The following is a 65,299-nucleotide window of genomic DNA, read 5'->3' as shown; positions in this document are numbered from 1 at the left end:
AGGAGCCCGACGCAGGGCTCTATCCCATGACCTGAGCTGAAGGCAGAACCAACTGTGCCACCCTGGCACCCCATGAGATGGCATTTTTTAAAACATTGAATTTGGGTACCTGCTTTTTATATCCAGAACAAGTTTCTTAAGGAGGCACAGAATAAAGGAATGCAAGGAGACAAGAGGGTAGTGCCCAAGAGAAGCCTTAGCTCCTGGGTGCTCCTATGCCAGGTTTCTGTTTGTGCTTACTCCCTGGCATTGTTCTAGAAGCCCTGGCCCCTACCTCCTCCAGGGCATGTGAACCATCTCTTTCTGAATTGCTGCAGGGGGCCTGCTATGTGACAGGTATGGAATGAGGTAATCTTTTCCCACCTCTAATTTCTGAAGGGTGTGTCTGTCCAGTTATTACTTGTTCATTGAACTTAAAGGTTTAGAAACCAACAGCTACAGTACAAGCTGTAATTATTGATGTCTGTTTCATATTCACCTCTAAGTTCTGGCATTTGATCAAGAAGTTAATATATCACTTCATCTTCTGGCTGAATGTGCCTCAGCTATAAACATTTTATTGTTTGATGGATAGTGTATAATTATGACTGCCCAGAATAAAAAGTTTTCATTTGTAATCTGGTGATACTAGAAGAAGTAATTAAGAATGTCACAAGGAGTAGTGAAACAATGAAGCCTTGGATTGCTGTGAATTCCTCCCTACATAACAGCTAAGAAACATTTACTGAGCACCTACTGCATGTCAGATTGCACACTAACTCCAGTGGTTGCACAGGTGAGTAAGCACCATCTGATGGGAAATGTAAGTAACCCATGATTTGGACAACTTGATTTTTCGGTGGGATATTAGAAAATCAGTGACTTTTTCTTTGCCAAATACAAAGGAATCATCTACATGTAATAAACTAGGTAACTTACAAAATTTGAGTCACGTGGGTGGGTAGGCCTTCTCTCCAGGATGGAGTTTCCTAGCTGGGCAGCTAGCTGCAGTCTCTCACCAGTTAGTGACTGATCCACATGTGCGCGCCTCACAGTGAGTGGGGTTGACACCCTGACTTTATTTCCCAGACTTGTCACAGAGGTGAAGTGACCCTCACCATTGATGGGGTCAGATTCAGAAATGAATGCAACTGTTTTTGCACAGTACTTTAATTTTAAGCTTTATGTTTCTCTTAGACTATATCAACATGTCCTCTGGGTTAGAATGGCTGTGTCATAGTGTCTGTCCACGTGAGGGTGACATTAAGTGCTGCAACAAATAGGCCCCCAAAATATGATGACTGAACACAATAGAAGTTTACTTTTTGGTCATGGGACAAGGAAGTTCTGTCAGTGTGGCCTCTGCTCCATATAGTCACTCAGAGACCCAGGCCGACGGCAACACTCTCTCCTTCTTTCCCCAGTAACCCTGGTGTCACCATCTAAGTGACCTGGAAGGGAAAAGAGCATGGGAGGGCACTCATGGGAAGTTTGGGGCCTGGCCTGGAAGTAGAACCCATTACTTGTCACTTTGCACTGGCTAGAACTTCATTATTTCACCACACCTAACTGCAACGGAGGCTGCGAAGTGTAGACTGGCTGTTTCCCAAGAAGAGGAGGAAATACATTTTAGCAAATACCTAGCAGTGTTTGCCACCTTGCCTCAGTCACATAGGACCTTGATGACTTGGAGGTGTAGCTAAGTTCTGCCGAGGCATGATGTTGAATAGAGCCGACTGCTATTTGTGATTTGATGTAGGCATTTTTACTTGGATGTGTTGACACAGCTGATCAAAATAGCCACTCCATTACCAGGTAATGTGCATGGAAGAGGTCCTAAGGATCTAGCATGATGCATAAGTGCTGAAATAGAATGATGTGGTCCGCGAGGGCTCGAATGAGAACGTAGTTGCCACCCGTGGAAAGTCAAGCGAAGCTTCATGGTAGAGGCGATGTTTGGTAGAAGTCAGAAAGGATAATTGGGACTTCAGCCAGAAGACCTAGTTGAAGCATGAGGACCCCAAGCAGGAGGAGCAGCGTGGCACAGTGGGAACACGGCAAGGGGTTCGGCAGCGGGGTAGGATGGGAGTTTGGAGGTCGACTGGCTGAGCGACAGTGCTGGAGAGGGTGGCTGGGACCTACCTGCACAGTTTGTGAGACCCACTAGGAAGGTTGGACTGAGTGTAGGGAGTGAGGGACGTTGATATTAAACAAGAAAGGTGCAAACTCACGTATGAGGAATGGTGGGTTGGAAGGCAAAACAAGAGAGGGCGGTTAGGTTGTTTCAGTAGCCCGGGGAAGAAATGAAGAGAACTAAACCAGGGCTGTGGGCATTTTGAGAGCAGGAATCCCAGAGGTGTTCAGGCAGCAGACCTGACAAGACCTGGTGACTGCATGGGGTGGGAGGGGCTTGGGGAGGGTTGGGTGTCTCTGGATGGTGATGTGGAGTGAGGAAGGTAGTTGGAGAGCAGGTAATGTAGGTCATGTTTAGCAATTTAGTCCCACTTAGTCATGCCAAGCCTGACATTTTGTAGTAAGTCATCTTTAGCGATGTGGATCGTGGAATCCCATTGTGTCGAGGTACCTGCAGCTGCCGCTGAGCCACCAGGCAAGATAACGGTGCGGGGACAGCTCTTAGAGACAGCATCAGAGGGTTCTGGGGATCTTGGCCAGATCCAGGAACAAGGCATGATTACAATAGACGATGACTTTGTTTCAGTCTCCTAGAAGAGATGTCTCATATGTCTTGTGAAAGTTATTTTTAAAGGTGTGTGTTTCTGGAAAAACCTGTAAGGGAGGGAGTGAAGCTGATGTGGAAGGGAAAGAGCCTGTAGAGCCTTGGATCTGTGAAACCCCTCCTCTCACCCCTTGCAGCAAAAGAGCCAGTCTCTCCCACCCTCATCTTGGTCAGTCGGGCTGTGGGCTCCCCCGGGGTGGAGGGGCATGACTTCCTTGGGCAATGTGGCCTCCCTCCTTGGTAAATAATCCTCCAGAAAGGGGGCCCTGTTAGTAGCCTAAATAGCAGCTGGGGATGGGCACACTGATGCAGTAAAGGGGAGATAATGGGGTGTCAACACACGTGTGGGTATGTGCACAGACAGTCCTGGTCACGGCTTGGGCCCAGGTCTCTCTGAGCAGTGTGGGGTGGTGGACCGGAAGCCTGCAGGTTGTAAGTAATCCACACCTCGCCTAGTGTCATGAGTAAATGTGAATTGATATGACCGATTGTGTACATGGAAGCCTGCTGGATTTGAAATCCTAAGTGTTGGGAGTATTGATTCCAAGAATAAATTAAACCCTTTAATAACCATCTTTGAGATAGTTTGAAAACTAGTGAGCTGTTTAAAGATTTTAAAAACTCATGATCAGCCTACAACCGTGCATACAGCACGTGCTGTTCAGATAGTGGAAAAGGAGTAAAAATTAAACCTACTACTACAGGATATGTGCTTAAATAAGTGGATAAATAGCTATCTATAGATAGCTACATAAATACAGATGTAAACAGTGGAGTAAATTTTGAAATAAGTTCCATGGAACCTTGTCCCATTAAGGAAAACAGATTTCTGGGGTCAAATGTGGGAAATACTGCTTGCTGTTGTCCCAGTGCACGTCATCAGCACATCAAGGACTCTTGAGAAGTCAGTAAACCTCTGCTGATATTTATCATAATGCTTATCAATTTTTGTTTAAAAATATGTGTTTTTTTGTCACCTAACCACTTATTAACAACCCACCTATTTAGCTGCACCATCTTGAGAAATATAAATCTTACTACCATACCTATGGAATGGTAACATTTTAGACGCATGGCTCTCTCGCTCTGGGAACTTTGGGAAGAGCCTGTGTGCATTCTCCATTCTGTGTTTGTGCTGAACTCCCCCCATCCCCATCTAGCAGAAGCCATCCTTTATTTGAGGCTCGCCTTACATTTGCATATTCCCGAGTTTTCTTTGACGTCTCCCTCCAAAGCATGGAAATCACATCCTTGGAACGCCTATATTATGTAGGTTTCCGAGTCCAACCCAGACCTACTGAGTGACTATGTGGTTTGGAACTTTTGTTTTAAAGCTCTCAGGTAATTCTCATGCAGCTAGCCGGGGACAGGATTTTAGGCCAACGTTTTATGTGGATGAAAGGATGGATGAATGGGTGGATAGATGGATGGACGGATGGAGGGATAGATGCGTAGGTGGGTGGATGGGTAAATATATACAAACCTGGTCCTTCCAGTTAAACCATTTGAAATCCTGTCTTGATGTTCTTATTAAATACTCGTGACTGATTGAGAACAGAAACCTTGGAACTATTGTTCCAAGGAGCTCTTCTACTGAATATTTTTTAAAACTCTGAGAATTCAGTGTTGTCTATGCTCCTGCCTTAAAGAAATGCCTTAATTCTTCATATATCACAGGAAAGTCTAGCAGGTTGAGAAGCTAACATGTTCTCATTACGCTTTCCATATGATGCTCTTGGAAGCCAAACACACATTACACCTGTTTTATAGATTAGGAAACTGAGCTGCTGGGACCTTTAAGAGAGAACTTGAAAGCCGTACATTTAGCATAAACAATCAGGATTAGACCCAGGCCAGGCCTTTGCTCTTTCTCCCCATTCCACTGATTCTCAAAGTGTGAGCCAGGCACCCCTGCAAGCAGAAGAATCACTTGTTAAACATGTGCATTACAGAGGGTGCGGCCTGGGATTCTGCATTTTAATAAGCTTTCTGTGATTAATGCATAATAACATTGAAGAATCATTGTTTTGGAGAAGCACCTCCTTGCTCCAGGGGAAAACTGGAATGGGAAAGGAAAACAAGCCATTGAAACTAGTACATGTCTTATTACAAACCGTAGGGAGGGAGGTGTACCATGTAGTATAAAATCTGCATCTAATTCCATTAATATAAATGGTCATATCCCCCAACTGACCAACTCTACTCAGTAAACCACTTTCATTTAAAAAAAAAAAAACTGGAAAAAAAGGTTCTGTGTCGAACTCAATTGGAATCCTTGCTTGGTACTTGCATCCTTGCCAACAGTGCTCAAAAAGAAAAAAGAAAAAATCCAAAGTCCCTGTACGTAAAAGTTCCATTCCCCATGGTGGAGGGCTTAATTAAAGTCCTCAGATGTTTCTCTGCACCTTGGAAGGCATTTTTATGAAATCCACAAATTACCAGAAGTGGCTCCAACAATTCTTGAGATCAGGAGCTGTGTAAATTGGGCGGCTCCATCAGGAACAAGCTGCCTTCCGTCAGGATTCAGTGTCCTGGTTCCTTCACCTCTAGCCTCGTGGCAGTAAGGACTGCTCAGGGCTGGTGGCACCAGAGCGCTCTCCAAAATTAAGGGCACGTAACAACCTGGAAGAAATGGATTTTCCCCTATTTTCTTTCTTGATTCTTTCAATAAATACATTATTGAGGGCTTGGGATGTGCCAGGCACTATTGTAAGCTCTGAGGATAGGGCACTAGGGGGGAAAGAAAAAGACAAACCCTGAACTTCATGGATCTCCTATTCTAGTGGGGAAGACAGATAATAAGTTAATTATATGTCATCACAGTGGTGCCCAGAGCAGGGTGCTGGACCAGGAGCACTTGGGAAATGTAGAAATCGCAAGTTCTCAAGATCCAGGCCAGACCCAAGCCAGAAATTGTAACAAACCCTCCAGGTGACTCAGGCACACTCATATTTGAGAACTGCTGGGCTCTGTAATGGTGAGAAGCTATGGAGAAGAGAGGGTCTGGGAAGGGGGAGGTGTTGCTGAGACCTGCAGATGTTCAAATAGTCAAGTGGTTACACACTGGACTCTGGAGAAACCCAGATTCAAATTCCAGCTCTGCCACTATGAATCATGTAACCTCAAGCGGGTTACTTAATCTCTCTGCATCTTGGGTTCTCCTGCAAAGTGGGGGGATCATTATAGTACCCATCTGATAGGGCTGTGGGGTGATGAGATACTGATACACAGCAAATAATGTCCTTGTGGGGAGACAGTTCTCCGGGGTCTCTTGCATTTCTGCACGTCTTGCAAGCAAGCAGTAACTACCCTTTATTCCAAACTATCTTTGCGAGGATGTTTGTATATAAACAACCTTGGAAGATGGAGATAGTGCCTCCCTGCGGGGCAAAGAGCAGCCATGTTTACTGTCCAGTATAATAAAGCAAACGTCTCCCTCTGGGGCTCAGGCAGCCATGCTTAACTCCCATTATAAAAGATTCAGTTCCCGAAGCTCAGAGTTCCCCTCCTTTAATGAGAGCCGTGCAGCAAGCAGGTGGCATCTGGCCCTCTTTGTATCACACTGTAGGAATTGGCAGAAACAATGCCAGGACAATGGCTTACTGCTTGTGAGACAGAAACTCCCTTTGTCTCTGAATCTGATGTCTTCCACCGGCAGCCACGAAACAGTGGCAGGCTCACTTGCTAACTTGAAGTAAGGTGCAGTCTCAGCTCATTCTCAGTTCTCGATGATACCGTGTAAGTGTTTATGTAAGTGTGTATTGGTATCACTGTGATTACTCCCCGTGGTGTGCCGATTTTCTGGAAGAAACAGAAATGTAACTGGTGGCTCCAGCCTTCAAAGAGTTTCCCAGTGGCCCAAAGAGGTTAAATATTTACGTTAAAGTTGACACCGAAGACAATAAGGCTTGGGTTTGAATCTAGGCCCTGGACTCCCGACTAGCTATGGGAACTGTCTAAGTCTCAATATCTTATTTGGAAAGTGATGTTAATAATGCTTACCTTGTGAAGGTATGAACATTAAGATCATGCATGCAGGAGTTTAGCAGAAGACCTGACGTGCAGTAAACCGTTACCATTAGCTGGTAGTACTGTATTAATTTTGTGGATCAAATATGGTCAGAGCATTTTCTATTCTCTCCCTGGGCCTTGAGGGAAATGAGACCCAATCCTGTACCAGAATGCAGGTAGAAGGTGTTTTATGTGGAACTCCCCAAACCTCAACTGACTATATCCCTGGATTCTGTCCAAAGGATTCCCCAAAGCTGAGTTCCTATTATAGGTGAGGTGGGTAAAGAACAGAACTTAGAGTCAGAGGCTCTCAGTTCAAACATAATTTGAGGTTTAGTATGATCATATAATAATTTGAAGTTTATATGGTTGTTTGTGAAAATTATATTAATGTTTGTAAAACTCTTAGCACATAATATGTATTCAACTAATGTTACTCAGTCCCCTAGGCCTCAACACCATGATTTAAGGAACTGTGCCCTTTTCATGACAATAGCCCTAGGACCCTCCACACTGACAGGTACAGAGTAGATGCTCAATAAATATTTGTTGAGAATTCATGAGCAAAACTACGTACTAACTAGTTAACAAATTCTTACTTTCTTTTGTCCCTTCTTTGGAAACATTTCTGCTTTAAAGCATTGTCACTGTATTTGTCTGAAACCAAAAAAATCTTGTCAAAGCCTCATTTCCTCATCTTCTCTACCACTGTTTTTCAACGTTCTGGAGGCAGACAGACCTTGTCTTTGAAAGGATACACATGTAAACATACACACTGCATTTTGACATGATTCCAGTCATTCCCAGCCCTCTTGAGCTCTTTCCACCTAGAGGACCCTGCTTAAACACTCCTGTTCTAGGGACCCAGCCCACTCAGGTGGGTACAAAATCACATCCTGTCTATCTGTCCAAATCAGCAAGCTGTCATGGACAACCTACAACACAGTAGCTTTTCCTCTCTCTTCAAGGCCACACAAGACCGACTTCCAATCTATTTACGATTTAGGGGTAGCAAAGAGTTAAAGCAATTCAGGTATTTTGGGTTCCTTACAACAGACGCGTGGGTTCTGAGATAAGCTAATGGAAATGTCATTCGTAAAAAGTAATTCAGTCTTACTGATCATGCTTATAATCCTGAAAATTCTAAACATACTTTCTATAACCATATTTCTCCTCCCCCTCCATTCTCTAGTTGTGAGAAAACCCAATGGTCAAAGAATTACCAAGCTTCTCATGGCCCGAGGGAACTGAGCAGTCAAGACCCTTCTGGAAGCAGAGAGGAGGATAAGGCAAGAGAAGACTTTCTAAAACTAAATCATGTCAAGTGCCTTTCTTGACCTCAGAAAAATACTTAACCAGCGTTGGTAATTGATTGACAGGGGAACTCAAAGGGGGAACTGGGGAATGTATGAGAACACTTAAGTAGAACTGCCCAAAGGAAGAACCTGAAAAGTTCAGCCGTAGATTTCCTGAGAAGATGAAAGTGTAGGCATTAGTGTATTCAAGAATTAGGCAGTGAGTTTTCCCCATTTGGAAGCTAAAAAAGGAATGATCTGCTGCCCAAGACAAAGAAGAAAATGATTTGGGCCCAGAGGGAACTGTCACTCACATATACACTGTCCAGGGGGCTATAGAAGGATTATAGCCGCCATTTTGGCTTCTCTGGAGTGAAGCAGCAAAACAATGTCTAGTGGTTGCTAGGCAACCATTAGCCCATTGCTGCCCTTTTCCATTAAACATTATCTGCCTTCTTAGATTGTTTTAATTTATTTTTCAAACAGGAAAGGTAATGCAACAGAGAATTACCAGTGCGACCTAACAATAAAAACGCATTTGAGGTGAAGGCTTTGCAAAGGTTAGATCACTCTTGGGTGGGATGTTAAAGGTAGTGACAGTTAACTGAAACCTCTTCCCTGAGCAAAATTTCATCGTTTGACCTCATGTTTCCTGATGCCAAAAGTAATAACACTGGAGATGTAATGATAATCTCTGAACATTGTAAAACTTAAGGCCAGAAATGTTTATATTGATTCAGTTTGAATAATCTTCTTTGTGCTCTGCTATGACCTACCCCAAGCTAGTTTTGTCCTAAAGCAAGTCTCTCTATCGGCAAAGAATAGTTGTCAGAAGTGGTGAAATGAAGTTCTGGCTCTGATCAGCTTTGCAGACAGCTAAAATCCTATTATTCACAGTCCTTGAGCATAGACACTTGGAAATAACACCTGTTTATGTAAGGGACACTTTCTGGGACATAAAAATGAAAAGTACTTGGAAGGAGAAGATACGAGTCTTTACTCAAAACTACACTGCATTCAAGTTTTAGAGCTACGTTTACGACTTTCCCAAGCGGAGGAGGAGGTACCCAGCAAAAGGGTATAAAATCAGGATTAGGAGAGTTGCTGCTAGCCTGTCGTGCACCATGCACAAACGTGTGGCCTGGGCTCAGACACTTACAGCCACACATACAAAGTTAGCTCTCTCACTCCCACAGGCACCCAAGATAAAGGAACTGGGAGCGGGATTATGGCCTGGGAGGATGGAATATGCAAACAACTAGGTTCCAAGCCTGGTTCTCCTGCTCACCAGCTGTGATGACCCTGGGCAACTTTCCTGTGTTCTCTAAGTGAAGGTAGCATAACCACTTCATCAGCGCTGTTACGAGAACCAAACAATGTGGTGGATGGTAAATGGCAGCTACCATTATGATTATTGCTTTACTGTTGCTATTACCATCACCTCCACTACTGGTACTGTTCCTCTATAGCAGAGAAACACTGTTTCAGGTTGCCCCTTTCAGACATCTTCTCTTCCTCCAGGCTGCCTGTGGTGTTCCATAGGCAACTTCATCTGGATAGCAAGAATGTATAAATATATAAACATATCTATATAATATTGCTCAGGACCGTTTAACAGGAAGGGACTCCATACCCATCAGATACCTGGCCTGTGGAGGAGTAATGAACGTCTTTGGATGAAGATGGCCCATCAGTGTGATCCCTGCCAAGCTCTGGGGCCCTGGCTTGACAGGTGCTGATCTGACTGCCGGTGCATATGCTCACCCGTGCTGAGACAGAGCCGCCATACTTTGACATGGGCTAAGCTCTTCATTGGCACTATTGTATAACTCTGTGAAATACATACTGTTATCCTTATTTTACACACATTTAAACTTAAGTGCAGAGAAAGTCTAGAACTTGCCAAGACCAAGCCATGGTAAATGGTAAAGCCAAAGCCCAAAGCCCTGTCAGTCCTGTATTGACATACTGACCATTGTCTTGATGAGATGGGACATCTGGGGACAAGAGAAAAGAAGGTCTGTGCAAGTCACACCTCCTCACGGAATTTTTAAGCCTCCCCATCTTCTTCTGATAGGTTTCGGAGGTACAGGACTGAAGAGGATCCAACCAGTTCAAATAATGGCAGCTGACCCCAGAGTCACAAATATAACCTGAATTCCCATACAACAACAGGCACATCCTTGTTCAGATTATTAGCTCAAAAAGAACAGGTGACAGGAGACATTTACATGAGATGTGCATTTAAGCTCTGTTGTTGGCTGGAGATAGAAAGTAGGTAGATAAATGAGTAATGATTAGGAGAAGTAGGAAAACTGGAATCAAAGGAATTGCTGTCTAGATTCAGCAAAATGAAAATAAATTCATTCATGTATTTATTCACTCAATATGTATTCACTATTATGTGCCAGTGTATGCCAGGCACTGTATAATCCTAGCAAGTTATTTATGGATATTGACACACGGACTCTAAAGTTTATATGGAGAGGCAAAAGACCCAGGACAGCCAACGTGATATTGAAGGAGAAGAACAAAGTTGGAGGACTGACACTACCCGACTTCAAGATGTAACTAGAGAGCTACGGTAATGAGGGCAGTGTGGTACTGGTGAAAGACCAGACAGATCAGTGGAACAGCGTAGAGAGCCCAGAAATAGACCCACGTAAATACAGTCAACTGATTTGTGACAAAGGAGCAAAAAGCAATACAGTGGATCAAGGATAATCTCTTCAACAAGTGCTGTTGGGAAACTGGATATCCACGTGAAATTAAAAAATGAATCTGGGCACAGACCTTACACCCTTCACAAAAATGAACTCAAAGTGGGTCATAGATTTAAATGCAAAATTCAAAGCTATAAAATTCCCAGAAGGTAACACAGGAGAAAACTTAGGTGACCTTGGGTATGGTGGTGCCATTTTAAATACAACACCAGGCATGAACCATGAAAGAAATAACTGATAAGATGGACTTTACTAAAATTAAAAACCTCTGTTCTGAGAAAGACAGTATCAAGAGAATTAGAAAACAAGCCATAAATTTATGGTAGAAAATATTTATAAAAGACACATCTGATGAAGGACAGTTATCCAGAATATACAAAGAGCTCTTAAAATTCAATAAGAAAACAAATGACCTGATCAAAAAATAGGCCAGAGTTCTTAACGGACACTTCATCAAAGGAGATACACAAATGGCCAATACACACAGGAGAAATGCTCCACATTATATATCCTCAAGGAAATGCAAATTAAAACAACAATGAGGCACCACTACATACCTATTAGAAGGGCCAAAATTATTCTCTAGGATATAATAATTGTGGATACATGCCGTCATACATTTGTCTAAACCCATAGAACACCAGGAGTGAACCCGAATGTAACTTGTGGACTCTGGGCGATGATGATGTGTCAGTGTAAGTCCATTAATTATAACCAACATCCCACTCTGGTGGGGGGTGTTGGTCATGGGGGAGGCTGTGCATGTGTGGGGGCAGGAAAATCTTTGTGGGAAGAGATTTTGGGAAATCTCTGTACCTTCCTCTCAGTTTTGTTGTAAATCTAAAACTGCTCTAAAAAATAAAGTCTTTATTTTTAAAAAAAGAAGAAAACGAAAGGATGAAGTCTTCCTTGTTGCAGACAGATACCTCCCTCTTGTAGCTACAATCCAGGACAAGGGAAAGACTTTATCAAGGAATCATCTAACTAGATAAAGAGTATAACTGGATAAGCGCCATAAAGGAGTTTGAAATTCCAGGAGGGAATCTGATAAGGAAATGTGACCTGATCGAGGAGGACCAAGGAGGCTTCCCTGAGGACATGAGAATACAGCTCAGCTCTAAAGGCAGAAGGAGCCAGAATAGGAGGGCATGGAAGGGGACTCTGCCCGAGGAAACAGCCTCTGCCGTGCTCACTTAGAGGCGTGAGAGAGGGTTGTGGGTGGAGGAGAGAAAGGAGGGATGAGGTCTGAGATGAGCCTAGTGGGACGGGGTAGAATAAGTCAGGTCCCACTGCACAGCAGGAGAGAGACCCAAGCACTTCCCTAATCACTAACATCTGTCAAGCCTACTCAATGTCCAGGCTCTGAAATCCAGGGCTGCTAGACCCCCCTGCCCCTGCTCCCTGCAGCTGTGTGCTCCACCATGTTCTCAGCTTCTGGGGGCATTGCTGGTGACCTCCCATTCTGTACACCTGCCACCTACTCTTAGCTGCATCATTTAGTGACAGCCTGTGTTTTCCTCCGTGGTTGAAGGGCTCCTATATCTGCTATGATCCCCTGCTGCCCCAAAGGGGACTATTGTTCTGGAATTGGCTACACCGGGTCGGGAAATGATCCTCAGGAATGCAGCAACTTGACCACTGGCCATCCAAAGAACTTGCCCTTTAAATCTCAGAACGAGTAGGCTCCCCATGGCCTCCTCTGAACTCTGGGAGGATGATAGTTCACTGGCCTTTGGTGTCAAGCAGACATGTGACAACATAGGAGAACAGGAAAGCTGTTCTCTGGTTTACACAAATCAGGCTCTTATAAGTTTAGTCAACATGAGTCAACTTCCCCACCTAGGAATACTTCTGACACTTCGGCAAGGCCAGACAACTGCCATCTCAGAGCCCAGACACTGAGTAGATTTGACAGATGTTAGTGATTAGGGAAGTGCTTGGGTCTCTATCCTGCTGTGCAGTTGGGCCTGACTTATTCTACCCTTGTCCCTCTCTGGGCTCATCTAGCACAGTGAAATCCCATGCTGGAACATTACCCCATCACCATCATGTATGTTTTTCTTTTTATTTATTTATTTATTTACTCACTTGCTCATTCATTTAAATTTGATTTAGTTAACATATACTGTGTCATCAATCATTTAAAAGGATTTACTCGAAGAAATTCCAGGATGGTTATTTTATAAGCATGGTTCAGTTGACAGTTCATTAGCAGAATTAGCAAATACTTATTAGCAAATATAAAACTATCAATTTGGTCACTATTGTAAACCACCCAGCTTATGGATATAGAGCCATTTCATTAGCGTGGACTTTTCCTCCAGTTTCAATTTTTTTTTTCCAGTTTCAACTTTTAATCAAAAAATCATTGCTATGAAAAACATCTAAACACCAATCCCCTTCATGGTTTGGTTTATCAGAACTTTGAAATTGGCCCGTTGTCCTAAGTATCTCATTAAATAATATTTTGTTAGGAGAGGATAAAGCACTTTTGACTGGGCAGTTTTAGGAGAATTGCAGCCCAGATTTTAAATTGCAATAAGTCCATCTTGAAGCCTGAGAATTTGGCATCGAAGATCAATATTTAAGGGGTTCCTGGAAACGGTAAATGATTGGAACTGCCAGCAGCCAGCCTGCTTTACAGAGCATCTCTGCTTACATGCTGTTTGCCTGCGGCGTCAAAGCTCTCAGCAACTGCTTGGCCCGTGATCGTACCCAGAAGGGGCCCACACTCTTCTGTCTGACTGAACAAACTAGTGCTGCTGCCCACGCAGGGCCCACAGTGCCTGATGCTGCAGGCTGAGGCCACCCCGAACATTTTTCATCTCCCACGTCATGGTCTGGCCCTCACTGTGCAGATCCAGTTGTCTGGCCTTGCCAAAGTCTCAAAAGTATTCTGAGGTGGGGAAAGTTGACTCATGTTGACTAAGCTTATAAGAGCCTGATTTATGCAAACTGGATGTTAATTTATTAATTTACATCAAGAAACAAAACTACCCAGGGAACTGGACTCTTGTACTCAGCAGAGTCTCTTCTGGTAAGAAAATGACAACAGAAGCCAAAACCACAACCCGCCATCTTTAGCCTTGATGACTTCCTTCTCTATACTGTTACAGCTGGCTCCTACTGTCCACCTACCACCCTTCGGATGGGTACCGTCTTTCTTTTGCTCTGTCAATACCTTCCATCAGGTTGCTGTCCTCTAGGCCTTTCAGAAATAACTTTGGGTATCTAGGGTCCAACCTTTTAAGTATAGAGTTAATTCTCTGCAACTAACCTATTTTCAGGTAGTTGGTGGTGGTGATGAGGTGGGTACTCAGTGATGTCCCGTTGTACCTCTTCCAATTTACAAATTGCAATAAAATCTCTGGTCTTAAAATGAAATTACTGTGGGACTCTCTAGCAAAAGAGTCTGTGCCTTAAAAGGGAAAGAAAATTAGTTATCATCAGACTTTTTAAGGCAACACTTTAGGTCATAAGAAAATGGGATAACAGAGATACTCAAGAAAATGCGAGCCAAGGATTTTAATCCACCAAACCCGATCTTCGAGTTATAAAGGTCATGAATGAACTAAATGGTCACGCAGAAACTCTGGGAATATTGTTCCCATGAGCTCTTCCCAAGGAATCTAGGAAAGAATAAACTTCAGACTGGAGAGACATTGACATCAGGACTGGTGGTGAGCATTCTTATACCAATGACTTGTAGGATTGAAAATAAAGGCCATCAAGGAAGTTTATAATATGTAATAGCTATAGGATCTGACAATGCATATATGAAACAGACAAAAATTGGGAGGAAAAGAATAAGAATTGCATAAGCAAGAGCAAATCCCAGCAAGGGATTAGGGAAAATCAAATCCCTGATCCCAAATTTACACCCACTAGGATGACTATAATTAAAAAAAAAAAAAAGGAAAATAGGTGCTGGCGAGTCTGTGAAGGTATTGGAACTCTCATACATTTCTGAGGGGGAGCATAACATGCTGCAGCCCCATGGAAGACAGTTTTGTGGTTTCCCCAAAGCCTTAAACAGGGCCCTGGCATATGACCCTATGTGACTCCACCTCTGTGTGGATACCCAAGAAAATTGAAAACAAGTGTTCACACAATGTTCACTGCAGCATTATTCATAACAGCCAAAAGTTGGAAACAAACCAAATGTCCATCAACTAATGAATTGATCAACAAAATGTGATATAACCATACAACGAAATATTATTCAGTCATAAGAAGGAACAAAATACTAATATACACGGCAACATGGACGAACCTCGAAAGCATTATGTTAAATGAAAAAGGCTAGATGCAAAAGACTAATACTGTGTGATTCCATTCGTATGAAATATCCAGAACAGGCAAATTCATAGAGACAACGTAGACTAGTAATTGCGAAGTGGGGCGGGGGGTGGGATGGAGGACGGGGAGTAACTGGTAATGGGTACAGGGTTTCTTTTGGGGGTGATGATAATGTTTTGGATTACGTAGTGGTGATGGTCATACAACTCTGGGAATTTACTAAAATCCACTGAACTATACACTTTTAAGTGGTGCTTTTTACTTATGTGAGCTATATCTCAATTTGAAAAAAAGAGTAAATGCTGGCAGGCCATAAATATGACAGCCGAGCTTACATTTACTCAGCTATTAGTACTCTTGTTTAGACTAATGTTTTGCAGATGTGGTCCCTGAGTCACCTGTATGGAATCACCTGAGATAACTGGTCAAAATGCATTTTCCCTGGGGTCCCATTCCAGACCTCAAACAGAATCTCTTAGAATGGGGGCAACAGAATTTGCATTTTTAATGAGCCCTTGGGTAATTCTTTCACACAAAAAAATGTTTGAAAACTCTGCCTTATGGTTAGGATTTTTTTTTTTTTGTGGTGTGTGTGTGTGTGTGTGTGTGTGTGTGTGTGTGTGTGTGTTTAAATCTTTTACTGCATGAGATGCAACTTGGGCTATAAGCAACTTGGGCTATAAGCTCCTAATAGGAAAACAACTATTAATTGCAGACCAAAGGTATCATTTTGGGATCTCCCTACATCATCATTCTAGCAATTTCCTTTTTCCTTCCTCCTACATTGAGCTCTTATTACCTGTACCCCACATCTTCTTTCTTAATCTCTTGTTGTGGTGGAACACATTTTCCAGACATTCTTGAGAAAGAGGGCAGAGGAGATACAATTTATTGAGAGCTGGCCTAATTGAAAACGCCTCATTCTACCCTGTAATTGATAAATAGGCTGAATTTGGAATTCTAGGTTGGAATTAATATTCCTTCTGAATTTTGAAGGTTTTGTTCTATTATTTTCTATCTTCCAGTATTGCTGTTGAGAAATCTCAAGATGTCACGATTCATGATTTTTGTGTGTGTGACCCGTTTTTCCCTTTTTTTCTTTCTTTCTTTCTTTCTTTCTTTCTTTCTTTCTTTCTTTTTCTTTCTTTCTTTCTTTCTTCTTTCTTTNCGTGTGACCCGTTTTTCCCTTTCTTTTTCTTTCTTTCTTTCTCTTTCTTTCTTTCTTTCTTTCTTTCTTTCTTTCTTTCTTTCTTTCTTTCTTTTTCTTTCTTTCTTTCTTTCTTTTTTCTTTCTTTCTTCTCTTTCTTTCTTTCTCTCTCTCTTTCTTTCTCTTTCTTTCTTTCTTTCTTCTTCTCTTTCTTTCTTTCTTTTTCTTTCTTTCTTTCTTCTTTCTTATTTTATTCTCTCTGGAAGCTTATAATCTCTTCTGTCTCCTATGTTCTGAAAGCTCGTGTTGATGTGCTCTTGCAAGGTCTTTTTTCATTTATTGTCCTGGGCTCTTAGTGGGCCCTTTTAATATACAAACTAATATTAGTCAATTATAGGAAACATTCTTGAACTATTTTATTGATTTCCACCCCCCCCCTTTTTTCTTACAAGAATTCATCTATCTTTCTAGAATCCCTTGTGGGGTTTTTTTCTTTCTCTTTCTTTCTTTCTTTCTTCTTCTCTTTCTTTCTTTCTTTTTCTTTCTTTCTTTCTTCTTTCTTATTTTATTCTCTCTGGAAGCTTATAATCTCTTCTGTCTCCTATGTTCTGAAAGCTCGTGTTGATGTGCTCTTGCAAGGTCTTTTTTCATTTATTGTCCTGGGCTCTTAGTGGGCCCTTTTAATATACAAACTAATATTAGTCAATTATAGGAAACATTCTTGAACTATTTTATTGATTTCCACCCCCCCCCTTTTTTCTTACAAGAATTCATCTATCTTTCTAGAATCCCTTGTGGGGTTTTTTTTTTTTAATCTATTTTTTTTCAGGTAATATTTTCAATTTCATCTTCCAAATTTTCAGTTGAGGGGTTCATTTCTGCTATATTTTAAATTCTTAGAGCTCTTTTTATAATCCTCAGAATTTTCCCTTTTTATACTAATCTGTTCTTGTTTCATGGCTGCAAATTTTCTTTCTCAGAGGCTTGTTTCTAATGGCGTATGTCTGTTGCCACCAATTTACTTTATGTTTATTTGTTTTATTTCCTATGCTTTGCATTGTCATCCTTGGTTGTCTAGTTCTGTTTCTGAGTGGAGGGATGAGATGCTTACTTAAAGCGCTGAGAGCATGATGGGAGCTCAGCCACTGTAGCTTTTTCTATGGTAGGATGGCTTCACTGGGCTGTGCCTTGATGACACTATTTTAGGTCTTTCCTTTCAGACTGGTCACATTTTCCAAAGATTCTATTCTCTCCTTGGAGGTTGAAGGCTAGGCTACAAATTTTCTGGGACCTAAATGAGAAAATGGGCAGGGATTTCAACTCCCAGCATGTTTACAACCTCTTAGCGCCCTGGTTTGACTATGTTTTTCCCTCCTTCAACCATGCCTGGTATGTCTCAGTGCCAAGGCATTCTGTTTCTCCAGAGAGAGGGTGGAGAAGGCTATCAATGTAAAAGCTGAATGCCTATAAACAGATTTTCAATCAGTCCTCATTTACCCAACCGCCCTTCACCTTCACAAGCAGAGGTAACTGGGGCCATTGTAATTCCTTATACTTTGTGCAGTGAGTTGCTCTTGGCTTTTCCCACTGGCCCCTTAGGATTCAGTCATCTCAGTTTTAATCCTTCCTTTCCAGTTTCTATTAATTTTGTTGCTAATGACTCCTTTTCCATGTTACTGCCCTTGTATATATATGCCTTTTAAAAAAGTGATTTTACTATTATTTGTTCAAAAGGATGAAAGTAGATAAGTTCCATCCAGCATCTTTGGCCAGGAGTCCTTCTTAATTTTTAAGGTTTTTAAAACATTTATTTATTTGAGAGAGGGGAGAGGGAGTGCACAGAGTGAGAGGGAGAGGGAGAAGCAGAGTCCCTGCTGAGCAGGGAGCCTGAGATGGGGTCAGTCCCAGGATCTTGAGATCATAACCTGAGCTGAAGGCAGACACTTAACTGACTGAGCCACCCAGGCATCCCTAGAAGTCCTTCTTAGTTTTTAAAATCGACTTTACTGCAGTGTGATATATGTGCAGTAAGCTGCACCTATTTAAAATGTGTAATTTGGGGTGCCCAGGTGGCTCAGTTGGTTTAAGCACTGGACTCTTGATTTTGCCTCAGGTCATGATCGCAGGGTCATGAGATTGAGCCCCATGTTGGGCTCTGCACTGGGTGTGGAGCCTGCTTAAGATTCTTTCTCTCTCCCTCTCCCTTTCCCCCACCATGCTGCTTACACTCTCACTCTAAAAAATTAAATTTCAAAAAGAAGAAAAATGTGTAATTCATTAGTTTTAACAGAAGCATATACCTACAAAATCTCTACCACACTAAGATATAAAACATTTCCATCTCCCCCAAAATATTTCTTGTGCCCCGTTTGCCATCCAAACCCCCCTCTAGCATCCCAGGGAACCACTGATTTGCTGCTTCTACTATAGATTAGTTTGCATTTTCTATAATTTTATATAAATGGAATCCTATATTTTGGGGGGGTTCTGGCTTCTTTCATTCAGCATAATGATTTTGACATTCATACTTGTAGTTGCCTTTAGCAGTAGTTCATTCCTTTATATAGTATTCCGTTGTGATATACATTTACATTATCCGTTCTTCTGCCTAAGGACATTTGGTCGTTTCCAATTTGGGGCAATTGTGATAAAAGCTGCTACGAAAATTCATGCCCATGTCTTGAACCTTTGCATGGACTCTTCCGTGAGTTTTTCACTGAACTATTTCAACCTCTTACTGAGTCACTGTGTCTAGTCTTCTCTGTGCCCATACAGCCTACATATTGCTCCCAGAACGTTCTTCCAAAGGCACAGTACTGATGATATCACAACTTTAGTGACATCTCAGAGTCTATAGGTAAGTCAAAACTCTTTATTGCCAATAACATCCAAATATCTTTCCATATCACTCATAACCCACCCCTTGGCACTTTTCCTCTGGCTACACCAAACCCTACTGCCCCCTGAATACCTTCCACACTCCTGGACTCTTGGACATTCCCCTTATGCCTCCAGGAGGGTCCTCCCCATCGCTGTTCATCTGCAGCCATGTCAGGTGTGGAAGAAGGGCTGTTGCTCCCTTGGAATTCAAATTGGCGCTCTCTCCCCCCCTTTAATTTTCCACCACCCTTTCGGACTTCTCATGAACTCACGGTTCTTCCCACAGAGGTGGCACCCTACCTGTTGAGTCAACAGGTGAGTGCGTTTGTAACCTGTGCATGGGACATAGCAGAAGGTAGTTTATCCCACATCGCTGGGAAGTGAAACTAAATATGCAGGCGAATTATCCAGGTAACTTAAGTGCAGTTAGCGTTGAAAATATTAAGTATTTTATGGAAATAGTTCCACAACGAGTTACAAATGCCTCTACCTTCTTAACTAGATTTAGCTGAACATAACTGAGACATTGTCATGGGTCAGGGTAATCACTATAATCATCATTTATAGATTTGCGTTGTGAATTGGGGATGTCCACGGGGCAGCTGTGTGTAGAGTTTTTACCTCTTTACTAAATGAGCCCATACGGTGATACTTTTGTACTTTTATTTCCTTTCCCCATTAGGCTGTCATTTCTTACAGTGCTGTGCCTAGTTACTGCCTTATGTTACTCATAATTACCAATGTATGGCCTGCAGGGTAAAGAAATAGGTTTTGTTCAACTGCATAGACATCAAATTCTTAAAGATAGAGATCATGTGGTTGCAATAAAATCATCCCAGGCACAATCTGTGACAGCTGTTTGTCAGCTCATGTACATGATGTCCCAAGCAAAGGAGAGAAGGCTCAGGAAGAAGTGAATTGGTGATGGCCTGCTGGTTAGCTGCAGAACTGAGACCAGAATGCAAGTCCCAATGCTCACCACAGGACCTACTCTTCCCTCGCCATGTATTTTCAGAAAGTAGAAATACATGCTTCTACTCTAGTTTATCCTACATTTTGAGTGGCTGCGTTTCTGGAAGCATGGCCATTGGACACATGTGACTTGATGATGTAAATATTCACAGATGTGGACCTCATGGCCTTCCAGTGAACTTTTTGAGACAGTGAGATCGAGAACCATGCCAGCAGCTGGCAAAGGGAGAAAGGGGCAGTTCCTCAGTCCGTATGTGTCCCCAAAGGGGTAGCTACTAAATGTGCCAGAGGTTAGGCCATCGAATCGTTATAGGCTCTGCCCCAAAAGCTCCCCATCGTGACCTTCCACATCAGCGCTTGGTCTGGGCACATTTTCAGGCAAGAGTGGTAAAGATTCCAGGGAGGCCAAACTTTATAAAGAGCTGTTCCTTACGTGCAGAGGTTGCTGGCTGCCTATCCAAAGTCCGCTGCCATGTCTTTCTTACTTATGTAATCCTAATTTTATTCAGGATGCAGAGACAACTTAAAATAGATAATCTCCCAGCCTGCCTTGCAGCAATGTGGCCATTTGATACATTTCTGGCCAATGAATGGGCAAGGCAAAACCTCATGAAATATTTGGGAGGAAGTGTACCAATGTCTGCAATTTACTTTGAAATGCCTCAAAAATCAACACTGTGAATTGATGGGTGGACAGAGAGCTGGCTAGCTGGCTAGCTACATAATAAGGCAAGTACGGGGAGAGGTTAAGGATAGAGTCTAGGCGTTGGATAAGCAAATGCCTCCTGTAATATACTTTCAACTTCACCATATGTTAAACATTTCAGAGTAAAATGTTGGGAAACAAACGTCCTGTGGAAAAGGCATGTGGCCTTTAGCCCTTCATCTCCTCCTCTATCCTGGACCAAATGCAGGAAGGGCCACGACCATCTTGTGACAGCAATGGCAGGTCTGCGGCCCATGGGACCTGAGAGCAGGAAGACAGAGGAGGTGGGTCCTTGATGAATTCCTTGTGTAGTTATACCAGTGATTTCCTTCTGGACCTCTTGACACATGAGGTAAGGGAATCCTCATGTGTTTGAGACCATGTAGCTGGATTTCTAATGGATGCACCTGGATACTCCAGAAAAAATACTTGTTTGAAGTTTCAGAGATAGAGTGCTTGGTGGAGGGAGACGGGCCCAAACAGCTTTCTCTCCTGGGTGCTGTTTGCAGTGCCTCTGGTGACATTTCTCCCCTGAGGTCCAGAGCCTGTGACCCTTGTTCTCATTACATAGACTTTGAAGGTGGGTCCAAACCCCCAGGTGAGCCACAGCTGCACTTGGTGGGCTGTGGGGTCAGAGATGGCCAGATTCCTCCTTTTGGAGAACTAGCTTTAGTCAAACAGCAGAGGGGTCATTCCTATAGACACAGGGGTCACCTTCGAGAAGGCCAAAATGGAATGCAAAAGTGAAGCTGGGATCCTCTGTCAAGGACTGACCTGGAATTAAGGATTTCCCCATCAGGGTGTTCACTCCAAAGGACTTTGTGTCTCTCCCCTGCCCCAGCCCCGTGCCTGGTGGGGGATCCCGATGGGCTGATGTCTAACTTGAAAAAAAGCAAGATTCCAAAAGTAGGGTCAACAGCAGAACTCCAGCAACTCTTGTTAAAAAATAAACTGCAGTAAGAGTTCTATTTTGGTTATAGACAGATTTTTAAAATATGTATTTATTAGATTTCCTGTATATTTTCTAGAAATGGTCCAGCAAAGCATTCCCTGTCCTTTCCATGCCAGGTCAGTTTTTTTTTTCATATGCCCTCATTTTGGTTCTCTGTCTCTTAGGATTCACCCATAGGAAAGAGACACCACTGGCCTTTGATTGTCTCCATGCCGGTGTGGGCATCCTCCTTCCTGGTAGAGCAGCTGGTGGAGGTTAATACTTCAGTCTCCGAAGGCCAGGAGTGGTCCAGAACCCTCTGCACCGCCACTGCTCCCTCACTTCCCACCCCCAAGACCAAAGCTCTTCACACCATGTTTCAGGTCGAGGAGCAAGAAAAGGATCTCAGGATGGAAAGGGCTTCTAGAACATGGTCAGATCTGGATCTGCTGCGTGCCTGTTACTATAGTCAGAGAATGCACTTCCTCCACTCCGGCCTCTTGAACTATTTGTAACTCCACCATCGCTGTGTTTGCTGGTGAGTGATCCAGGAGACGATTCAGTGTCAAGGCCCTGCCGCCATGGAAAGCACAGCATGACATAGGCATGACATAGGCATGACAGTCCTTTCGCTGGATCTCCCTGGGTTTCTAGGCTGTGGGGCCTCCAGAGTGGCCAGGGGCATGTGCCATGTAGATTTGTTCTGTCCCCCTGTTGCAAAGCTCTGGGAGGCACCCCCTGGACACTGGTGGGCTGAGGGTGGGAGAGCCCCCTCAGATCCCCTGGGGACCAGGTGGACAGGCAGTACAGGGGCAGCTGCAGTTTTCTGGATTGGGAGCCTGACCACCAACCTTGGAGGGAGCAAGCCTGGCTTCCAGACGTGCAACAGCATCTGATCTGGGTTGGGGGTGGGGCAGGGTGCAAGTTTCCCTTGGGAAAGTCTTCTTGCAGGGGGGACATTCCCTAATTTATCTATTACATGCTTCTGATGCTCATCTCACTACCTTCATCCCGACCTCACTCTCCTGAGCTCAGATAATAATCCAGTTACCAGCTGAACATCTCTTTACTGTCCTCAACGAGAGGGCCCAAGGAATCACAGGGGAGGTTGCTACCTCCTTTTCATCCTCCAGGACTCGGATTAGATGTCCCTCCCTCCAGAAGCCTTCTGAATTGGATGGCCTGCTGGGGTACCCTTGTCCTGTGACCCACACAGCCCCATACCACCTCCATCAGAAGTCTTAGCATCTTCTGCTGTGATTCCTTACCTGTGTCTGTCTCCTCCCAGGACCGCAAGCTTCGTACAGGCAGAACTGCACCTCTGTGCTATTCACAGCTGGATTTCTAGCTCCTGGTTCTGGGCAAGGTGCCTGGGCAGTGTCCTGTTGATGTGTGTTGAGAGACTGCGGGAATTACTATGCCATCCAAGCCTACACACAGGTGAGTTTGAAGCATGCCTGTTAATGGTCATGCCTAACTCCTGGGCTGACTTCGAAGGTACCTTCCAATGAGAAATTTCTTAAAAAAAATTTTTTTTAAAAAAAAGACTTTATTTATTTGAGAGAGAAAGACAGAGAGAACAAGCAGGGGGGAGGGGTAGAGGAGGAGGGAGAAGCAGACTCCCTGCTGAGCAGGGAGCCCGATGCAGGACTCCATCCCAGGACCCTGGGATCATGACCTAATCCGAGGCAGACGCTTAACCGACTGAGCCACCCAGGCGTCCTCCAAAGAGAAATTTCTAAGATGGTTTGAGCAATGAGTTGAAGAAATCTTCCAAGCTAATTGCCTCTTTGACAGAAATTTTGTGTCTTTGAATGAATATGTTTTAACACATTAGTTTAAAAAAAGGAAAACAAAAACAAAGAAATCTTGTTGAAATTGCCAAACCTCCTGCAGAGGTAACTGATATACCATCGGTTCTTTCCGTTGTAGTTGATTCTGCAACTTTTTCTGCAGTTGTTTCTCCTTGCTTTCTCCAAAGGCCAGAGATGAAAAGAAATGTGGACAGACTTGCTGTCGGACCAGCTCTTTCCTTTTATCAATCTTGAGTTAAAAAAAGAAAAGAAAAAAGAAAAGGAAAGGAAAGAGAAGGAAAAAAGAAGAAGAAAAGAACCTTGGGAACATATTACAAACTGTTCATTCCAGATGCCACATATAGGAAAAAGCACAAAGGGGCAAAATAGGGAAAGAGAAGAAATGTTTGCTAAAAGCCTACTCTATGCCATGCCGGCTAAGCACCTACCCTGTGCTGTTCTAGATACTTAAAATATGTAATTTATTTAAGGTTCCCAACAATTCTGCAAGGTAGGTATTTTCATTCCCATTTTACAGAGAGCTGTACTGAGATGCTGAGATGTTAAGAAGGGGACCAGGGGAACTTTAGTAAGTCACAGACCAGCTGGGAGTAAGGAGCCAGGATCAGACCACAGGTTGTTTGGATTCCAAGTTCATGCTTTCTCTACCACTTTGCAGCAATTTGCAGCCCTCATGACTGAAGCGGACTAGGGGCTTGCAATTCTGAGTCTGAACACCCAAGCGTTGATGAAATATAATCACGGTCAGGTGGCAGTGATTGGAAAACACTGTAAGAGGAAGGGCTTCTCCCCAGTCCGCACCTTATAAGATTCATGCACTATTTTGTTGCTATTGCAATGGGGTTAAAACAGACCTCAGCTACACCAGCACGATAAATCTAGGACATGTATCAGAAGTCACCTTACCTATGGGTAAGGTTTTGGTCATCGTGGCTTCTTGAAATAATCTGAAAAATAGCTATGGACACTCTTTTTTAAAAAATGCGCACATATATATACAATTTAAGGAAAATGCAGAAAGCGCAGAGTTGGGAAGGAGTCAAGAAACCTGGTCTAGACACTAGACTCTTCAGTGACAATCCAGCTGTGTGTCTATCACCTCCTTGAAGGTAGGCCCTCCCTGCCTGCAGCAGTACGCCGAGGGCCTTCCGACTTGCAGGGCTTTTGGTAGGTGTTTGCTGGCCTAACCAGCGTTCCTGTGATTCTCCAACCCCTTTGCCAGCCTTACAGTTAACCCATGGCAAGGTACACTGTATTAACATAGAGAGATTGCAATGTCATGACCTGGATCTGGTCCCCACACGGCTGTTTGTTAGACTATATGACCTTGGTCAAGTCCCTTCTACTTTCTGGGTCTCTTTCATTCCTTTAAATTGTACTCTTCTGACGCATCAGAGGCTGAACTGGAAAGTCACTGGGATTACAAGATGGGTAACGCAAGGTCTCCAACCTCAAGGGGGAACCTCAAGGAACTTCAGTCTTGCAGAAGTCTTAAATATTAAAAAACAAAAACAAAAAGCAAGGGTGATATTTAAAATGTTGAACAAGTAGAGAGAGACATGGGTGCTAACCACCAGCACACTCACACTGGGGCATCCCAGCTGAGGGCAGCTCCTCAGAGAAGCCCGGGACCAAGAGACCATTGCCACAGTTAGAGGTGAGATTCAGTGATGGCAGGAGAAGGAGTCCAAGATCTCAGTTTCCACTTACGCCCAAGGAGGGGTTAGATTAGAACAGAGGTCAGCCAGTGATGAGTGGCCTGTGAACCAAATGGGACCCGCCAACTGCTTCTGTAAAGAAAGCTTTGGCGGAGCACGCCATGCTCATTCGTTCACACATTCTCTGTAGCTGCGTTCATGCTACAACAGCAGAGTGAAGCCATCGCCACAGAGACGGTATGGCCCACACAACCTAAAATGTGTACTATCTTCATGGAAAAGTTTGCCGACCCCAGACAAGGTAAGTTCTAACATCCTTCCATCAGGAAACTTCCATGCCTTCCTGAGCAGGTAGGGCATTTGCATTAAGTGTGGTTTTCTAAGAACTCCCAAGCAGACAGCAAGTGTCATTCTCTGGGACAGTGGGGAATGGAGACCGAGTCCTTGGAAGGCAGAATGTAGGCTGGGGAAACTATTGGGGAAAACTATTTGGGGAAACTATTTTTTATTCTGTACAGAAAGTTCTGCTCATTGTCATAATGAAGCCCATTGGGGAATTGCTTGAGCGTACAGTTGGCGAGCATGTACTTGCAACTGAAAACAGCGAAACTTCCAGGAAGCCACCGTTGACAAATGCACTCACTTGTGTAAGAGGTGATCCGCGTGCAGACTGAGGGGTCTAACTGGCCTGGTTGGACTAGCTTGGAAATCTTTAATGCTGTGTGGGTTTTCCCTGCAAGACTGAAGGAGAAAGCAAGAATCAGGAGCTTGGAGTTGGGCTGACTCCCGTAGAGGCTCTGATGACAGCAGACTAAATGTTTCCAGGCGGGTTGGAGAAAGCCTTGAGCAAGTAGAGAGATGGGTAGAGCTAGGCTGGGGGACTTTACACTCAGGTTGTGCACCTTACTTCTGGATGCCCTTCCTCCTCTCAGACCATCCCTTTGCTGTCTTTTCTCTTGAATCCTTAAAGGTAGGCTTCAAGTCAAGAGACTCCTTATTCATCTTTGAACCACTGTGGGGCATTACTGGCCTCAATTCTTTATGCCTCCTGTATTCATCCTTTCCTAGTGACTTTGTAGTTCTTCCTCTATCTCCATGCAGGGTAGTAGAATATCGTTTCATGTTCCTTGAACTTGGGCTTGGCCACGAGACTTGTTTGGTTAACGATATATAGGTGAAATGACAGCATGCCAGCTCTGATCCTAAGTTCATGTTTCCACTTGTCATTTGGTACATCTGCTATCCGATAAGAAAAATATGCCCACGTTAGGCATAAGAGGCCAAAGGAGGATGGTCAAAGGAAGATGACAGACATGGAGTGGAGATGCCCCAACCAACCAACAGTCCTGCAGTGAGAGCTGCCAAGATGTCTGAAGCAGAGCCGTGGCTGATCCCAGCCTCAGTCAGCCAAATCCTGGCAGAAGCACAGACGTGAGCAATAACAAACCTTTGATATTTTAAGCCACTGAGATTTGGGTGGTTTGTTAAGCAGTGGAGCTGATACCAACCTCCCACAAGCTCTGTAAGCAAGTTTTTATCAGAAAGCAGAAAAACAGTTAAATGAAGGGGCCAGAGAGAGTCCATCTACTATGTTAAGAAGCAAACAGCAAACATTAATAGAGACCTTTATTCCTGGATAAGAAAGAGGAGGGGGAGGAAGAAGAGGAGGAGAAAAAAGGGGGAAAGAGAGAGAATATGGGGCATTTGAGTGAAAGAGAAAAACAGATGGCCTACAGCTTAGGAAGAGGAAAACACAGTCTAAATATTCACAAGACCATTATTTTGGAAAATATGTACTTAAGGAAACAATAAAAAAAGTTTTAAATAGCTTTCACTTGATACTTGTAATAAAACAAAAAATATGGACTTTTAATAATAAGAAATTAAATGTAAGGTAAGACAACAGTATTAACAATATGCACTCTCTTGGGTCACTTTCTTTGATTCACTTGCCAACTGTGAGGACACTCAAGCAGCCTATGGAGAGGCCTGTGGGGAGGGTGAGGGGACTGAGACCTCCTGCAAACCGCCAGCACCAATTTGCCAGCCATGTGAATAAGCCCCCTTGGAAGTGGTCCTCCAGCCTTTGGATGGTGGCTATTTGACAAGGTGCGAGGTACAGTGCCTTTTATGACTTACCCTCAGAGGTCATGTTCCTCCATTTCCTCTATGTCCTGTTGGTTGAACAGGCAGCCCTATTCGGTGTGGAAGGAACTATCGAGAATATGATTGCCAGGAGACTGGAATCATTGGAGGCCACCTTGGCGTGAGATACTTGCCCAGTGGAAGACTTCTTCTAGTAAACAATAGTTGCTAACATTTATTCTTGTACTTGGTAGGTTATGGACACTGTTGAACCATGCTTTTCATGTATTAGCTCATTGAATCTTCCCAACAACCCTTGAGGTAGGTACTATTATCCTCATTTTATAGATGAGGAAACTGAGGCACTAAGAGTTTAAGTCATGTTCAAAATGTCATTCGCTCAGTATGCAAAAAATGCAGGAATGGAACTCAGGCAATCTGGCTTCGGAAGCCACACTCAGAAGAACTCTGCTGTCCTGCCCCTTGGTCATACTAAATTCTGCCACTACGACTTGGTTTGCAATTGTTTTGTGGGAGTAGAAAAGGAAATATCAAGGATAGGAGGGAGCCAGGGAGGTGGGAGCCAGCCAAACACGTGGAAGGGGTCACGTGTTTGCGGCTGTGCTAAGAATAGCAACTCAAGAATCCGGAAGTTCCTGCTCTGCTGGAAAGATCGTGATCTGCACGATGACCCTCTCTGCACATGGTGTCAGTGACAGCTGGCTCCTTGCCTCTCATCACTGCACAGGAACAACCCAGGATGCCTTCTGATGGTGTGTGTATACGGCGACAAGCTACTAGGGCATCTTCACACTGCCTTGGAAAAGAATACAATGAGCATTTCCCTTTAAATAAACTTTCCAAGTCAACCTATGAACAGCCATGTGCTGACACCAGGGAGTGCAGGCAGGTGGGAACCTCTCACACACCTCTGTTCGGTGAGTGTCGAGCCGTACATGATAAATGAAAAGTCAGCCTGCTCAGAATGGCCCTGCTTGTACATTTGACCCCAGGAGAATGTTAACTTAAACCACAAGAAAGCAACTGATGTCCCAGGAACAGCCCATGGCTGCGTCTGTGGCCCTCAAAGCCAGCAACACCAGTTGTTGATGGAGACACAATTGAGGTTCTGCACGAGGTCACCAGCAAAGTTAGAGCCATCCCCCACCCCTGGAATCCCGTCAGGTTTTGGTGTCTCAAAGCTGCTGCATGGCTAATCTTTGTGGGTAAAACCAACTGGGTTCGTCACAGAGAGTGTCCAGCCTGACTCCCCTCAGGGAGGTGGCTAGAGAGGGAACAACCTGGAGAGGACAGTGAATGGGCGCACTGCTATTTTGCTCTCTAACTTCATATTACTTCTTTTCTTTTTTTTCTCTCTGGCTTAGGAGATCATCTAACATGTGGCTCACAGCTGACTCTCGTAGGGGCTCAGATAAACGAGGAGAAGACAAATACCACCTGGGCACTGTTACACCATTCTGTGTGGGTAGAGATGGAGCCAGATAGACTTTCCTCCACCCTCTTTATTTATGGAAGGCCTCACTCACTTTCCAGCAGGAAGAGAGAGGGTGGGAGGGGCACTGGGATGCTGTGTTCAGGGGGAGGAAACGGTACGTATGAGCAAGGGGGCTCTGGTAGACCACTGAGGATGGATGTGGCCACTGGAACCCGCCTCTCTTCCAAAGGCCCTTGGTGCGTGTGGTCCCATCAAGTGATCATAACAGGAAACACAACATCTACACGGAGCCAGGCACTCTTCTAAGTGCAGTACGTAGCAATCTTTTGAGGTAAGTGTGCTATTATTCCCATTTTATAGATAAGGAAAGCGAGTCACAGAGAGATTAAGGAACCTGCCCAGATTTATCCAGGTGTAAGTGGCAGAACCAGGACTACAGACCCAGGCTCCAGAGCCTGTGTTCGTAACCACTATTCTCCACTGATTTTCAAAGCAGAGGGCTCCTTGAGGCCATCTGGCTCAGGCTCTCCCTAATTTACTCCCTCCTGAACCACCTTCAGGATCTTTGCAAAATCTGTGTCCCACCTCTAATGTTATTGCCCCTCACTCATCTGGCATCTGCAAGCGATGAGAACCATGAAGGAGGGGACGGGCATTTGAATGGACAAAAGAGATATCCTAGTTGACTCATGCATCTGGAAGACATCTACCGATCCTGCTGCCCAATGTGCCAGGTGCTGGCTGGGTATGAAAGAATTGGAACGGGATACCACATGGGCTGGACGTGAAGAGATTCACAGTGTAAAAGGCAAGTAACTCACAGTGTGTGAAAGGGTTGGGATTCCTCATGGTCCAGACCCTCAGCCTCCTTTAGACCCCTGGCCAGCAGGTTAGGTCATCTGTTTTCCCAAATGACACAACTTCAGAGCTAACAGATGAGAAGGGAACAGGGCTATTTCTGGGGGGCAAAACTGTCCTGATGAAGAAGAGGGGCTGACTTGGAGGAAGGAGGTAAGACAATGAAGCATTTGTGCATTGAAGTCTGAGGTTGCTTAGTGGAGGAGCGCAAACCCTATGAACTCACAGGACGCTGAGGTTTACTGTTTTGTAGAATATAGTAACGCATAACCAATATTCATAACGACCTCCCGAATCAAGGGCTTTGTATTTGCTTGTCCCCTCTGCCTGGAATGCTCTTCCCCAGACCTCTGCTGGCCTGATTCCTCACCTGCTTCAGGCCTCTGCTCCAATGTCCCCAACCTCAGTGAGTCCCACCCTGAGCACCTTATCCTTAATTATGTCCCATCCCAGCTCTTGGAAATTTTCCTCTATTTTTTTCTGTAGTACTTACTACCTTTGGACATAATATTTGTCATCTCTCATCTATCTATCTATTTATCTATCTATCTATCATCTATTTATTTATCTATCTATCTATCGATCTGTCATCTAGCTACCTATCACCTATCTGCCATCTGTCTTTCATTTATTATGTCTTTTGTGTGACTCCATCTCTGGAACATAACTTCCACGGGTACAGGGGTGTTTGCTTTTTTCCCAGACAGCTCATGGCCTGAGCAGGAGTAGGCACCCAATACAAGGCTGTTGGTTGACCTCCAACTCTGAGTTATCAAGGCAAGGTCAAATTGTAGTTCACGTATTTTGAAAATAGGGCCCCCTTGGGGTGCCTGGGTGGCACAGTGGTTAAGCGTCTGCCTTCGGCTCAGGGCGTGATCCCGGTGTTGTGGGATCGGGCCCCACATCAGGCTCCTCCGCTATGAGCCTGCTTCTTCCTCTCCCNCGCCTGGGTGGCACAGTGGTTAAGTGTCTGCCTTCGGCTCAGGGCGTGATCCCGGTGTTGTGGGATCGGGCCCCACATCAGGCTCCTCCGCTATGATCCTGCTTCTTCCTCTCCCACTCCCCCTGCTTGTGTTCCCTCTCTTACTGGCTGTCTCTATCTCTGTCAAATAAATAAATAAAATCTTTAAAAAAAAAAAAAAGAAAATAGGGCCCTTGATATGCGCTTTCACTCTGGTCACCTGCTACCTTAGAAGGTGTCTGTGGGTGCATCACTTCCGGTCCTGACCGATCACTTCCAGTCCTCACATCCCGCAGCAAGCCAGGGTGGGCACACAGAAACCACAGTCCTTCTCTACCCAGTCTCCTCTCGTGGACTTCCCCTGACGGCTTCCCATGGAAGAGCTTCTACAGAGAAACACGTTTACTTTATTTTTATTTATTTTTTTTGCCATGTGCCTAATTTTCTTTCAAATTTCCATATTTCTTCCTATTCTTTAGAAGTGATTTAGAATGTATGTAAGCGGGATCCCAATGGTATGACTGACATCAAGAGGAAAGACAATAAATACAGTAAGTATTGCAATTTACTCGTCCACACTTATCCACTTAAAAAAAATAATAATGGAAAAAGTTTCAGATTAGCAACCCGAAATGCCTCGCTTAACCTAAGTACTTTTTATTTTTATTTTATTTTTTTTAAAGATTTTATTTATTTATTCGACAGAGATAGAGACAGCCAGCGAGAGAGGGAACACAAGCAGGGGGAGTGGGAGAGGAAGAAGCAGGCTCATAGCGGAGGAGCCTGATGTGGGGCTCGATCCTATAACGCCGGGATCACGCCCTGAGCCGAAGGCAGACGCTTAACCGCTCTGCCACCCAGGCGCCCCAACCTAAGTACTTTTTAGGACTACCGTTGCCATAGCAACTTGAAGCCGATCTTGGTGGTCACTGTACCCAATTCTATTGAAGCTAAAAATTACCTTAGCCTTGTGCCTGTGCTTGGCCAGCACAGTAAAGACTGGGTTCCAGAAAATTAAAACTTTTTAAACCTGTGAAATTACTTCTACTAGAGCAAAAGAAACCTCTCAAATCGAAGTGTTTTTCTTCTTTTTTTAAAAAAAGCATAATTTGTTGGACATTAAAATAACAAAAGGGCTTTGAGAAAGGATTATGGGTTTCTGATGTTTCACCACTAGAACAGATTTACCTTATATCCGACTGATGTTGTAATCTTGCGTTCTGAGGTAATGTTTCAGCCCTTTCTCTTCCCATAAATAAAGATCTCAACGATAGGCACTTCATTCCTTCTCTCGAGCATTCCTTTAGAGTTTCTGCCGTCGGTCTTGTAAACCATTTCACCAGGATGGCGCACAGCTTGGATGCAGGACTTCTGTCGGGGGCAGGGCACTCATTACCAGGGGTTTTTATTGCTACAAGCTCCAAAGGGAAAATGTTTCAAGTCTGGAGAGTTTCAGGGCAGATACCCCACATCAGATGCTCTCCCTCGCTCTGAGAAGAAACGCAGTTCAAAGTAGTCGTCTTAACCCAAAAGGCGCCTGGCCTGGGCCCTGAGCTCGGGGCTGCGGGTGAATCCCGTCCCCCGCCCCCGGGGGTATTCTGGGTCCAGAAAGAAGGCGCCTGCTTGAGCCTGGCCCGCCTGCTGATCACGTGCGCCTCCCCCCCCCACCCCNGGGAAAATGTTTCAAGTCTGGAGAGTTTCAAGGCAGATACCCCACATCAGATGCTCTCCCTCGCTCTGAGAAGAAACGCAGTTCAAAGTAGTCGTCTTAACCCAAAAGGCGCCTGGCCTGGGCCCTGAGCTCGGGGCTGCGGGTGAATCCCGTCCCCCGCCCCCGGGGGTATTCTGGGTCCAGAAAGAAGGCGCCTGCTTGAGCCTGGCCCGCCTGCTGCCCACGTGCGTTTTTTTTTTTTCGAGCCGCCGGGGCCCACTGGTCTACAACTCTCCAGGGCAAAATCTCTTTAAAAATTCACAGATATAGCCCTCTCCATGCAAATCAACTGCAGAAAACTACCCGGGCTTTGAATATCTTTTGAAACCCAAACAACTGTGTGTAAATAAAGGGCTGTTATTTACCAACAAGGGGACAAAAGCCCCGGGGACCCCCTCCGCTCCAGGCCCCTGCAGGACTTCTCTGCCCGGCAACTTCATACTTAACTAGCTTGAGTGCCAACTTCGGCTTATTCACAAACTCACCCTGAGCCCGGCCTTTGAATGCGAAGAAAAAACGGTGTTTATGTTCCAGATTTTTTGCTTTATTCTCATGACTGAAGGAAACGATGAAGCATTTTCTGCCTCAGCAGAGCCAGCAGGGAAGAAACACATGTTGTAATTATCTTAAATAAGCAGGCAATGGACACTGCTTCTGGGGCCGCGTGGTAGGGGCCTCGGAAAAAGTGGGGGACGCCGGGACGACCCGCCATCTCCACAGCCAGCCCCGCGTCTGCGCGCAGAGGTGGTCGGTGCCCAACTCAGTGACAGGAATGCGCTTTCCAGCCACGAAGACACATACGATTAATTGGGGCTTACTTGGGTTTTTTTGAAAGATGAACATTGATGAACATGTGTAAGTGTTTTAAAAGAAAGTCATCGTATCTGAGCGACACACAATGACAGGAGCAAACTGAAACTTTACTAAAAAAAAAAATTCCATTAAGAAGCCGTCACTGACAATAAACTCTTACAAATCTGAAACAAATACCTTCAGATAAAGGTTTTGATCGGGACAAACCAATCAGGCAACTATCAAAGTACAAATAATATTCAATGTTGGGTCTCAGCAATAATCTTTTTTTTTTTTAAGATTTTATTTATTTATGTGACAGCCAGCGAGAGAGGGAACACAAGCAGGGGGAGTGGGAGAGGAAGAAGCAGGCTCATAGCGGAGGAGCCCGATGTGGGGCTCGAGGTGGGGCTCGATCCCGGAATACTGGGATCACGCCCTGAGCCGAAGGCAGCCGCTTAACAACTGCACTACCCAGGCGCCCCAGCAATAATCTTGAATTCCAGTGTGTCTGGTTCCAAATACAATCAACTTCTTCCATAATCAGCACAAAAGAACACACCAACTACGTCTCCGTTTTACTCTCAAAAGCATTTATTACTGGGATTTAGGCTGAAAAGAAATATTTTTATTAATCAATCTTCTCTATTGTCTTCCGGGAGGCTGGGAGGGCGGCTGGTAACTGCAGGCCTGAGAGGCGCTCCCGGCGGGCCCTGCGCGTCCTCCCCTCCCTGTTGCTCCCTCTGGAGAGGGCGGCAGATTTATTTCTCCGCGGTTCTCCTCTACCAAGTGTGTTCCGTGTTCCTTCTACTACTAATTAATGTGAGAATAGAGAATCAAAGAGGGTATCCCTCCGAAGAGTTGTTTTTGAAGAGCGACAAATTAATCCCCTCGGATATGCCTGGAGGCAGGCAAGATATCTTCTGTTTTGTTTTGCAAAATTCCGCAATTAGATGTGCAAAAGTTCCATTTTTAGTAAAGATTTTGTTGACAAATTTCATCCACTTCAGAACACACACACACACACACACACCCCATTTCCGGGGAACAATTCCTCAGGGAATATATTTTTTCTGGACAATTGAAAAATTCCTGTGCCAAGTGCTGCTTTTTGCCAGCTTCCCCCATTCCTCCCCCGACACCCCCAGCACTACCTGGCAGAGTGATCTGGGCTTCAAGATGGGGAGTGGGCTCAGAACTCCTCAGGGTGCACCCTGCTTGAAGCACAGAACTTGGACATCCCTAAAATCGCCTTGGGACATATTACTCTTGCCCCCATTTCATAGATGAAGAAATTAAAGCTCGGAGCAGTTAAATGATTTACTCCGGTCACGCAGGTACGGGGGGCTGGGTTTCAAACCGGGATGGTTTTACTCCAAATCCTGACCTCTTCCTTCCAGGTTTTCCTGACTTCCCGCAATCTTCATGGAAATGAGAATGGAATTGAAGGAGTGTAGAACTCCCAGGTTTATTGCAACCCCACCGAAATGAAGTCTGTGTCTCTCTTGCAACTCAAAGATCCATCTCTGAGGTGGAAGATAATTGCAGGTCATGATTTAAAGTTTAGTATTTCATTTTCGCTTAAATGCCCGCAGAATTAGGACATTAGATTCTCATAAATCAATGCCCTTCAATCAATTATGCTCTTAGTCACAAAACAACTGTGGAGGTGAGCTACAATCACCTGGGCTAACCACTATCCACTGAAGTCTTTTTTTTTTTCCCACTTAAAGCAGATGATGTACTTGTTGAAATGTCACTGAAACTGGAACACCTTTCTCCGTTTCTTTTGACTAGACTTTGAGCCAGTCGCCCCTCCCTCCGCTCCCAGTTCAGAAACGGGTTTTCATGGTATATAATTTGCTTTGCTTTGCTTTGTTTGGGGGGATCAGTTCTTTAAATCATTTGGCCAGACTGAAAAAAATAGCACCAAGATTTTTTTTCTTTCTTTTTGAATCCGCAAGGCGAAAGGAGAACTGACATTTATTGAACCTGTTTCACACCCCGCACTGGGTGCTACGCCAGGGCTCCCAATGCCCCCTGCCATGCTGGGCGGGAAGAATCGTGGTTCTTGTTTTGCAGATCCACCAGTTGGGTCTCCTGGAGGTTGAGAACCTCATCAGCAAGTGGTGGAGGACTGCTGTGCCCTTCCAGCCCTCCTTGCCCTGATAGCAGATCAAGAGATTCACCCGTGAGGCACCTGAATAGAATATTCTTTTAGAAGCTTGGCTCTTCCAGGTGTGGAAGATTGGCATTCTGGACAGTCACCAGTCCCTTCCTCAAGAGCATTCTGAAGGTGGGACGTCAAGAAGGGAAATGCTTTACCCCCAGGTCTCACTACATTTACTTAGCGGTGGGGCCTGGATTCAAATCAAGGCCCTGTTCTTCCTAATCCCACGCTCTTTCCACTTAATACTGTATTTCTGTCAATATCATTTATACCAGCTGAAAGTTGGGTAGGTCGAAGAATAGTGAGCTGATGACTAAAGATGAGTTCTCTGTCCTCTGCCTCCAGTACCAGCCTCTGAAAAGGGAGATGTTTGCAGATCTTTGCCTGCTGCTAAATACTCAGTGTTAATTTTTTCTTGCCCCTCGAATCCAGTGAACATTGGCTGCAGCCGCACTTGTCCCCAGGGCTCCGGGACTGTGCGGCATTACGGATTTCTTCAAGTACATAGTTAGGCCCAGTTCTCTAGTCTTCAGGTTTTTAGTGTTTGTGTTTGGACAGCATGTGAGAGGAAGCTGATGGAATATTTACCCAAAGACAGGACACTTCTCAAGGACTAAGATGCTGCTAGAAGCTCTGCCAAGCCTGGACCTCTGGGGTACTGGCGACAGGACCAGAGCATTTCGGTCATCCAAAGGCCGCTCTCTGCCCTGTCTGGTTCAGGGAGAGGATAGTCAAGTGCGGGACTATGGGATGGGGGCTGGCAGTCCCAGGGACCATGTCTGGGGGCATTCGTGCCCCAGTCGGCCTCTCAGCTGGTTGTTGGTGCCAGCAGGATGGAGTTTGCCAGACTGAGGGTTTCTGTTTGAGGCCTCCCTTTGTGGGCTTTCTCAGAGCTCACTGGGGTCCCCATAATGGGCTGCCTGGACATACTTCCGTGCTTTGCAGCCTGGAGCTCTTGGGCAGTGCAAATACCACATATGATGGTTGAAAGAAAGAGCCCTGGAATATGACAAACCGAGGTTTGATTCCTGCCCACTTCATTGCAGTGTGACCTTGGACACGTGACTTAACCTTTCTGCATCTTAGCTTTCTCATCTGGAGAATGGAGCTAATGCTGCTGGTCTGAGAAGGATTATGGGAGATCAAGTATATAAAGTACTCAGTGCCTGGCATATAATAAGTGCCCAATAAATGGCAGATTTTTGTTTTTATTAGCTGTGCATTTTGAATATACAGCTTAAAGAATATTAGGCTTAATATTGTATAAAACGTACAGACACTCGCTACAACAGGGATGAACCTTGGGAGCATTATGTTACGTGAAAGACATCAGACACCAAAGGCCACATGATGTATGATTCCATGAATACAAAATGTCCAGAATAGGTGAATCTATGGAGGCAGAAAGTAGATTAAAGGTTTCCAGAGGCTAGGCGGAGAGGTGAGTGGGGAGGGACTGTCTAATGGGTAGGGTAGGGGCTTCCTTTTTGGGTGGTTGAAGATGTTCTGGAACTAGACAGTGGTGATGGTTGCACTACATTGTGAATGTACTAAATGTCACTCAATTCTATACTTTAAAGCGGTTAAAATGGTAAATGGCATGTATATTTCCCCACAATTAAAAAAAACTGTGTAAAGCCGACCCATTCCACACATTTCTGGATTCAGTTCACTGTTCTTTGAGATCACGTATCCACCTGACAGTCATAGAGGCAGGACCCATCTGTGTCGTCACTCTTGTATTATAATCAAAGGCCTTCATATTTTTTAAAAAAGATTTTTTATTTTATTTATTTTAGAGAGAGAGAGAGAGCTCAGGCGAGCATGAGCAGGGGAGGGGCAGAGGGAGAGTGGGGGAGGGAGTCTTGGAGAGAGAGGGACAAGCAGATGCCACACTGAGCGTGGAGCCCAACGTGGGGCTCGATCTCAAGACTCTGAAATCATAACCTGAGCTGAACTCAAGAGTCAGACGCTTAACCGACTGAGCCACCCAGGCACCCCCAAAGCCTTCAAATTTTAAATAGTGCTTTGTAATTTATTCGCATGAAACTACATTCCCCATCATACTGTGAGGTTGGCAGCAAGAAACATTGTTGTTCCCATTTTACAGATAACAAACTTGAGGATCAATGAAAGTAGGATTAGTTGTGGTTGTTACATGTGCTGTTAACCCTGGTGACATTTTTTGAGTTCACAGAAGGAACAGGTGAGTGTCAGAGGCTGGACTCCAATCCTTGTCTTCTGGTTCCTGGCTCTGGGCTTTTTAACCTCTCCCTTTTGCTAGTCGTTGACAGTACATTTTATATTACACATAGTACTGTATTTGTATGTTATTCATTTATAAGTGGTACTGGGTTAATGTTCATTCCTGGCTGACTCACAGGGAAGGGCAGAGTGCCTCTCTGGGCTGCTGGCTCGCTTTGTTTAACTGAAAATCACTGCCTTCACGAGGGCCATTAGCACATCAAAATGGTGTTTGTTGAGCCAGGAAAAGTGATACATTAGGCTTGCATTATTCTTTGGTCCCCAAAGACTAATTGTTGGTTTGTGTTTTTAAACACCTTTCAAGTGCTAAGAGCCCTTAATGAGTTAAATTAACAAACCATTAGGGTTAAGAATCGTGGTGTGATGCCGGCACGGTGTTGCAGTTATGGCACTGGACACCAGGACGCAGTGTGTATGCAAGCGGCAAACCCCTCTATTTCTGATGCTATTTGACACCTGACAAAGTGTTTCCGTTTGTTAGTCAACCCATACGGCAGGCACTCCTTGATACGGGCACTAAAATGGCCGTTTTACAGATGAGGACTTTGAGGACTCAGAGAAGTGTGGTGGAGTGCCAGCTCAGAGCTCGTGACGAGCACTCGGATGTGGGTTTTGGCACCCAGGGCTTCGGCATGATAGTGGAGAGTTTCTCTGGTGAAGTCACACACTTTGTTGGGGTTGGGGCATACACAACACTTGTTGCATTATTACAAACTGCCAGAGCCCACCTCAGTACTGGCTTGAAAGCGACAGCCCGTGATTCCACTTCAGATCTGACTTACCCGCAGAGGCTAGTCTCTTCATGCAACTCAGCGACCCAAAGGAGGCCGGGGTGAGCACCGTAGGAGGCTGTTAAAAGAGATATTTGGGGCTCCCCGTAACTCTAATGAGGTGTGTTCAGCTAATTTCTCTAACTGGATGGAAACCCAACCCTATTCCACAGAAATACAGCAGTGGCCACGTTAGGGACACCTGGAGACATCCTCCGAGTGGCTATGTTCCAAGGGGGCCTAGACTACCACTGTTCCGGGTTGATGTTGTTAGCTTGCTTGGTATTGGGTGCTTAACACGTTACGTACTTATGATCCTGAATCGTCTCAACTGTCTTGTGGGTCAGTACTATTATTTTCCTACCTTGCAAAAGAAGGTACTGAAGCTCAAACCAGTCTTTCCTGAAGGTAGAGTGGCCACTGTTCAAACTGTCTCCTGCTGTACTAGCCTGAGATAGCCCAGCTCACCTCCCCCTTTTGGGCTGTTCTAGCATCCTTGCCTATTCTCATGATTCTGCCCAACTGAGCTCTGGACATAGTACACTCATCGCACCCTGTCAAGCCAGGGCCAAAGCTAAGCTGAGATGGTCAGTGAGAATGAGTCAGAAGGAGGTTCAGGTCACTGACATGGCCTAAATCAACCCCAGGCAGCCCTTGTATTTTAGGGAAAGGGGCCACGAATCTCTCCGAATCAAAAGCCTCCATACTGGGGTGTGTGTGTGTGTGTGTGTGTGTGTGTGTGTGTGTGTGTGTGTTTCCATTGTATTTAGCAAAATAAGCCATCTGGCTCCGTGGGCAGTTTTCTAACCCAAGTCTACTCCCCACATTCAACCTCAGCATCACCTACAGGCTATTTTGAGCAGTACACCATTAGGGGGCTGCTTGGTGCTCGGGGAATTTGGCTTCTTCTCAATATATAATAATTGCTATTATCTTTCAATTACTTAACAAACAGTGAAGCACAGAGCCATGCTATTTCAAAAGAGTCTCCTGAGAGTAGGGCTGGATATATCCAAATGCTACCGGAATGAGCTGGGAGAGGGCAGCCCTTTTAGCACATACCCAGGGGAAAATGCATACATTGTATACTAATCACTCAGTGGGAACCATAGCTGTTTGCCCTTTCACCTTAACCTCCGATTTCCTGCTAAGAGAGATCTGGTCAACCCGGTGGAGATTTCGGTCAGGTCCCTTCTGCTGCTCTCAACCTTGCAGACCTACCAAACAGTTTGGCAAAGATGAAAAAACAAAGTGAGAAGGAAAAAAGTCGATAAATGAAGAGCAGAGCACCCGACTGGCTCAGTCAGTAGAGCCAGTGACTCTTGATCTCAGGGTTGTGAGTTTGAGCCCTAAGTTGGGTACAGAGATTACTTAAAAATAAAATCTTAAAAAAAAATGAAGTACTGAGGGGAAAGAAGTGAAATCGTTTAGTGTTGTGAAGACCCAAACAAATAAACAAAACGGGATTGTAGGTCGTCTCCCTCCTCCCTTTGGAATCATGGTAGCTACCTTCTGTTTTGGGTTTGCCAATAAGCAAGTGTTGTTAAAATTTTACCAAGATGCTTTGGGCAAATTAAACACAACCAGTTTTGTTGAGAAACGCACTCTTTTCCAGCGCAATTTGTAACATCTTAAACAAGCACCGTTCCCTATGAGAAAGTAGGACCAAAAAAGACCTTTTCGTTTTACATACAAGATTTGATTTAGATTTAATGTAGGATTGCAACTTTGAAAGGAGCTTCGGTTTTTCTGGTGGCATAAGAACCAAAATTAAATTTGGGTTTAACTAGAAACCCTCAATGCAAAATGAGGATTAAATGTTAGGGATCTGTCTGCCCATGCAACTTTGGATTTCATTTTGATTGGTATCTCGAACACTCGGGGCAGAAAGCACACTTTTAATTTTCAGGAGCATGGAGATCTCAGGTACTCGGCTTGCTAGCTCTGTGCGGGTCTTTACGCTGCAGATCACTTCTTGTAGAATCAAGGACTAAAGAAGTAAAGGGGAGAGGAGATTACCCTTCCAGAACCCTGATCCCCACTAAACCAAAGACAAGCCCTTTGTAACTATTGATCAGGAAATAAATCCCCTTTATTATTCCACAGGGACACCCCTTCTCCCTCTGCTTTTCTACACCTCTTCCCACAGATACGGGGTTTATACTGACCTTGCATTTCTTCTCACACACCTGTCAATTTGGAACTCTCTGGCCTTCATTGCTGAATTTTTCCCACCCTTCAGAACAGGAAGTGAAAATACCCCAGCTGGCCAGTTAAACATTTCTGTCACACACACACACACACACACACACACACACACACACACACGCAAAAAGGAGTTTCAAACCATTTGTCCTTTTCAATTCACCCCAGTAAGAAAAAGAGTGAACTATGTCAAGACTGGTCAGCTCGTTGCAGCCTCCAATTCCTCACGTTCAGTACCTAGAACAATGTTTTTAATTCTATTCAAGAAGTGGCGATGTAAATGCTTCAGATTTTTTTAAATTAAAAATGAGAGATTATGACTCCGAATGGGCTCTAAACACTTTTCAAGGGACTGTAATTTTTCTTATTAATGCCTCACACAGCAACACTCAACTTAGCTCAACTCACAAGTCTTTGCCCGTGGTTGCTGGTGATGAGCCATGCAGAGGTGGTGGGGGGAGGGAGTGATGATTAGTGCATATGTTTATGTTATTTTAGTAGAAAATCCATGTGCCATTGGTAATGAATTGAAGGTTAAGTGACAATTTTTCTTTACAACCACTCTTGTCGAATAGTCTGTGAACTGAAAACTGGATTAACCTTTAATTACCCTCAACGATCTCTCAACCCTGAGACAACATTACCACTCCTACCAGTAGTATTTGCATATACAATTTAATGAGAGAAACATCTGTTTGCATATTCGCTATCATTAATACTATGCAGATGAATAGATTTTCACAATGTGATAGGCATTCGTGCTAACGTCTCATTTTCTTTCTTCATTTCTAGTCTTTCTTCCTCCACCCACGGCTTCAGCTGGACTTGGATTAATTAGAATTAAGGGCTGTCTAGAGCCAACAGCCTTGTACAGGGTGCACAAATGCAATGGGCTCTGAATGCCTGCAAAGCCACATTTTATTCAACTGGGGAAAACACTGCTAGGTCCCACAGAATGCACACTGTATAGGCCTGTGTGTGTTTGTGTGTGTGTCTATGTACTTGAAACAAAACTATGTTTTTCGGTCTTTGATCTAAAAAAAAAAACAACAACCTTGGTATGTCTGTTTTTGGAAACCCTTGCCTTCATACCCAACTTGCCTTTCTGATGGCTATATCAAATGCTTCCTATATGGAGTTTGATGATTTTACTGCTGACAAAGCCCTCGGAGGCCAAGCCAACCAAAGTTTTTATTTTCCAGCCAGGCTAAGTGATCTGCCTGTACTCACCTCAGTGGCTAGTGACGGAGCTGAGCCTGGGGGGCGGGCCTGAGCTTCTGGACTTCAAGCCTCATGCTTTTTTGACTGAATTGTGCCGCCTCTCTGTATGAATGAAGTTTCAAGACACAACGGCCAGTAAACCCAGTGTATAGAGTTTCCTCGAAATCCTATGTGGTTACCTCTTGAAGCGATTTGAAAGGTTTCCATATATGTATTACATATAGAAAATGCATGCTATAAATACAACCTTTCTCAACAAACATTATGTTTTGTACACATATGTGTTGATTCTTGCCTATGCAAGTCTTCGATTGTTGCATTGGTCCAAAGAGAATGAAAGATTCCTTAAAGATTTTCAGGGCTTTAATTTCACGGTACATTTTTCAATATGTCTTTCAATCTGGAAAAAAAAAGTGTTGCTTTTTTATGCTTTTTAAAGTAAAAAAACTCTCAGTTCTAACTTAATTTCACCCCCTTCTGATCATAAGCCTTGAGCCAGGCACTGTCACCTTTAGAACTTGCAGCTTCTGCCGTGGAAATTATCTTACAGAGCTAGTCCCCATGACTGTATTGTCTCATCAGAATGAAGAAAATTCTTGGCTTTCATTAGTGAATCTATCCTCATTAATTCAAACTAAATGATGGTGGTGGTGAAGGGGCAGCCAGATTAACTAGTGAATACTTTGAACCGTAGAAATTTTTTATGGGAATGTACTATTCTTACTTCCACGGATGTTTGGTAATTAGAGCTGGGCTGTGTCTCCAAAGGTACTTAGGGCACACGATTAAATCAACTGGTTTGTGAAATCATATCCATTATTTGGAGGCAAAGGTATATTATGAAACTATTGGAAGTAATTTGTTCTCTAAGCATTTCAACACTAAACCCTACCTTAAACCCTCCCTCCTTATTTATATGCTATTCAGTTACACTGTCTATAAAATAGAACACATTTCTTAAAAAAAAAAGGTAGAGCTAGTTCAGATAGCATCTGAGTTATTATCATTTCCAAATAAATAAGATTATTTTATTTATTTTTTAAAAGATTTTTATAAGATTATTTTAAAACATATTCTCCATGTAGAAATGGCCGTAGTGTGATAATTTGATTTAAAAAGGCATTTTGAGCACCTGATGTGAAGAGAGCAGTGATCAGGAATGAGGTTTCCATCTGAAGTACAGTCGTTCTGTACAATCATTTTAGAGGCTCCAACTCCTACTATTGTCTGGCCGGTAACATTTAAACACGAGCTGACATACATTCCTTCGAATTATCGCTGTAAATACTGTGTGTGAATGCCTGACAGAGCATAGATATTCAATACCGGTAAACATTGGTTGGATGGATGGATGGGTGGATGGATGGATGGTTGTGGCAGCATGAAGCATCCTGACTCTGTTTAGACTCTGTTTAGTCTGAAGGAGGACATTATTTTCAGTTAACCTAAGTACCAATCATAGTCCTGGGGCAAAGTTTTGTAAACAAAGTTGTCACTATGATTCATGGCTTCTAGTAGTATCTGCTCTATCATGTATCTTGTGGGGATCCAATATGGGTTCCTAATCACTCTGGAACTGCTTGGGTCGTAGTTCAAGTTAAGATGTGCTTATATGTGTGTAGTGGGGGGAATTGTAAACATCAATGCAAATCTGCGCTTAACATAATTTGAATTCACAAATTAGTTTCCAGCTCCGTGGTGGCCTATATATTTTTAAATTTATGCTGAAACTTATTTTTGATATGATTTTATGTTAGATTTGACCTATGGGGGGGCTCTCATGTGTTTCTGGCTGCGTTCCAGACTCTAGGGTCTATAAGACACGCTCTTGGGTGTGCTGAATGCGTGGACTCCGAGACAGGAAGGGAAAGATGCTAGGAGGTGCACGGCTAGGTTCCTCCAGTGGGATGGTGAGGGCACATCTGTCCACGTACTGGTTGCCAAGCTCCTGCTATACCTGCAGTTCACCCCCTTCTGACCTAGTTAGGTCCGAACTCTGGGCCCGCGATCAAGCTTCTGGCTGCAGTCGGAGGTGGGTGCACGTAGGCCTTACTCGGACGGACAGGAGGCTCTCTGCGGGCAGGCCTTTGGTTCCCACGGGCCCATCAACTTCGGGGCACATGCCACTGTCCCCAGTCCATCGGGATGAGGAAAGAAAATGCTAGATTAACATGTTTTGATCCGAAAGATAAGAAATGAAACAAGCATTACTAGTACTTATTAGAATGGATTGAAATCAGCACCTGTGTATAATCATAAATAAACATATACTGGGGATGATCAAATCCTTTTTTTTAGGGTTGGGGATACATGACCAAGACAGTCTGGAGACCTCTAGTCTCAGAGAAGATGCAGCACATTTTCCAGGACAGCTGGGGGTGGGGAGGGGAGGGTGGGGGGACTTGCCTACTCCTTTCTGTCCATTTCCCACCTACCTTTTGGGTCTCCGAGTATGCTATGCCGTTGTGGCCCTCAGGATCTGTTCTCTTTTCAATTTTGGACTCGCTTTCCTTCTGCTTAGCGAATCTTTATTTTACTTTTGTAAGCAGTTTCCTGTGTTGGTTGGACAGCGATCTCTCTTTCTGCGGGCCCTTCCACCCCCTTCAGAAGTCTCTGCCACAGCTTCTCAAGTTCTTCACCCTTATTGTCTTCTGAGAGGCCTGAGGGCAGAGATCATTTCTCAGACATTCGTGTGTAAATGCTGGCGGAATGCATGAATGAAGAATTAAGGGAAAGTCGACCTCAAGGACGAGGAGCCGCACCCTGTGACTCCTCTAGGTCACCAGGAGGGGTCGCTGTTGCTGCTTCCTGTGATGGCGAGACCGTGGATGCTGAAAGTTTTCGCTGACACGTTCTCCCCCAATTCGGCAGTCAACTTCAGGACCTCTCCTTCCCCGACCCCTTCTCTTACCCACTCCCACGGGAAGGGGACAGAGACTGAGCCAGAAGGCGAGCCGGAGCCTGTGACTATGGTGGGATGTGTTTGTGCCTGGGATATCCTGCAAGATGAAGACTGGGAGCCTCGGGCCCGTGAGTCCGTCCTGGCTGGGCGGATTCACCGATGCTCCCGGGAGAACAAGCCGCGGGATATAGAAGAGGCCGTTGAAAACGTCAGTGACTAAGAAACAACAACCCACACCCATGAGCAGATTTTGTGAGGCATAAAATCACATCGCTGCTTCTGAATCAGCGGCCGGGCCAGGGGATTCATTTGGCTTCCCTTGGAAAACAGGATAGAAAAATGCACCGAACGAGGCGATAGCTTTGTATTAACCATAATGTCAGAGAATGCATTGCCGTTTGCCTTGACAACTCGAGTTTGTAAAAGACAAGTAATTACGGAGGAGTTGGTGAAAATAAAAAAAGGGGGGTAGAGAATGTCTCAGTCTCATCCTTTAAAATGGCTATTATTTTTTTTTACTTTAATTCAAGGATATTTTTATACCTTAGTAATAAATTAACATTTCAAAAGTACTTTTACCTGCTGAGATGGTTCATTCCGCTAATGTGGGTAGCTCTGTGGACTCGAATAATTAGTGTAAATTGCCTTTGAATAACACAGAGCTGGGAACAACTCTAACTTGCTAGGGCTTAATGCCCCTTGCCTACAGGATGAAGAGTCCTTAATGGGGCCTGGAAAAACAACTAATACCTACAAATCAAAGGAGAAAAGCCGTTTTTGATGCATTTGTCTGAGAGTGTGAGTTTTAAACTAAATTGTTAACACTTCCTCCCTGCTGAGGGTCATGGATTAGCTAGGCTGGGAGATTCTTTGAGAATCTTTCACACTGACCAGGGGAGGTAGGGGGTTCCAAATACAAGTGTTTTCTTAACCCTAATCCCTACCTCCCTGACCAGGACAGCTCTGCATTTCCCTCTAATTAGGTGAAGAATTAGGAGGGGGATAAATGTGTTCAGGGATGAGGATAAAGTGATTAGTTCACTCCAGACCACGATCGCGATTTCTAGGCGCTACTTAGTTCCTTTCAAGATAATAACTTTTCTCTTTTTCACAAAAACGTATTCAAGCAAACCTCCAACATGTATTTATAAGCAATGATAATTATCTCTGGGCAAGCTTGGGGCAGCATATTGACAAACTATTTTTGCTCTCTGCATTTGCTTAATTTTCATAACATTATTATCCCATCGAGGAACGTCCAGAGCAACCCCGAAACGGACCCAAGAAGTAGAATTATTTGTGCAATCTGAGCAAGATCTAATAACCTAACCCCCCCAAAATGTATTCATATTTAAATGATCCTTTCAGTGAAAGGGGGAAAGGGACATGGTGCTTAGGAGCTGTCTGAGGTAAAACCGTGTTGACACTTTCTCTGCATATGAATAGATGCTACCCTGTATGTGTCTGTAAGCGGGGTTTTTTTTTTTTTTTTTTTGGAAGCTCTTGTAGATATTCTTCACTGAAGTGTAATTTTAAACTTCAGGCTGAATAAAGCAGTTACTGAATAGCTCTGAACTTTGGTGGTATTAGCAAGCATCATCACTGATGAATATCCTAGGGCCACCTAGACCTCAAAATCAGTTTCAACAACACGAAAAACCCAGACAGGGAGAGACCGAAGAACATGACATCTTTTACACTCAGGCCATCAGTTTTGGAATTGCATACACCCAACTTGTCCTCTGCCTTTGCCATTTGAGCTCACTTGGACACTGAACATCTTGCCCTTTCTGTCTTGGAGTCTTACGTGCTATGAGCAGAATCTCAGGATGAAGAAAAGTGAGAGCAACAATAACAAAACCACCTTTCCGAGGGCGTTGGAAGGGCCCGAGGCATTATTCCCCTTGGACCTGCTTGAAGACTGGTGAAAGGCAGTGATCTCATCCTGACCTTCTGGAACAAGTTCTCCCTGTTCCGTAGCTCTTCTTGGACATTCATCTCTGAGGACTATAAATGTGCCAGAGCAAAACAGAAGTGAAAAGGGACTCTCTAGATGCCTGCCTCCCCATCTCCTGGTTTGATTTCTGAGTTAGTCTCAGCTGATCAGGAGTAGACACTGCCCCGGACTCTGGAAGGCACATGACGTTATTATTATTATTATAAGCCAAACTTCTTTTAAACTGCAGTAAGCTTTCCTTTCCAGTCCTACAAATATCATGGCTGGTTTAAGGTACGATGTCTGCATCATGCCCGATTACGCTATACAAGACCGATCACACTACATTAGCCAGGATTATGTTGCCTCTTGATCTTATCAGCTTTGTTTCCTAAACTACAAAAAGATCTAACACAGTGCTGGTTAGCAGTTTGGCTTAGACAATCTCCACAGTCATCCATCACTGTCACCGGGTAGCAAGAGGCATTAGGCACAAAGCTAGGGGACAGGATGCAGCTGACATGCTCTTCCCGAGCCAACTCTCTAATTTCATGTTGAAACCAGCTCTTCTATGCTTGTCTCTTTTCTTCCTACTGAGGCTTTCTTTTTCTTCATAAGAGGAACTCTATACCCTTTGCCTTCTGAAATCTAATGCAGAATGTTACACATCTCAATCGTTTGTTTGCTTGTTTTTAAATTCTTAACAACCGTAGATAAAACACGGAGCAAATGTATAAGGTAAAATATACGGTCCTGAGCTAAAAAGAAGTTAGTAAGTCAGGTGCCCGAGGGACAAGAGGCTAATTAATAGATTCAATCTGGCCAATCCCGTCTCCTGGATAAACTCTGGGCCGACAGTGGGAATTCTCCGCGGAAAGGATACAGCCCGTCTAGCGACTAGGATTTAGCGTCTTCTTTTTCATCGAATCTGGAATTATTCCCAACTTGTCCATTTCTGCTTTAAAGTCTGGCTCTTCTAAATAGCCCCAGGAGTTAGCTAGGACATCTGGATTCCGACCCACTCTAAATCAGAGCAGAGAGCCCATGCCCACTTACTCCCGCAAAGCGGGCATCGTGGACAGACTCATCCGGAGATGTGAAACAGCATGAGATTTGAAAACAGAATCCATTACCCTATTTGCGGTCAGAATCTGATAGGATCAAGTATTCACAGGTCTCCCAGTAGAAATATCTATGTGTCAAGGAGTAAACTTGATAATCATCGTAAGAATACATTTAATGCAGCAGGAGAGAATGCCAAGCCAGAAGGTTAACGTTGCTGTTACATAATTACGAGTTCAAGGAGTTCAGCCTCTTATCACTTTATAGTGAGTATAGAAAGTAGGAGTGATCCTCTTTAATTCGTAATTATTTAACTGAAATGTGAGGTCCGGCGGCCCTGTTCTTACCCTTCTGGGCTGGCAGACATTGGTATGCAGAAGCCATGCAAGAAGGCACAATACACTATCAGAGGGAGACATGTTTGATTATTCTTTAAAACCAACTAAGAGAAGTTAATCTCATTGAACTTCTTTTTATTCAACAAAAGAGTTGGATGTTTCCAAGTCTAATGTGACTATAATGTTCATTAAATGGACTTCTTTACACCTTTAAATGGATTAACGGCACATCTTCATAGTCTAATTATTATACATGTCATTCAAAAAAATCACAGATCTAATTCAGGGGATGATAAAGGCCTTTCTTTTACAACTATGGAAAAGACGGTGCAGTAAATGGATGTGATTTTTATCTGTGCCACTTTTTTTTTTTTTTAAGGGCACATGTTGCTCTAAAGAGGTGGGAGGGAGGACGGCACTGAATGTGCTGAGGTTTTTCTGCCCTAGTAATTTTAGTTTAGAGATTTAGGACCTGCCCATGCCGATGCTTGCCCCTTCCAGACTTGCTGTACCAGGTACCTGAGACGTTCCTCCCACCCAAGCCTGTTCAGCTAATGACTTCAATCTGTCCAAGACAGCTCTTAGTCAGATAAGCGATAAATTATGGACGGCCCCCTTTTAGTCTTCGGCCTTTGGGGCTTCTCCAAGTTCCTTTACCCAGACCTTTCTTGAAGGCGAGAGAAACGCTCTCGCCCTGCCCCTAGAAACAGCTGTTCAGCTAACACGTATGCATTTGATATCAACTATCTCTGGGCCTGTACTTCTCTCTCTTTTTACTGGGGGAACATTGAACTTGGTATATACTCTGGCAGTTCGTTGGTGTCCTAAGGCTGTCACAGGCCTTCCTTGGCTCAGGTGAGTACAGAATGTTCTAGAAGCTATCAGAACTATGCAAAGACTTCTCTTTCCTTGGGGACTGGATCTACAGGGGAGGGCCCTGGAAATCCACAGTGACTGATTTCAGGCTTTTTTTGGCTTAAAACTGAAGAAGGACAGATTTGTCTTCCTTCACTCATTTTACCAATATTTACTGGGAAATTATTATAGGTCTGCCTATGAGGTCTGTCAATGGCCTATCCCATGCAGCACAAGGTTGAGCAGACACAATGCTTATTCTCAGGGAGCATTCAGCCTAGGAGACATTCACCTACAATTATGTAAATCGAGGAAGTCTCCCATATGAGAGGAGTTAGAGCTGGCGATCTGCTCAGAAGCTGATTCTAGGGCTCGTGCTTTGAGGATGCACTTGCTTAGCAAGCTCTCACGCTATCTTGATTTACGTTGTATCTTACATGGAGTTGTTTTGGAGCAGTGGCCAGAGATGTGGGGGAAGAAATGAAGCACCTGCCTCTCTCTTGGGGTCACCACTGGACAGCTTCCTTGGAGCCAGTCAACCACCTTCCCCCTCCCAGTCCTGGGTCCTCCGAGGGAGCCTGGGAGGGGGAGGGGGACCCAGGCAGGATCACAGGTGGATGCAAAGTGTGTCTTTGGAGCACCCTCACGGCAGAGTGGGAGAAACCTACACTGTGTGAGGTGCTCTCAGGTGGGAAGGCCAGCGCGGCCACTTCCAGAGATGCGAATGACAAGTTACTCACCCTCTTGAAACCTCGATTTCCTTATCTGTAATCAGGGATAATTATAACCATCTTACAATGTTCTTGGGGACTGGTCCCCATGTCCTTTCCGCTCCGCTGCCCCTTACATCCTTCTCCCCCCACTCCCTTGCTCCATGCCCCATTATTAATCCTAATTAATCAATTAATCATAGTTAGGTCTTACTTTCTAAAGAAAGTATAACAGCTCAAAGACTACCTGGATTAGAGGTCTTTGTCTTTTGAAGGGAAAATCCTAAAGCATTCAAAATCTCCAGGAGCAGCGGAGTGATAGCCAATGGGGTTGGTGTTTGGGCTGATGGACGCTCTGTTGACTTGGGTAGAACCACGTGACCATAGATTGTCACTGCCGGAAGCCCCATTTCAGGCTCCTTGGTCTCACTTACAGCCTGTACCTGAAACTCCATCTTGGGGCTGCCCTCTGTGTGACTTGCTTTGGATTGTGAGTGAGGCTGGTGTGGCCCAGGCTTAGCATGTGCTATCCCCAAGCCTGAGCTCGGACATGGCACTCCCACCCCCCCAGCTCTGCCGGTCCTCTGTGCACCTCTGTGTCTGGCATTGCACAGAATTTGCCAGCAATGGGTGAGGACACTCTTAGAGACGCCTGTGCTGAGACAGAAAACTCTTATAAACCATTTCAGATCCATGTTGTACCAACATCAGTTATCAGAATTAATTGCTCCCTAAAACGTAAGAAATTGTGCTGCAGAGGGCCAACATTAGCTGGGGAGCTGTGAGCCTCTCCTTCTCATCTTCCGATGGAGCGCGAGCAGGTTCCTTGATAAAGCAAACATCGGCCCTCCGTTGTGCGTAAGTACTGTGTCCTTGTTTTCAAACTAATAAATACTGAATGAGTAAATAATTTTGTTTTCTCTTTGTGTGATAAAGATTCAGTTGTATTTGGCTAAGTAACTTCAGGGAATATCATTAAATACTTTTCAAATAGTGCTTTCTCTAGGACGTATTCTGCTCTTGGAAAATGTCTACCTATCAATCGAGAATGTGGAGATGGAAGGAAGTGGAGTGTGAACCCGACTCTCTTAAGAGACTGTCCACTCCCAGGACAGTGGTCAGCAGAGGGCGGCACCTAAGCTCCTAGGTTCCCTCACTCTTTCACTCGCTCATTTGTCTTCTCGTTAATTCCAAATGGGCTGGGGATTCGATGGCGTACAATGAAATAGCAAATGACAGGGGTTAAATTTATAAATGATAGAAAACCAGAAAACAATTTAAGTATAAAAACCTGACTTCAGGATAGTTGGAATAGAATTTTTATTTTTTATTATAGATGTATAGAGTGTATAGGATTATCACATTTATTGCACGAACGTGTGATTTAATATATGTAAATAACACACATGTTACATACGAGATGGTGTTAACGCTAAAGGTCTATACTCATTAGCCAGCGAACATAGACAATTACTTCAAGTTTTTTCTCAACCAGGGCATTCTGTGATGCTTCTAAATCTTTGATTTATTTGCTCTGTGAGATAAGAAAAGTTAAACAACCTCATCATATTTTATGCTAATTTTGTCCTAAGCTTAGCAGGTAAGAGAAAACATGCTTTGATTTGTACTTATTCAGAGACCTGACACCAGCTTCAATGCCTGGGAGGGAAAGGATCTTTGTTCAGGAAGTTACTTACTGGACAATTAACATGTGGAAACCATAACGAACAGTATGTGAAAATGCCAAGTTCATGTTGAATTTCCAAAGGGTGGAGGCTCCTTCTTACAAGACCGTGACAACTCTTGCTGATGGAGTAAATGGGATCATTATATTTCAGTCTCCAGGTAACGATCAGAAATGAAGCTTTGTGAATTCTTTCCTAATGGGGCCACCTGTCACCCTTCAGTCTTTGTGTATAATGGCATTTTGTTTCTGAAGACCGGGGCCCCAGTTTAGCTCTTCCAAATGTTAGGGACCGTGTCCTGACTTCCCCTTGTCTTACTATGATGAATAGATATATTTTCAGCCAGTTATCCACCCTCCACCCAACACGTGATTCCGCATGTCCAGAGAGCCTGTGGCAGGTATGTAAGACTATAGCAAAGCCAGCTGTTCCCCCATCCTTGTTTGCTCATGGGCGGACTGATTGCTGAGACACCCGTGTGGGTGTGTGTGTGTGGGGGGGGGTGGGCTTCGGATGGTGGTTTACTCACCACCGCCACCCCCCCCCATTCCCTTCCCCTCCCTGTCTCCTGCTGCCAGCTGGTGGCGGCTGCCGCAGGCTGTTCCAGAAACTCCAGGCACTGGGGCTCCTGGTGCCTTGCTTAGGGCCTCAGCCAGAATGCCCACCCCACAACTTTTCTACGGACAGCCCGGCTCTGTGCTCTCAAGGCTTTTTCTCTGGGTCTTGACAGGGAATGCTACTTGGCTCTGAGATCATTTGTGTGACCCACAGGCTCTTAGGTGTTTGGCTATCTGCAGATCTCTGGTCAATGATTCAAGGCTTATCTCTACCAGGGCATTCTGTGACAGCCCTATTGTCACCACGGATCTGTTTGATGGGTCAGATAGGAAGAGCTGAACTACCTCCCCATAAGTTGTGTGGATGTTGTCCTCAGCTTATCAGGAAATAGAAAACATGCTTTGATTTGCCCCGACGCAGACCCTTTGCACAGCACATTACTTACTGCGCGATTAACATGTGGCAACTGTACCAAACTGTGTGAAAATGGTAAGTTCCCACTGAATTTTCAAAGGGCAGAGAGAGGCTCATTCTTCTCGTTCAAACAGGAGCTGGCATTATCTGGTTCAGTAATAGCTTCAAATGGCAGACGTTCTTCCAGAGCATGGGGGCCTCCCCATGGTGCGGTCCATGCATTGTCATTCCTGGGGGCCCCCTTTCAGAGATGCAGGTGTGTGGGCAGAGGACCAGGCAGGTCCACATATGTGTGGATTTGTTGCTTTATAACTACAGCATGGTGCTGTCAGTGTATTTTCTCTTCCTTACGATTTCGTAATAGTATTTTCTTTCCTCTAGCTTACTTATATATATATACTTACATATGTAGTACATATAACACACAAAATACATGTCAATTGACTATTTATGTTATTTGTAAGGCTTCCAGTCAACAGTTAGCCATTAGTAGTTAAGTTTTGGGGGAAGCAAAAGCTATACATGGATTTTTGACTGCATGGATGGTAGGGTCAGCACCCCCAAACCCCACATTGTCCAAGGGCTAACTATACTTTCATTAGGTCATGCCTCATGTTTGATTGTCTAAAACAAGGGGAAATAACCTTGAAATTCTTTTACATTTGTATGATGATACTTTCTCATTTGAATGAGAGGTGACTTTCGGAGCTTGGGAGTGAGGGTGGAAAATACCCTTTGAGTCCAGGTGTTGGCCATCAGGAGTCCCAAATGCTTTCCTTACCTCGGGAATTACAGTCCTGTAGGTCTGTATGGGTCGGGGACCACAACACTACGGGGAAATGTAATTTCACGCTAATTAGGACTTCTTACAACCCACTTCCTGATGCAAATTGTGCTCAGTAATCAAAAGCGTTCACTCCTAATGGAGAAAGATCTTCAATCCTTTCTTCTATCACCAAACGACTTCCCTGCTGCAAGCTGAACATAGAGCCAGTGGGTGCCAAATTGACATCTTAACCTATTTAAGTCTTAAATTTTCTTGCAAGTGATGCTTCTTCAGAAACATACCCAACCTTCCCTTCCCTTCCCCCAGCTGGACAAGACACCACCGTCGGGCTAGTCCCTGCGTGGCTGAACTGCCATCCTGCTTTAGCAGGTGGTGTGATTTTGACCACAGCCCCCAAGTTGACACCTGTTGAAATAATATTGGAACCACATTTGTAACTAATCGCAACCAAGATGTCAACTCAATTAATCTGACAATAGGACAGCCCTGGAGACTCTGTTCAGGCCCAGGCTGATGCTTCCAGTCAAGTCCAGGCTTGTTGTCTATTATCTAACAAGCCCAGGACAAAATTAACACTAAATACAAGGTAATTTAATTAACTCCTCCTATCCCAGCAGGCAGGTCCCAGCACCCCGGGTGCCCCAGGCCTTCTAGCCAGCAGAAGAGTGTTGCACCCCAGCGAGTAAACACTTAGGTTGTGCTTTCATTATTTTAAGTGGGCGATTTGCAACTAAGGATCTCCATGAAATTCCTTAGAGCACCAAAGCAAAAGCGTAGTCTTTTCTTCTCCTCCAGGACATGGCAATAAATTGTTTGAAAATCATTTGCAGGAAAACTTACCTTGTAAGAGTCAGGATTCTTCACCGAATGCGCGTGCTTCCTGGAGACAGGACAGAAAGTCAGAGACAGAGACAAGAGAGCTGAAGACCCTGCTTTAAAAGAAACAAGAAGAAGACAGTCTGAAAGGCTCAAAAAAAAAAAGCTATAATAAATATAAGAAAAAATACACTTTGCAAAATGGTTTTATTATAAAGACCTTCCTTAGGGGACACAAAAGCCTCTTTTATTTCCTAACTTCAACAAAGCTCACCCTCGACTTCCTCATCCCCGGCAAACTGAACATCGATCTATTTCATTATTCTTCCCATTTTCCTGCTCTCCAATGTTGAGCCGACACAAAGGACACGAAGCACCAGGCTATGAGAGTTCTGAAAGCGAATCATGACTCTTCGGTCTGTAAAGGTCAAGTAGACAAGCTGAAAAGGCCAGTGGGGAAAATGAGGCATCTTCTGGCTGTCAACGTTAGCAAGCTGAGCCGGTAACTTGTCAACAGATTGCCGCTGGAGGTCACGGGGGAGAATGTGGGCCTTTCATGGATGGCCGTGGAGTATGGGACAGTTTACTGGAAACCAGGCCCCTGTTCTCACCTGGGCCTCCTGGGGTGACAACCCATGCTGACGCTGGCTGGGGCTCTGCTGTGTGGCTTTTCTCCACATGAAGCCAATTAGATTGGGCTCCAAAGTGATAAGGAGGTTGACGCACATATTCAAATGTAGATGAAGAAAGATATCTGGGTCAGGGATACCAGGTCAATAAAAGCCTGCAGACCTCATTAAAAGGCAGATCAGCAGGAAGGACTGAAATCATTAAATATGTTAATTTGCAGCAAGGAAATGAAAACTTTGGGAGAAGCCAGTGGCTGCGTTTTCACCTTGGCTGCCTGGGTTCTCTGCTTGGGCAACCTGGTGCAGAGTGTTGGAGCGCATGACCTGTAGCTCGCCTTAATGCCACTTACTTGGTAACTCAGGACTCTGGACACATTAAGAAGGCGCTTCTCCGCCAGGGCTGCACATTAAAATTACCTAGGGACCTTTTAAACATCCCAGTGCTCACGTCCGTCCCAGACCAATTCAATCAATCTCTCTGGGGGAATCCAGGAATCAGCATTTGTTAAAGATCTCCAGGGGATTCCAATATATGGCCAAGACCGAGGACCATCAAACTCTCATTCTTTCTAATAAATAGGAACTAGAGACACCTAAACACTCCCACCCGCCCCAACTCCACCATTTTGAGAAGAGCTGGAACGTTCGAATGGGGAGGGATCAAACCAGTTGCTCAACTTCACATCTCACTTTCCATTTCCTGGAAAACGGCTCAGGAAAAATTTGAATTGGTGACAGATCGTGGGTATAGCTAATAATAAGTTACCAGGGCCCTAAAGCTGCCCCTTTGCTTTCTGATGGACAGAGTTGCAGACCGCAGCATGGGCCATCCCAGCTGGTGGGTAAGGCGTGGGCTGTTGGAGGACATAGGGCTACATCTCTTTACTTCTCAGACTGGTGCTCCCAGCCCTTAGTGAAGCATGGGCTGCTCTACCAGCCTCGTGTCCTTTGCAGAACCACTATCATGGCTTACGTTGCCCCTGGACCTCCCTTCAGGAGGATGAGAAAATGGTGGCCCATAAAAAACACGCACCACGGAGAGTGGGCGAAAGTGAGCTGCTCTTTTAGGCAAAGCACATCGTATTGAACAGCGTTCTCCTCCAAGTTCATACCCTTCCAGGAACCTGAGAATCTGACCGTACTTGGAAGTAGGGTTGTTACAAAGGTGCTGAGATAAGATGAGGTCATACTGGAGTGGGGAGGGCCCTTAATCCAGTGTAACTAGTGTCCTTATGAGAAGAGGTGCAGAGAGACACACGGGTATAAAGCCATGTGTGTGGGTCCGTTAGGGCTGCCATAGCAACATATCAGAGACTGGGGGCTCAAACAATGGAATTTTGTCTTCTCACAATTCTGGGAGCGGGAAGTCTAAGATCAAGATGTTGGCAGGTTTAGTCTCATAGGTCTCTCTTCTTGGCTCACAGAGGGCTGCCTTCTTGCGTGTGTCCCCTCATGTGGTCGTCTTTGCCTGTTTATTTTGGGGGGGTGTGTCCTAATCTCCTTTTCTAGGCATATTGGAGCAGGCCTCACCCGAATGGCCCCATTTTTACTCTAATGCCTTTTGACAGGCTCTATCTCCAATTATAATCACGTTTTGAGGTACTGGGGGGACACAACTCATCCCATAACTCCAGTGACAACAGAGGCAGAGATTTAGAGTGACATGTCTAGAAGCCAAGGAACTCTAAGGATTGCCAGGAACCGCGAGAGGCTAGGAATGGGCAAGGGAGGGGTCCTTGTGTAGGGCATTCAAAGGAAGCGTGGACCTGCTCACACGTTGAATTTGGACTTTCAGTCTCTGCAACTGGGAGAGAATACCTTTCTGTTGTTTCAAGCCCCCCACTTTGTGACCATCTGTTACAGCAGCCCCAGAAAATAGAAAAGCTTCTCTTCTGCTTTTTCCTGTGAGTGCCTACAACAGGATTTGAATGTCTAGACACAGTAAAAACTCACGCTGGCCCAGCAAGCTCGTGCTGTCGCCGTAGGCCACAGCACAGGGCCCCAGGAGACTGTCCTACTGCTGGGTCACTGTCACTGCCACACTTGTCACACTTCCCAGAGGGGAGCCTGGGGAAGGGCAGAGGTGGGAGGGGCAGAGCTAACATGGGGTCAGGGTGAGGGGCAAGGTCTCCTCTCAGTTCTCACTTTTTCCTGAGGAGTGGTCCTCTGAGCACAGTCCTGGCTGCGCATCCCCCATGTGAAGGTCTTCCTGGGTCCTGCCCTCATCCTGGGACCAGGGCAACTGTAATGAAGATCTCTTGCTTGTTCTTCACCCTCGGCAGCTGGCCCAACCCAAGCTCCTGTGGGAGGAGCGACCACGGTCAGCAAGGCCCTGTGTGGGCAGAAAGCTCTCGGGCCAGGCAGTAGCAGGACTGAAACGGTCAGCATGTGGACCCACATCATTCGGCAGGTGAATTGACAGAGGGAGCTTGGTGCGCTCCCCTCCTCCCCACCTCCCATGGTGCAGGCCAGCTGATCGGCTTCGGGCAACCTCGCCAGGGTGCGGGTCACGCAAGCACTGGAGAGGGGAGTGGGCTCACAAAGACCACACAGGGAACGTGGCTCCAGAAGGAACTTGAGCACAAACCACAGAGTGCAGTGAGAACCCCCGGATGGTTCAGTCTCTTCTGCAGGGCTTTCAAGGAGCTGAAGGCTGTGCCTTTGGGCCTCTGGTTTCCTCAAAGCCATCTCTGTTGCTCTGGGTTCGTCTACGGTGGACCAGCTGCCCATCACCTGCTGAATGAACAAAGGAACGAATGGGTGTAACCTGGGAAGCCGAGAGGCAGAAAAGCAGCCCCAGTAAGGCATTTTGCACGTAGGAAGTCAGCAGCCCTGTTCTGCTCCTGGCTGTGTCCGCCCCCTGTGGGGCTTTGGAGCCCTCCCCTCTGGGTCTCAGGGAAGGGAGGGAACTAGGGTGCAGGCCCTCCAAAAGTCTATGGCTTGGTCACTTTTCTTTACTCAGTGAAGGTCGCGGGAGGATGCCTTCCTTCTGTTGCTTGCTTTTGGCTCCTGACATGTGGAAATCAGGCCCTTGTATGTAGCCTCTCTGCAAGGAAGTGGGGCCCCAGGGGGGAGCCTGGGCAGCCCCAGCAGTCACTCCTCTAGGTATCTGCAAATAATGAGGAAATAGAAGTTTGCACAGAACCCGGAGCCCGGGGACTGGGTTTAAGAATGATTTGCATCGAACTTTACATCGGAAACCGGGGATGTACTGTATGGTGACTAACATAATATAATAAAAAAAACATTAAAAAAAAAGAATGATTTGTAAACGCAGGAGGAAGGGAGAGAGGGAACAGAGGAGGGGAGGGGAGGGGCCCCAAAGTGGAGAGCGGCTCCCATTAGATCAGCGACAGGCAGCCTTTCTCCCTGGCAGGAAGCACCCCAGCAGGTGATGAGTGACAAGAAGCCGCTGAGAGGTGCTCACTTTTTCAAAGGGAAAATGCAATTTGTAAACAATCAACATCTTAACAAGCTGTAAACAACGGCCCGACTTCCAGCAGATTGACTGATGCCTGAGTGACTAAAATTCACAATGTTTTTCCAAACCAGCTTTTTTCATGTGTGGCCTGGTATTCATTAGGACCCCCTCCCCGCCCCCCCCATCCCCTCGGCTTCTAACCTAGTGATGCGGGGCTGGGGGCCAAGCACTTGCCCCCCCTCATGGGTGCGGGCCCAAAGCTGGTCCCTCCCGTCTCCTCCTCTTCCTCCCCAGGGCTGGCCTCGGAACCCGTGGCACAGGATATGTTTGTTTTGTTTTAAAATTCTAGTGTTTCAAAAATCACCCATCGTTTATCACTCATCTTAGATGAGCAATTGTAGGTCGATGCCCGCTGGAGGCTTTCCTCCCAACTCCTCCTTGCCTCCCCTCCCCTACCCTCCCCAACAGCTCCCCCTACCCCCACCTCCGGGGAAATCAAGAAAAACAAGATTCTACTTGTCCAGGCCCTCAGAGACTCCTCAGAATTGCTGGAATCATCACAATAAGTGGTAGTAATAGAACCATATACAGGACCGTAAATACAAACTGCTCGGCGGAGTGGCAAAAAATAATGAAGTAATTAGGTGAACTATTATCAGCACCTGTGACTGATTGGTACAAGCACATTTCTGGCTTTATTATAGTATTATTTGTCAGGAACAATAAGCAGATTCTGACGTTGCATCATTTCTGGCCCCGCACCAGGCTTCCCTCTCCCAAGGGCCCCGCTCACCCCAAGGTGCGAGCCCAGGATGGGGAAACAAGAGTCCTGCTTCCCAGCCCATTAGGGGTAATGCCGCCTTAATTAGCCATTGACGTGACTCCTAACAGGTGCTATTTAACGCGACGTTTCTAGGCGAAGCGTGCGCCCTGCGGACAGACCTGACCCCGAACCTGCGTGTGACACTTCGTGAACTACTCACTGCTGACAAGGCATGGCAGCGCCATTCAAATGCTCCACCTGTCATCTTGTACCCGGCAGAGTGCCCTTCCTCCTAGTTGGGACTCAGAAGTGCCCACTTGCCAGTAATAATAATAATTTGGGGATGATAATAAGAGTTAACACTTAAGAGTGTCCCTACATGCCAGGCCGTTTCTAAGCATTGTATATATAGTGACTTACTTAGCCCTTGAGATAGATACTGCTCCCCGCCCCTTTGAAAGATGGGGAAACTGAGGCACAGGGAAGTTGAGTGACTCAGCCAAGGTCACAGAGCCGACTCCACGCCGGGGAGTTTGGCCACAAAGCACACACTCTTAATCGTCCATCCACTGCTCTCGCTCAGAGGATTCCTTTTGGGACTATGGACCACGGGAGGCCCATCAGCGTGTCTGGCATGGGCTGGGCACCGAGAGGGAGGGGGAAAAGTGGAAAAAGGGTCCTGCTGAAAACCAAGGCAAGAAAGCAGTTTCTCAGAGACTGGCCAACAGACTTGGGAGACCACCGCCTTCCGTTAGCAGAGTAGGTGGACATCCAGGTCCAACCGTCATGCTTAGCGAGGCACGGCTCAGACTTCCCACCACCAGCTAGAGAAACGTGTGAGGTTTGCAGGATGAATCCCTTCTCTGAGAGCCACAGAGGCACTTGGGCTTCTCCCGGGCTTCCTGCCACCAAGAACCTCTTGGGCTCCGCAACACTGGACTGGCTTGTTATCTTAAGGATTTAATTCTTAAACCAGTTGAGTTTGATGAATTGCTAGCCAGGTGATTCCGTTTTGCAAGTTCCGCTCCGGGGGGAGGCAGAGTCATTTGCCCCCCCCATGCCAGTTGCCATCCTGGCGGAAGGAAATGGAGTGGTGGGCCTTGCTGGGTGACCTCAGATGAGTTACCCAACCTCCTTGGACCTCAACTTTCCAATCTGTAAAATGGGAATAATGAACCCACCTTCCTCATAGCCCGATTATGGGAATTAAATGAGTTAATAAATGTTAGTGTCTGATTACTCTTATCACGTGCAAAGGCAGATTGTGAGGCTTAGGAATCTTAAACTTTGGGCCTTGCACTTTCTCTCCCACACACTACTGTATTTTGTATTCATCATTATGTCTATTTTTCTTACAGAGGGTCGCAGACTGTATAAGCTTCAAGCCCCTCCCAATTTGGATCCACCCTGTGATTATCTAGGAAAGGAAGCGTTTGGTTTGCAAAGCAGATACGGTCCTACCTAGCTCAAAAATGTGAAGCGTTTAGGTCTTGCCCCTGAAAACATGGGTGAAGGACCCGCCTTTGTGGGCAGGGACAGACATTTCTTTCTAAGAATATAAGAAGCCACAGAGGACAGCAGATGCTAGGTTCACTATAGAGTGAGCACCTCGGCCTGGTTTGCCAGACACTGTGTCAATTTTAATGCCTAAAGCACCAAGTCCCAGAAACCCCCTGGTTCCTGGACAGATTGGGACGCTGGGTCACTTTCCTTGTTGAGGACAGAAGCATGTCGCTGTCGTTCACCACAGAGCTGCCAGGCAGCTGAGTGCTGGATGCCTCGTAGGTGCCCATAAACTCTGTGGAATACGCGGTGGTCTGATGGGCTCGAGGAGGAAGAGTGCACTGTGATCTGGGGCGGGCAGGCAGATTTCACGGAAATCCAGTGTAAGCACCAAGTCTGCGGTGGGGAAGATGGATCAGGAAACTACCATTATTGGGGGAGACGGTTATGGAATGGGACGTGTGCTCCGACCTCGGAGAGTTTCTGTGTCCCTCCGTGTACCGGCTAACAAACAGCAGGTCTGCCATTTCAGATCTCCACCTCGTCGTGTTCTCAGCTCAGGATCGACGCCTGTGTCCGGGTAGAACCCCGAATACGAGCTGGATCTGGCGGGGGGTAAATGGTGCCCCCGGCGGGGCTGCAGCGGGCTCTGGGCACGCGGGCGAGCTGCCCAGGCCCCGGTTCCCCACATGCTGTGTGGAGTCTTCCAATTACGCTGGGACTTAGAGATCAAACAGCCCAACTGTGCTTCACAATGAAAGAGGAGGTCTTAATTTTACTTTGTGCTACCCCCTCCAGCCAGACCGTGCAAAACAATGCATTTCATTGATGTCCCCTTGAGCCTCAAACCTTCCTGAAATCATCTCCATCTATCCCAGCAACATCTCCTTAAAGCAGACAGGGGAGAGAGTCAGCTATTTTAAAGAACCATATGATTCCTGCTGGACCACTCAGGACATCAGGGCAACCACAGATGGCTTTAAGCACCAACTCCCACCTTGCCACGGACAGAGAATTTTCAAATTCTTATTTATTTTTATTTTCAGGCATACTTAGAGGTGTAGTGTTGGCATGTGAAGAAAATCGTGTGCCTCGGTCCTTCGCCGAGCTGTGGCATAAACACAGGAGACTTGATCGAAAACAGGGAAGCCAGCAAAACACCAAAGGCTGGAATTTTGCAAATTGTATTTTTCTGCGCCCTCATGATACAGTTAGGAATTATACTGAGGCACAGCACAGCCAAAAATTAGTCTGATTTCCTTTTAAGTGATAATTGTCAGTTAATGGGTAAATACTCCAGAAAAATGCAATCACTTTGAACATTTAAGATTAAGGAAAGCAGAAAGGTTTGGGGGAAAAAATTCTTTGTAGACATCTAAATACGTAGGCAACAATAGAGACCTAAGCCCACAAATCTGATTTGTTTTTACATATCAGTATTTTTTTCTCATACTTCTAGCTTTCAGACAATGGATTTTTTAAATTAAGGGTAGTGCACAAAAGTGATGAAAAATGGCAGAATTTTTTGATTGTTGACTTCCTCTGTATAATAATCAAGTTCTTCATGTTGCTACTTGTTCACAGCCTTTCCTAAAAATAAATGATAGATACCTTACATTGATCAAGGTTTCCCTTAAAATAAATAGCCCTTTAACAAAGAAAGGAAAAGATAAATGTTTGAGACGTAGCTGAAGCTTTCTTGCAACGTAGAGATCAGGATGATAGTTCAAAAGGCAAATGCAAATAAATAACCTTTTAGGCTGAGCACTGTATACCGAAAGCATATATTTATAATGGAAATGGATCTTAACACGAAGGGGAAATGATCTTGTAGGATTTTCTATTTTGGAACTAATATGCTTAATCATTTCTTATTTGATGGTTTTAAAAAGCAGTTCACATTCCTTTGAAAGCAGCATATTTCAAGCACTATAAACACACTAATGTAGAAAACTAGAAAGAAGCAAAATCACTTGGTCTGGGAGGTTCCTAAACCATTTGTCTTAATTTTAGTTGTTTACTCTCAAATATCAGATGTTCTTCCAACCATTCCCTTGTACCCATACACTGCCTATTTAATGATTTCGCGTGCGTGATATTTACACCTAAATGATTTACTGTCTCACTCTGACTTGTCTTGGGGACATTTAAAGTTGATACACTGGAAGAAGAACTCGAAGTGTTCACTCTATTTTGGACTACTTGACACTGCAAATTTAAAACTGGAGACACTTACCTTCCACTACTAATTTTGGATTTCTTAATTTCTTTTACGATAATAGCCCTAAATTAGAAAGTTGAATATCAGATTGCTGGTAATTGTGAAATGTGACATCGCAACTTAGTGCAAAGATCATGATTATGCACGTGTGTAAGAATTAAGACGTCTTATGAATTAGCACCAAATGCTGGCTAAAATTAGACACCTGCCACAGAACCTTCCCCCTGTGCAAATTTGGCAGTGTTAAGCAAGTACTCCCAGTTGAAGTCATGGCCAGATCATGGATTTCTGTACACAGTGAAAGTTCCTGTGGGGAAATGTAGAGGGGAATGTTGCGCTACTTACCTTGCTTTATACCACATTGGTTGCAAGCAAAGTTTTCTCCAGTTGCTTTCCAGTCTTGCTTATCAGGATCCAGAAAGAAACAGTTTCCCCGACCAGTTACTTCTTAGTTGTTCCTTAGGACACAGAGATTTTGGAAGATAATTTAGCATGCTTTCTTCAGTGTGTCCTCTCAGTTTAAAGCCTTAAAGATGGACAGATGTACATTGGCGGCGCGACAGGCAGCGAAATTTGGAGCCGGCAAGCTTGCTCCAAAAGCCTTTCCTATGGAATGAGCACAGTTTCACGCATCGCCACTAGATGGCGTATGACAACCATTTGTATCGGCCACACTCTGGCTGCCCATCTGTCGATAACTTACGAAATGTGTCCTAAAACAATTCCTCCACGACAACTTCGCTATGAGATTATTATGATCATTTCAACCTGAATTAGAAATTGAAATGGTTCTGATTTATGTTTGGAAGTAGAAGAAATCCTCACTGGAAGAGAATATATCGGAAAGTGTACTGTTGCGTCTGCTATGCATCAACGTTAATAAACATTGGTGCTTATAGCTGAATTAAAACACAAATGTTAAATGTCAGTGTGTATCCTACTCATTTATCTACCAATGCTTTGACACACACTTATTAAATGTCTGTTGTATGCAAAATTTTACTCGTGCTTCTAAAATATTGAGAGAACATTTTATTACCAGAAATGAATACAAATACCGGGAAACCGTATGAGACACTTTGTAAATTCTCTTCCCTCTTATAGCAAAACATAATGCCTGTTGCCTTAATAAATTGTAAACTCCTGTAAAGAAAATAAATTAATAAAATATACAAGCCTTGCAGTGGGGCCAGTTTTCTCTTTTGTGTCCTTTGTCACCAAGTATAGGAACAAGATACTTCATGGCATAATTTTTTTTTTTTTTTTTAGTCTGTTTGCTGATGGGCTTTGATAATAACACTGGCTTTATTGCAAAGTCTTCAGGGGGACGTGAGAAGACCCCTTCAAAAGTTAGCTCCACACCTGTGGAGATAATCAAGGAATCTCTAAGATCCTCTCCACTTTTAAGAAGCAATGATTTAAGAAAAAAATAAAAAATGAGCATTTGAATTTTTTCAAACCCTCTCAAACTAGGTGTGATATTGCTTCTAAGCCAGCCTCTAACCAAAAGAAAAGAATGGTCTCATTTTAGAGTTACTGGCTGTTTGTTTGAACTGAAGAATTAGTTGCATTTCAAAATAAAGACATGCCTAATGAAATGTTTAAAACATACAGAGCATTAAATTATAAGCAGATGGGAGTTGGGCGGGGGAGGGGAGTTTGCTAGCGAGCTGAGACCAGGAAACCTGACAGCTTTGGGTTTTTCTCAACAATACAGAAGATGATTGTTTAAGCAACACAAGATAAGAACACAACCCCTGAAAGATAAATCTTTTTTTCTTTTTCTTTCTTCTTTCTTTCTTTCTTCTTTCTTTCTTTCTTTCTTTCTTTCTTTCTTTCTTTCTTTCTTCTTTCTTCTTTCTTTCTCTTTTCTTTTCTTTTTTTCTTTTCTTTCTTTCTATAGATAACATCACACAAGAAGACAGAAAGTAAGTCCGTGTGTATTATAAGCATTCAAAGAGATGGCCACTGTTGCAGGAAGGTAGATATTCACAGCGAGGCCTGGAAAAGGAACCGGGAAATTTGCAAGTGTGTCAAAGTAGCGAGAGGTCCTAGGAGATCGAAGAGGATCAGACAGGCCCAGAGTAAGTCACGGTTCAGGGTTTGGATTCTTCCGAAGAAAGTCAGACATCTCCCTGGCTGTTGTCTGGTCCCAGTTATTCATGAAACGCCTTCTCTCTTCCCTCCTCCTTGAAATTTATCGTTTTAAAGGCTGCTCTATAGAGTTAAAAGATACTGGTTTGATGAGATGGAGTTTAGAAGCGCTAAAAAAGAAGTTGAGCGAATAGGAGGAGTTCATAAACTGTGCAAATTGTCTATTAAGGGGCACTTTCTGGTTCAGCCGAATCCAGGAGAGTTTTATCTTGAATTTCTATCAGGCTGCATTCAGCAGGAGCTGGTTCCCTGGAAACGCGCATTTAGAAAAATGGAAAATCTGTGTTGCGTCTCTATCTTTCCTGGATATACAATGGCAGTTTCGACCCATTTGAGCTGCCTGCCCAAACAGAGGCGCTGATTGTCTTCGACTGTGGGTTAATGGATGTAGGTCTATAGATAAAGGAAAAAAACCCTCTAAGATTTTGTCTAATTTTTACAAGGCATTTCACTTTCCTAAGCTGTGTGTCTTCTTTGTCCTGGAGGTCTGCAGGGGAGAGGACAGCACTGCCGTGGCCACTGTGGCTCGCACCCGGGGCCACGGCCAGGCTCGGCCACGGCCAGGCTCCGAGGGAGGGCACAGGGCATTTTCAGAATTGAAATCCGTTCTTGCTTTAATGGCAGAAAGAACACCCCAAAGATGAGTGTGGTGCACACGCACATATGCGCAGACACTGTGTCCAGGGAGGAATGTGCTGTCCTCGTTCCGTTCCAGGTAACACCCCGTCCCCCAGCCACCCTTCTGGGTCTGGCCTCCTGGCAGAGAGCACGGCTCTGCGCGCTGACCGACTGTAGGGGAATCTTGCTTCTCCGGCACCATCTGCTGCCTCCGAGCCCCGCTAGAACCTGCAGTTGGAGGTGCGAGCTATCGATTTCACTCCGCCTCGTGCCTTATTAAA

The 65,299-nt window shown here is 44.8% G+C and overlaps 2 long non-coding RNA genes across 8 annotated transcripts; both read left to right on the top strand.

Moving 5' to 3' along the window:
* The first annotated feature begins 18,433 nt into the window (after window positions 1-18,433).
* On the top strand, window positions 18,434-30,395 carry LOC105235931. 7 transcript variants are annotated; one of them, XR_004626281.1, is made up of 6 exons: window positions 18,434-21,033; window positions 21,866-22,218; window positions 22,969-23,120; window positions 23,613-28,847; window positions 28,923-29,024; window positions 29,254-30,395. It is a non-coding gene; the product is annotated as an uncharacterized LOC105235931 (long non-coding RNA). The 7 variants fall into 7 exon arrangements; XR_004626276.1 differs by having other exon boundaries at window positions 18,434-19,048; window positions 20,871-21,033; window positions 23,613-30,395; XR_004626277.1 differs by having other exon boundaries at window positions 21,866-21,916; window positions 22,064-22,218; window positions 23,613-30,395.
* A 290-nt stretch (window positions 30,396-30,685) lies between these two features.
* On the top strand, window positions 30,686-45,021 carry LOC117802761. Its single transcript, XR_004626282.1, has 3 exons — window positions 30,686-31,063; window positions 34,416-35,311; window positions 44,196-45,021. It is a non-coding gene; the product is annotated as an uncharacterized LOC117802761 (long non-coding RNA).
* The last annotated feature ends 20,278 nt before the right edge of the window (window positions 45,022-65,299 follow it).

This window comes from Ailuropoda melanoleuca, chromosome 6 (assembly GCF_002007445.2).
Source record: "Ailuropoda melanoleuca isolate Jingjing chromosome 6, ASM200744v2, whole genome shotgun sequence".
Taxonomy (NCBI): Eukaryota; Metazoa; Chordata; class Mammalia; order Carnivora; family Ursidae; genus Ailuropoda; species Ailuropoda melanoleuca.
This window is presented reverse-complemented; position numbering and strand designations above follow the sequence as displayed.